At 40.1% G+C, this 72,089-nt stretch overlaps 1 protein-coding gene across 1 annotated transcript; it reads left to right on the top strand.

Annotated features, from left to right (window-relative positions):
- The first annotated feature begins 15,464 nt into the window (after positions 1 to 15,464).
- Positions 15,465 to 52,323, top strand: LOC139472726 (interferon-induced GTP-binding protein Mx-like). The gene is made up of 14 exons (XM_071255175.1): positions 15,465 to 15,639; positions 20,349 to 20,567; positions 21,580 to 21,732; positions 22,322 to 22,476; positions 22,887 to 23,025; positions 23,166 to 23,364; positions 24,080 to 24,155; positions 25,182 to 25,304; positions 26,416 to 26,566; positions 27,373 to 27,617; positions 28,727 to 28,844; positions 46,067 to 46,153; positions 46,438 to 46,505; positions 48,136 to 52,323. The coding sequence occupies exons 1-14, from the start codon at positions 15,573 to 15,575 to the stop codon at positions 48,355 to 48,357; spliced, it is 2,022 nt and encodes a 673-aa protein (XP_071111276.1). The 5' UTR covers positions 15,465 to 15,572; the 3' UTR covers positions 48,358 to 52,323.
- The last annotated feature ends 19,766 nt before the right edge of the window (positions 52,324 to 72,089 follow it).

Genomic DNA, 72,089 nt, shown 5'->3' with positions numbered 1-72,089 from the left:
ATCGTTGTTGTTGTTGTAGGTCGGTGGCTCCTGGTGTTACCCTGTTTGAGGAGTGGTGCTTGAAGATAATGTTGCCATTGCAACAGAATGCGTGTCAAGACCCCTGCAAGTGTTCCACTACCACTGCGTTGCATCAGGTAGTCAAGACGTTCATCCATAGGCAGACGTGGATTGGCAATTATAGTCAGGGTATCCTTATGTCTCTGCAACCACGTCTTATGTTGAGCTTTCAATGGGATGTGACCTGCTCTCAGGTTCCGCACGACAATCGCAAACCACTGCAAAAGACAATTTCTTACTTTTACGGCAAGGGTTGTCGCATCCCTTGTCGGAAAAATAGACGGTCTCTTGTCTTTTTTCTTCTTTCGGGGGTGGGATGGGGGTGGGATGGGGGTGGGGGGTGGTGGGATGGGGGGGGTGGGGGGGGGGGGGGGGGGTGGGCTCCTGCTGCTGCAGACGTTGAAAGCGTTGAAGATCGAGTGGGGGTGAGGGTGCTGAGGAGGAAGGCCGTTGTTGGTCCTGACGATGCTTGTTCAAGGGTACCATCAAAGAGTAAGACGGACCTGGGGTGGACTTCTGCTGTTGCGCGTGGACGTGGTGATGGCTGCTGCTGACGATGCATGTTCACGGGTACCATTGAAGAGGGAGACGATCCTGGTGGTGAAGGAGTCTTGTGAAATACAGAGGTCACAAGTCCCTGTAGCGATGAGGGGGAGACCATACTGTCATAGACATCATTCACCATCTCTTTGTCTTTGTTCTTTCCCTTCGTAGGATGAACCTGTTTCCGTCTTTGCCCCATGATGGATGTATGTCAACTGAAGGAAGGTCTGAGGGTTCACCTCCTTTTATGAAACTCTTCATCTCATAGGATCGGCACATACACGAGGGGTAATTCGGATCTCGAAAACAGGCGGCGTGTACGTGATGGTCTTGCAACGTGGTGGGCTTCAAGTCCAAGAACAGGTAAGTGTGAGGCTCTCGGGTAGCGTCTTCATAGGCTTCACGCAGAAAAGGAACTTTGCCTGGAAACACCTAGCGAGCCAGACTGTTGATCTGCGATGCATCTCTCGGATTTTTAAAGAGGACCATGTAGTGAGCATTCAGACTGATGGTGCCATGTTGCGGCGATTGAGCAAACAAGTTTATGAGTGAGATACAGCACAGATGTGTTTCGGTGATGACTTTTCTTGGTGAACCATCGCAGCACTTCGGTTTCTTCTTCTTTCGTATTGTCCCCCAGCAAATCATCGATGACCGGGCAAGGCACAATCAGCTTCTTTCATGCTGTGGACAAACTCAAGAGCGACCCCTAAGTGGTCTGCCATCTCTTCCAGTTCATGATGAAGCGGTTGCCATTCGCTGTACACCCACACGATGCGATGGGGTGACGTATCCAACACCTCGGGGCGATGCATCTGCTCCATACATGATTTCTCAAAGGAACTTTTTCCTGCTCCCGTGGGTCCCGCAATAAACATCATAAAAGGATGGCGTAGGGTCAAAGGGGTGGTCATGACGTCTTCATCATCATGTGATGCCATCCTGTGTTCTGGATGACTGACACCAGGCAACTGATCCTTTCAAGCATGACCTTTCTCTTTTATCTGTTATTTTTTTCTTCCTATCTCTCCCATGACCCATACAATTTCTTATGAAAAAAAAAAACACAACGGTCGGTCCAATTAGAAAACCAGGGCTCAGACCAAGTGTCGGAACGAACCCATCAGCACGATGCCTTTTTCGACCAATCAGGAAGCAGGGTGTCAGTGCCCCTCCTATAAAAAGAGCGAAGCCATGCTCACCGTCACAGTCGAGCACTGAAGGAGAGATCAACCATGTCGTCTCGATGCAGCTGTCTGACGTGCCAGACCAACAGTCAACAATGCCAGCGGAGGATGAAAGTCTATTCGTAGACAATAGTGGGCTACCAACGGGGTGAATCGGAGACGATCCTATCGCAGAGCCCACAGGTCACGTGACCGGATGTGACGTCACAGAGGTCACGTGATCCTCTCGACCAATCAGAAGCCAGGAGCGGTCCTGTAGCGCTGCTAGAAACTGCTGATGATCTAACAGTGCGGTGGTACTATTTTACCCTCAAATGTGGGGAAAAGCCCGAAGGAATGCAGATCTCAGACGTTTACCACTTCGGTGAAACCCACGAGCACGAGTATGGTGCCGACAAACCTAGAAACATAAACGGGGCGAACCTGGATTCGAACCCACAGTCATAGGTTTCTGTTGATTGGTTGGTTGGTTGGTTTCTTGTTTAAAGCCGCACTCAGCAATATTCCAGCTATATGACGGCGGTCTGTAAATAATCAAGTCTGGACCAGACAATCCAGTGATTAAGATCATAAGCATCGATCCATGCAATTGGGATCGATGACATGCATCAACCAAGTCAAAGAGCCTGACCACCCGATCCTGTTAGTCGCCTTTTACGAAAGCATAGTCACCTATTAGGGCAAGCATGGGTTGGTGAAGATCTATTCTACCCCGGATCTTCACGTGTTTCATAGGTTTCTGGCGTCCCTTCACGCTCCCACTTCTTTATGAAGAATACAAGGGTGCAGGTGCATTACACTCTCATATCTGTCCATTTATTTCATGCCATGTACGGGGGCACGGGTGGCCCAGTCGTCTAAGGCGCCGCGATTCGCTGTGCAGAGTTGCGTCCCCTGGACACGTCAGAAAACTTTGGTTGTGGGTTCGAATCCCGGTTCGCCCCGATTATGTTTCTAGGTTTGTGAGCACCATACCCGTGATCGTGGGTTTCACCGTAGTGGTAAACGTCTAAGACCTGCATCACTTCGGGCTTTCCTCCCACATTAAGCTGACACGCCGTGATATAACTGGAATATTGTTAAGAGCGGCGTTTAACCCAACTCACTCATGCCATGTAAGTAGTATAGAACGGGTCCGCAGGAACCTTTTTTGGTTGAGGGAGGTTGAGTGAAAATAGGGAAGGTGATTGGTTGATCCAAGTCACGTGATCGGATAGGATGAGGCATGCATCAACAGCGCGTCACAGGTGAGGGGGAATGAAAGGTGTGTGTTTATAAGGCAGAAAAGAATTCATAAGACATTCTATGCCCTGAATAGACAGACCGTACCCGTCAGCCCAGGATGAATTGAGCGCGCTTGACAACTGACGTGGCCTCGTCGTTTAACCCGCGCTCGCTAGAGCGTGCGACCTGGTTTGATGAATACAGGGTGTGTGTTGAAAGTACATCATACCACAATAGAGACGGGTTGTGTCAACACGATATACACCGGGTAATGTAGGGAAAAAAATGTACGTCTAGCTGGATCAAATTCATCTTGTACGGTCTACACGTTGTACACCATGAACGCTAGACAACCTGTATAGAAAAAATATATAGACAAAATAGATAAGACTACGCAATCAGCAAGCTAGCAGTGTCGTTTACGTTTAGCGCGCAACAACGAGATAATGCATAGCAGAGAGACTAAGCGACCGACCGCCCGCCCATAACAATGTCAACATACCCCTCCCTTACAATTAATGTCAACATACCAGCCTCGCCTGAAGCTTCCCATTCATAAATTGTGTGACCAGTGTCCCGTATTTATGATATGTTAGGGAAGATGTGTTGTACATTTGTTATTTTAAAAGGGAGTTATTTCAGAGAGGATATATATGGGTATTCCCCTCATTAAACCTTTCTTTCGTTGGTGTCTATTAAACATATCCGGTATTTAATACATTTGAATGATGTAGGAAAGTATGTGCGTGTAGATGTTGTACCTATATATCCGAACACGAATGTATGACACCTTTCAATAGATCAATTACGGTTCTAACCACGACACGCAACATGACTATGAGCGTGGTTAGCAGTTCATATTTATAAACACATCGTAAATGACAGATTTCTGATGAATGAACTCGCCCGCACACATGTCTATAGGGTTATGTTCGCCCGAACTTTAAACAGTTACACATTGATAACAGGAAGGGTGCATGGAATGCACTCGTCCTTGTAATGGTAAAATACGCGTTTAAACTCACCATTTAAACGATGACATTACTTTTTAGATGTATTGGTATCAGTGAGTGAGTGAATTTAGTTTTACGCCACACACGGCATTATTCCAGCTCTAGGACGGTGATCTGTCAATAAACGAGCTTGGACCAGACAATCCAGTGATCAACAGCATTAGCAGCGATCTGTGCAACTAGGAACCGATGGCACGTGTCATCCGAGTCGGCGAGACTGACCAATTGATCCCCGTCAGTAAGGCATGGGTTACTGAAGTTCGATTCTATAACCCGGGACTTTCACGGGTGTAGTATGACGAAGACTATATACTAATATGCAAAAAACTGAGAAAAACCAAACCAATTCATTCGTATCATTGATTGATTCGAGTCAATTGGTTCCATACAAAGCCGTGATATACGAATGGACAATAGTATTCACTCTGGAACATTATTTAGTCACTCATATACACATGCTGCTGCTGCTGAAGGCCCTATCGTTTAAACAGCCAGTCCATGTTTTGAAACACATTTCGCACTGTTGAATGGTTGTCTATAGTCTATGCTTTATCCATTGCTTGTAACGATTTCCGTCCAGGAGGTCCCAGTTTCACAATTCCTCTCACGTAGAGGGAAATTCGGCGTTTCTTATCGTTCAAACGCCTCAGTTTACGAGGTGTTTTCAAAATATGAATCAAACTAGACGCGTGGCGTTGACTCGGCATTCTCTTCAGACTGTTAGACTGATACAGTAGTGATGGGTATTTATGCCTAATCGATCTGCTCACGATCGTCATCCTCCTACTCGTCATCACCGTCGTTATCCTCTGCAATGCTATCAGATTCAGTCTCACTTTCTATTTCCGGCATATCCATCAAAGGCAGGATCTCTTTCATCTTGGGTTTTAGGAGGAGTTTGATTTTATTTTTGAGAACGGATTGTTCCGTGGAAGGATTCATGTCTCCCAGGTTGTATAGCATGTTTTGAAACAGAGGTGCCTCTTTAAAGCATGTGGTATATTCCATCGCATAGTTGAGAGTACTACGCACTAGATCCTCCCACCTCAGTTTCAATCTTCTTTCAATCCATTCTTGCGTTCGTCCCTGTCGCTTGTACTGTTTTTTTCTGCAGTTTCATCTTGTCATGAAACGTATCGTACACCTGCTTCCAGATGCGTTGTAAGCCTACATTTTGCCACTCCTCAGCTTCCATATTAGTGAATGTTGACTTCCCATGAGGTTTGATGGCAAGACCACTGCCTTTCTGGGAAGAGGCTAGGTCGTCAAAGTCACTGTCATCGTCATCACTCTCGAGTCTGGCACGCTTTCTCTTAGGTTGAAGGCTAATGGCCGGACACCAGTGTTTGATATGTCACTGCAGATCGTGCATGTTATCTATCAGCACCCCGCAATCTGTGCAAGCCGTGGCCATAGTCAATGATGTCTCACTACTCGTGTCTGAATCGGTTTCAATTGGAGTGAGCTGATGTTGGGGCAATCTCTCTTCTTGTTTCAGAGGACTATCCAGAGATTCTGTTGTAGTCAACTTCTCCCTATGCAGATCAGGTTCAGACTGTGCTGTTGTTCTCCTGTTTTCCTCATTTATGAGGTTAACATGCAGTCGATCCTTATCTTTGGTGGTAGGTTTTAGATCGAGGGTGAGGTGTCCATAGGGTGTTTCAGCAACCTTTTCATACATAGCCATAAAGTGATCCATATGTTCGGGGAAAATTCTACGAGCGAAAAGTTTGATTTGCTGTTTATCTATGGGGGAATGAAACAGGGTGACATAATGTGCGTTCAAAGCAATGTCTCTCGATTCCTTACCTCTCGGAAACAGATTTTGTATCAAGAGAAAGATCAATACATTCTTGTGATGTGAGGTTTGAGTAAACAGCCGCGAAATACGCTTGTCGTGCTTTGCTTCGGCCAGGAAATCATCCAGGACCAACACGTTCTGTTGACGAGCATCAAAGTAATCCTCGTCCAAGATATCGTAGGGAATTCCTTTTACAAAGGTCAGCTGAGGCAGCTGCTCACCGAGGTCCTGATATAATTGCTGCCATTGAGTATAACACCAAACGATGCGGGTAGGTTGGGGTTGGATCAGGCCATGCCGGAGTACATGAGAGGTAAACACAGACTTTCCACAACCACTGGGTCCCACAACGAGGGCATTTGAGGGAATCAGGAACTTGAATTGTTCTCGAACATCAGATATACATGGTAAAAGGGGCAGCCACGAGTGGACTTGTGATGGCGGCGGCGGCGGCGGATGTGCTTGTAACGGCGGGTTGGCTTGACGCAGCAGCGGCGGCGGTAGCGGATGGGCTTGTGGCGGCGGCGTTAGCGGGTGGGCTTGGAATGGCGAGTGGACTTGCGGCGGCGGCGGTATGCTATGTTTATTTCTCCTGTGTCGTAACATGACATCTCTCCTTGAAAACATTTTTCCACAGTCTGGACAGGTGGCAACCCCCATGGTGATCCAATACGGTGTGCGATTAGAGGGTATGAAGCTTTCTTTTATACCCTTGACTCTGTTGACGCTTCAAGGCAGCAAGTGCCCGTTCCACCACAGCCTTCACCTCCGACACATGATGTATTTTCACGGGTTGGGGTGTTGTCTTCGATCCCTGTTTGGTTGTCATCGTTTTCATTTTAGGTGTTACCTGTCTCTTCTTTGTCTTCAGCGTCGACTTCTTGGCTGCTTGTGGTTTCTTTCTCTGTTGTGATTTTCTCAACGTAGTCTTCCTAAATATATCTCTAGGGTCAAGTCTAATCTCTGATGCTTTCTTTATGTTGTTCACGTCCAATACGTTTGCTGGCGAGAGTAAAACTGTTAGTCAGGCTACACTACTGTAGAGTTTATACTGTCTTACACGTGCAGGGATTTTTGGAAGACACTCTTTTTTTCACAGCACACTTGTGGGTATGTTAAAAAAAGCGATCATATTAGTATATAGTCTTCGTCATACTACACCCGTGAAGGTCCCGGGTTATAGAATCGACCTTCAGTAACCCATGCTTACTGACGGGGATCCATTGGTCAGTCTCGCCGACTCGGATGACACGTGCCATCGGTTCCTAGTTGCACAGATCGCTGCTCATGCTGTTGATCACTGGATTGTCTGGTCCAAGTTCGTTTATTGACAGATCACCGTCCTAGAGCTGGAATAATGCCGTGTGTGGCGTAAAACTAAATTCACTCACTCACTGATACCAATAGATCTAAAAAGTATTGTCATCGTTTAAATGGTGAGTTTAAACGCGTATTTTACCCTTACAAGGACGAGTGCATTCCACGCACCCTTCCTGTTATCAATGTGTCACTGTTCACAGTTCGGGCGAACATAACCCTATAGACATGTGTGCGGGCGAGTTCATTCATCAGAAATCTGTCATTTACGATGTGTTTATAAATATGAACTGCTAACCACGCTCATAGTCATGTTGCGTGTCGTGGTTAGAACCGTAATTGATCTATTGAAAGGTGTCATACATTCGTGTTCGGATATATAGGTACAACATCTACACGCACATACTTTCCTACATCATTCAAATGTATTAAATACCGGATACGTTTAATAGACACCAACGAAAGAAAAGTTTAATGAAGGGAATACCCATATATATATCCTCTCTGAACTAACTCCCTTTTAAAATAACAAATGTACAACACATCTTCCCTAACATATCATAAATACGGGACACTGGTCACACAATTTATGAATGGGAAGCTTCAGGCGAGGTTGGTATATTAACATTAATTGTACGGCCGGGGTATGTTGACATTGTTATGGGCGGTCGGTCGCTTAGTCTCTCTGCTATACATTAGCTCGTTCTTGCGCGCTAATTGTAATTAAACGACACTGCTAGCTTGCTGATTGCGTACTCTTATCTATTTTGTCTATATTTTTTTTCTATACAGGTTGTCTAACGTTCATGGTGTACAACGTGTGGACCGTACAAGATGAATTTGGTCCAGCTCGACGTACATTTTTTTCCCTACATTACCCGGTGTATATCGTGTTGACACAACCCGTCTCTATTGTGGTATGATGTACTTTCAACACACACCCTGTATTCATCAAACCAGGTCGCACGCTCTAGCGAGCGCGGGTTAAACGACGAGGCCACGTCAGTTGTCAAGCGCGCTCAATTCAAACTGGGCTGACGGGTACGGTCTGTCTATTCAGGGCAGCACGCTATACATTTAGCTCTATTCGTAACCCTTTACTTTTGTTTTCTTATGAATTCTTTTCTGCCTTATAAACACACACCTTTCATTCCCCCTCACCTGTGACGCGCTGTTGATGCATGAGTCATCCTATCCGATCACGTGACTTGGATCAACCAATCACCTTCCCTATTTTCACTCAACCTACCTCAACCAAAAAAGGTTCCTGCGGACCCGTTCTATACTACTCATGTACCATTAATCCTTTCTTCCAACACCCATCAACATACAAACAATATCTGTATGCTGGATATTCTCGTATTATCTGAATGCGTTTCTGCTGGTGCTGTATTATGTCATACCTAAATCTAAATAAAGTAAAGTGATATATGTATTTATATTTTTTCTTAACTATTTTGATTTATTATAGGGAGCAGACAAAATGATGAAGATCACAATGGTGGGCACCAATCAACCTTATTAGGTATTTTTTTCAAAAACAATATTCTTCTTTTTAACAATGGTGTGCATTTATGCATCTTAAAATATATTTTGTATTTTAGATAGGATGAAATAATCTCAAAATTAATTTCATATTATTAGGTTTAGGTAGAAACTCAATATCACAGTTGATTAATTTCATAATTAACAGACAATACAGAGTATTAAGACATGTAGAATTATGTTTGTCTCAAGTATATTCTTTAAACCAAAGATTTATTATTTACCATGTTCACTGAAAAAAACCACTTCTTTAATAATGCAATTGTTATGTTATCATAGCAGATAAAGAGCCCCAATAGGCATAGCTAGCTTAATTTTAATTTTATTAATTAGCATTATTTGGGATGACAAACTGGACATATGGCAAAATAAGAAATGTTTTGTTTTTTCTTATTCTCCCATTACAAGCTTTACAGTGGTTTATTGTTTTCACATAATCTAATTGGCTGCCTGGGAGTGGAAAGCTGTGTCGCTATTTTAATCAGAGACCTTAAATTATTCATGGTAAGTAAAGAAAAACTCAAATTTATGGGTGATGAAGAAATGACTAACATTTTACCATAAACCTCATTTCTTTACATTAGCAATGTCTAATTTTAATTTTAATACGTTTTACCCCAAAAAAATCACATATGAACAGGTCACTAAAATACATATTTATTATTATGTCTTGTTTTCATGAATATAAAAAGAAGAAAATGTTAATTTTAAATCACCTATTATCAGTAAGTCTTAACTTCTAATCTGATAAAATAACAAAAGAATAAAGTTTGCAGGTAACTGTTGCAGTAAAATAACAATGTAAAGTTACAAGGGTATTAAAATGCAAATATTTGTAGAACTGCTGAAATGATAATTTATTGTTTACATATATCCTAAGCATTTATGTTTCACACACAATAAATTATTGTGCTTGTCAAATTCACAATGTTTCTTGTCATTCACAAATATTGGGAAATAAGTTGACTCATTTAGTAACATTTTTGGTGTCATGATGTTAAATATTATGTTCAAAAGAAAAATTGTCCATTGAATAAGTTGTTTTTTTTATTTTTAATAAAAACACATGTGCTCACCATGTTCAGGAACAAAACAAAAACAAAAAAAGACAGGAAATAATCTTCATTTTACCTATTGAATTATTCACTGTAAAATGAGTTTTAAAGAGAAATATTCGTCCAAAAATATTACAATCCATTGATGGATTTGAGAAGATTTAATCAGCTGATCAGTTGCCTGAGTTTGCCTTGTTTTTCGTTAAAAATATTTCACAATATTTAAGACAAAATTTAATTTCCTGTTAATTGGGTTAATAACATTTGTTTCTAGCTAACAAATAAACGAATAACGTAATTACATACACTAAAAAGGTCGGCCTAATTAGTGTTGTGCATTGAGAATGACAGTCACGGCGAGACGAATGCAAATAAAGTTATTGGCCGATTAATCCAAAACCATTTACGAATATCAAATCACATTACTAATTTTCAAAACGTTACTCACATCAGCTTTTAATAGTTAACAAAAAAACATAACATGAATGCTAACAAGTGGCTTGCCTGTCACGGAAAACTCGTGTGAGTTGTCTTCGCTAGATCCTTTTTACCTGTTTATGGTGCAGTTGTCTCACTGAGCATATTCGAAAACGAGGCTGGGGGAAATCCCGAGTGGTTACTGAAACACGGTTAATCTTCAACTACGAGCTCGACTTTTTATGGCGTATTGTTATGGGAGAAAAAGGATTAACCACTGTGTTCAGTTATTACCGAAAAAACTACACACTCGTGGTTAATCCTCAATTTATCATCGATGAGATCACTGGTGACTGGTGACGTCACTGGTTACCATGACGTCAGAATCAAATGACATCACTAATGACTCTGCTACTGAAGCTGTTATCAGTACTTTTTACACTGAAGACACTGCTAATTACTGTCTTCAAATTGAAAAAGTTGGAAGAATGATGTTGGGTGATAAATAAAATCTCACCCTCGTGTCTTTTGATATCAAATATATCAACACTCGTTGATAAAAGTGGCAAAAATCCTCGGCAAGCCTCGGTATTTTACCACATTATCAACTCGTGTTAATATATTTGATCTCAAAAGACACTCGGGTTGGATTCTCTATGTTTCGTACGCCTGCCCTATCGTCTTACGCCTGTCTGATTGTAACGTCACAATGTTAGATTGCACTATGACGTCATACTATATTAGAGTGCACTGTGACGTCAAAACAGCGTAACGGTATAACTGTACTCTTGAAAATCACATGCGTGAAACCGGTTAAGTAAATTATACAGATCATGTTTGGACTTTTGTATTTTATCTATCTATCTATCTATCTATCTATCTATCTATCTATCTATCTATCTCATCCAAAACTGGCTCCCACAGGAGATATCGCTTGTGTGAGATCAAGCGATATCTACAGCGTATATATCGCTGCAATGAAATTGCATCACAATGCTTTGCGTATATTAATAATGTCAATAGGGGGCACGGGTGGCCCAGTCGTCTAAGGCGCCGCGATTCGTTGTGCAGTTGCATCCCCTGGACACGCCAGAAACATATGATTGTGGGTTCGAATCCCGGTTCGCCCCGATTATGTTTCTAGGTTTGTCAGCACCATACCTGTGCTCGTGGGTTTCACCGAAGTGGTAAACGTCTGAGACCTGCATCACTTCGGGCTTTCCTCCCACATTAAGCTGACCCGCCGTGATATAACTGGAATATTGTTAAAAGCGGCGTTAAAACCGAACTCACTCACTCACTAATAATGTCAATATATTTACCTGTGTACTGAAGCAGTATACATAGTGGACTTAAATGCAATCATGGTAATATATCCACATATCAAGGATAACACATATCAGTGTTACGATTCCGACACTAACAACTGGTCGATCAAATTACAGCACCACTTTGTGTGAAATTGATCTGACCAGGCACTCTAATGTGATGGCCAACATTCTAGCTGAGCACTTCTCATCTGTCAGCAGCAACACAAATTGCAGCAAAGAATTCAAACAGGAAAAGATGCTTATGCCTAAGATCTCAAAACGGCCGCAAAGCAAGCATCTGGTATACAATATACCATTTACTGTGACAGAGTTTGATGATGCGATACAACATAGAAAAGGCACAGCACCTGGTCTTGACACAACCAGCTACGAGATATTGAAAAACCTACCTGATCAAACCAAAGGCTTACTCACTGAGTTGTATAACACGATATGGTCCAAAGGAGAAGACCCAAAAGCATGGAAACATGCTGCGGTTATCCTGCTGCTAAAGCAAGGGAAAGAAGAAGCCCTACCAAACTCTTATCGACCGATCTCACTCACCTCAAACATGTGCAAAGCCATGGAAGCCATGGTTACAAAATGGCTCATGCATCATCTTGAAACTGGCAATCACATAAAACCTGACCAAAGTGGCTTCAGGAAGGGACACTCGTGTCTAGATCTTATTCTAAGACTGGAAAATGAAATAAAAAAAGCCCAACTAAACAGACAATACCTAGCCGCAGTATTTCTGGACTTCAGCAAAGCCTTCGACATGGTATGGCATGACGGACTCCTCTCAAAACTATCACAAAATGGAGTTGAAGGGAACATGGCAAACTTCATAGACAGCTTCCTGCAAGACAGGTCGCTATCAGTTAAAATAGGGAACAATCGATCGGATCCTATGGCACTGGACAATGGCACGCCACAAGGCAGCATCAGAAGCCCAACCCTGTTTAATATCATGATCAATGATCTTTTTGACCATGTCAACTCTCCTACCCAAACTTCTAAGTTCGCTGATGACGGAGCAATATGGGTAAAGCACAGAGATATCTCACAAATCAGAAAAAAACTCCAGTCAGCCCTGGACGGAGTAGATCAATGGTGCAATAAATGGGGATTCACCCTTTCAAGTGAAAAAAACGGTTGGAGTTCTATTCAAACGCCGGGGGAAAGATGCTATGATACCCCGCGTCTCCATAAAAGGCAAACCTATCAAATTCCAAAAATCTGCAATATTTCTTGGAGTTATCCTTGATCAACACCTCACTTGGCGCAAGCATATAGAATATGTGGAAAACAGATGTCAAAAAGACCTGAACGTATTACGGGCAATTTTAGGCACATCTTGGGGCACATCGAGGGACACTCAGCTGGACCTCTACAAAGCTCTTATCAGATCAAAAATTGACTATGGTTGTGAGGCTTTTCACTCAGCATCAAATACTGTCTTGAGGCGCCTAGACAGAATACAATACAAAGCCCTAATGCTGGCCACAGGCGCAGCGACAGGCACCTCACTAGAAGCACTACAAGTAGAAACGGGAGAACTCCCATTGAAACTAAGAAGAGAGCAGGCAATATTATCCTTCTGGGGACGAACATCAAACCCTTTGGTTAAAAAGATATGGCAAGACAAAAACGCTCGAGATGAAGCCCTAGCTCGAAAAAATCCCTCACTAAAGCCATCTGGGATATTAGTACGTGAACTCATTCAAAGTCACAATTGTCATGACATTCAGCCTCCAGAAAGTCACTACAAAGGGTTACACCCTCCCTGGACTTTATAAACTCCCAAAGTTGACACTGCTTTAACATCAGAAGTCAATAAAAGAGAAAACCCAACCCTACTACGATCAGTAGCTATGACTAAAATTCAAACTACCTGGCACAGCTGGGCCCATATATACACTGATGGATCCAAGAATCCTATCAACAACAGTGCTGGTTACGGGATCCATATCCACAGCTCCAAACCCCAAGCACATTCAGTTCGCTTGTCTGATGGTCAGTCAGTATTCACGGCTGAATTGGAGGCAATTCATCATGCACTCAAACTCATACCGGAACTCCCGGAAGCAAAGGCAGTCGTCCTATCAGACTCGCTAAGTGCACTTCAGGCCATCAGTGGGAGAAACTCAAACTCCAGGCCAAACACAGTCAACAATATTCTATACGAATATACAAAACTATCGGACCAAGGGCAACAGATGGCAAGCCCAATGGGACGCAAGTAAGATCGGCAGATGGCTATACAAAATTCAACCCAAGGTCCAACAAAAGCCAAACTCATACTCAAATGAAAGGAAAATTGAAACTGCTATCTCACAACTCAGACTTGGTCACAAAAAGCACTATGACAAGGTTTGTTCATCTTGCAATCAGGCTGAAACCATTGACCACCTGTTACTAGAATGTCAAGACCATGCCCCAGCCCGGGCTAGATTAAAACAAGAATTGCAGTTAGATCCGCTATCTGTCATAGATCTCCTAAAGCCAAGAGATGCAATAGCGAAGGCCAAACTAACTCTATTTCTGAGAGATGGACAGCTGCTCGAACGTATATAAACAGAGCAGCCAAGGATAAAAATGAAATCATATCAATATAAGAAAATAGAAATCATATCAATGCAAAAACAGAAATTATGTGAACACCGAACTCACAATAGATATGTGAACCCTTCTCACACACACGAGTCCCAAAGAGGGACAGGTCAGCCGAAATTGCCTAGGCAGAAGGCGACCTCTTAAACACCTAATGCAACAACAACAACATGCTTGGTTTCCCTGTGTTATCTGCATGTGTTTCAGCTCCTGCTATAAACAGATATGCCATATATGGACATGCTATATTATGGGCTCTTAATAAAAAAAAAACCCGTGGTATGAATATAACTAAAGACAGATAGCTCTACCGCTGTGTACCGCTGTACGAGTATTGCCACAATACTGATTACAGAGCTGTGTCCCTTGGGTGTTATGTAATAATCCATTCGTCACCACTCGCCCCTTTCCGTAACCTGCGGCTTGTCCCAGAATAACACGAGTTGGTCACGAATGGTAATGATAATAATAATAAAGTATAATAATCGCGTTTACTATCATCAGCGTCTATGGAAATCTGAAAATCTGAAATGTTAACAATAAAGATAGATCTAAGGATTCCACTGGCTGTTTACATATCATAAAGTATACACATATTGATGCAGTGTACATCTACAACTAAAGTACGACCACGGTAACACATATCAACCTCAGCAAGAGTGGATCCAGCATTTTAAAAGGGAGCGGTTGAAAATATCAAACATCCTCTCACAGATAATTTTACTGCCTACAACATTCTACATTTGGTTTTCAAAAGGTGTGTGTGTGTGTGTGTGTGTGTGTGTTAAGGGGGGAGGGGGGGGGTCTGGTCGATCAAAAGTGTACAACCATAACATCAAGATATGATTCAATATATGATTCATAACCAATAGCTTGTCAAATGTTATAATAGCTAATAGGTCTTCAGTCTTTTACTTGCCGTAAAAAGGTGACAACGCTTGCTGTGAGATGTGATTAACGGGATCGGGTGGTCAGGCTTGCTGACTTGGTCGATGCATGTCACCGAATCCCAATTACGTGGATCGATGCTCATTATATCACTCACTCGATTGCCTGGTCGAGACTCGATTATATACAGACCCCCGCCATATAGTTTGAATATTGCTGAATGCGGCATTAAACAGTAACAAACAAACAAACAAACAAACAAACAAACAAACTCTCGATAAGCCTAAGCTTTAATAAAGCTTTAATATGTCATGTCTAATTGGCGAAAAGTGAATTGGGGAAGTCAAGAAATCATATTTAGATACTAATAATGATATACACAACTTATGGGGTCAGCCATGTTGAATACTTTTCACCTTTTATGGAAACCGAAATTAGGACGCGTGTTTTCCAAGAAGTTGAAGTGACGCGTTTTCCACTAACGAATTCAAGTACAAAACAGCGATCGATAAGAGACAGCTCAAAGCTGTCAGGTGCAAGCTTCGTCAATCGTGCTGTTTAGACGGAGGAGGACCCAGCCCGAAGAATCTAAGACAGATATGATGGGGGGACACAAGAAGAAGAACCGCTATTCTATTCCGACGACACCCTCGCCTGATAATACAGGTAAGGATAGGTAGAATCGATGCATTTGAATTCAGACAAAGACAATTGTGTGTTTTTGTTTTGTTGATCCAGTAAATTCCTAATTTACACAATATAACCCTTGCGTGTGTCAGTGCTATATTGAACATATAAGCCATATATGTTTTCAGGTTTATAAAGCAGATTATTTTTTTTAACATGTGAGTAACATGACTTGAATGAGCGTCAACACCTGTTATCGTTTTATTACCGCACCCACAGGGTGGTGACATTGAACCGTCTACGTACACGTGTAGATTGCAGTCGCGTCTCCACTGCACTGCACTTGATCACTGTCTACTAAACCTTTATGTCCAGATAACCTACATATGTAGCTGTTTTGTCTGCACAGTGAAAGTTTGTGTGTGAGGTAAATTCATTTCCTGGAATATGACTTCATGATTCTAGGAATCGCCCACACGAATCTAACACTCAAGCATAGAATGTGACAAAACACGGTCTATATCAATTATTTATTATCAATATGTTGATATTATCAGATTATGTTGACAGTCCACTTTGTCGATGAGTCAGAGTGAGTGACGTCGTTATATAGGCGTACATGTAGCTTAGCATCGTCACGCACTGACTTTGCAATGCTGTTCATCGTATCTTATTCAAGCTGTAAGCTGCCGCGGGTTTGGAGAGTGAGTGATTATCTTCCTTAACCGAACAGCTCTATTGTGCAATACCTTTGCAATGTATCGTATGTTATTCAGGCAGCCCGCGAGAGGTGAGGTGAGGTGAAATGGGGTTTAACGTCGCGTCCAAGATTATGGCACTTATATAGCGACGTGCATGTACGTGTGTGTGTGGCTGCTTGTACTAGTCCGGACTGATGGCGATTTATAGTGCTAGCTCACTGAGATACCATGCCGCAGTTTAACATGGATACCCCACCCACTCAGACACAGTATACTGACTCCGAGCCGACCAGTCCTTGTTTTAACCCCTTAATGCCGAGCGCCAGACAGGGTAACAACAAGTACCATCTTTTAACGTCTTTTAGTATGACGCGGCCGGGGATCGAACCCCGGACCTTCCGCTCTCTGGGCGGACGCTCCACCACTAGACCACGGAGGCGGTCGCAGCCCGCGAGACAGGTTCCAGTGAGGAATTCAGAACAAGCATGTGAAGCACACGCAATTTTTCTCCCTTGACACTGCTATTGCAACTTTAAATATTGTTCAACACGATTAAATACAAGGCTTCTATACGATGACTTTGTTCAATAAACAAAACATGTAAAACAACGGGTTTGATATAACAACTTTGAAATTAGTTGTCTACATAATTGTATGTATGGTGCTTGCTGTGCATAGTTGAGCACAGCATTGTTTCAAGTAGTTCACTGTATGTAATATATGATTCATACCGTTTTATGCGGCGGTTTACGGTTCTGCATGATTTTTTGCTTTAACAGTTTTTTTAACTTCCAGCAGAGATTATAAAACCGTATATGTTTATTGCTTCTGGATAAAAAGGAAATCAACAGGCTGGCCTGTAGTTAGCATGTTTTCCTAAAACATAACACGGTTGCATGATATATTCACGATGTTTGGGTTCAACATGGCAACAATCTTTTACACATACTTCAAATCTAAACCAGAAGTAATCACAACACAAACTCAGTTAACCAAACCCACCAGCACGGGTATGGTGTTACAAACCTTGAACGTGATCGGGGCGAACCGGGATTCGAACACACTGTCCTGGGTTTCTGGTGTGCGCAAGGGACACAACTCTGCATAGCAAATGGCAGCGCCTTAGGCGATTGTGCCAACCGTGCTCCGTATCCAACTACAACCAACTATCATACAACTACAACAATCTATCATACAACTAGGACTTATTAGATGAGATATTCAAAGTCCACGAAGAAACAGTGGCAATATTACACTATTACAAACTAAAAAATATATGGAGGTACATTATAACAGTTGCATTTAAATTTTTGTATTACAATGACATGGAAACAATATGAGAATTGAGCAAAACTGTAGTAATGCTGTACATACAAAGAATTTGTTTATACTTGCAGATATGATAACATATCTTCGAAATTGTTCCTGGATAACTGTTGGTAAAAATAAGTAAGAATTGTTCCTTTCAGTAGAGTGTGCCAAATGATCATGATTGAGGATTATTTGTTGAGGTGATACTCTTTCTTGGTTGTATTTTTATACAAGTGCACGGCGTTGCTCACCTTCTAAGACATCACATGTTTCACAGTGTTTTTGTGTATCTGTCAGTTTTAATTTGTAGTTGGTGATTACTAAAACGATGTTTTGAGAAATGTGACCTATGAGCTTTGTTTTTAAAATATGTAAGATAATTCTCATTATTTACCGATGACTTGGCCAACATGTATGTTCTTAACTTGCTGTTGGATATATGGGAATCCCTTAATAAATGCTTGAACACATTTGGACTTGAGTTTACTTACAGTGGATTCATTACATTTATTTGTGTTCACGAGTTCAAAAGTTTGTTTTCCCAGCCAACATTTTGACCAGAAATATTGATATTTTCTGCTATATCATTTGTTGTGTTATCTATATAGGACGTGTGATCAATTTGTCTTTATTATTGGTACTAATTGTGGTTATATACCAAGTTCTGTATAATAGGCCTAGTTATGTGTTTTCTTGCCTACTACTAGAAATGGTTTACAAAATTGAAGTCTTTCTGGAAGAGGTGTATCAATATGTTTTAACATTTCGCAATCTTGACCCCAAAATTCATAATTGTATTACATTATTGGTTCTATGAGGATTTTATTATTGCTAACTTTACCAGGATATCATCATGAAAAACTGATGTTTTAATCTATGGTAAGCACCTATGGCTTTCCCAGTGAGTGACTGTGTATAACGTTTGAATTTTCCAATTTTGTGTACATAGATACATGTATGTGTATCTGTCAACAGTGCTATTGATTTTCCTTGTACGGACCATTTAAATAAATTGTTGCTTTCCAAAGACAACTACATTAATAACAACCAATTTGTACTTTACACCAATCCTCTCCTCCCATAGCTTACTTACACTTCCTTTCTCTACATATGACATTTATGGCGGGGAACAATTGATGCTCCGCAGCAATCTCTACTTGTATTATACTAACCCTCCACTGAACAAACTAATCTACTCCCAGTTACCTCCCTTAGACCATACATGAAAACAAACTTCACCTTAAGATATTTCTAGTGTGAGCTTTCAAACATTTTTCTAATTCATTTGAAAAAAATTCCTTATTCAGCAGGATTTCAAAGCCATTCAAATTGTCTGTCAGTGAACATGTTATAATCATTCAGTACAATATCGTGTCTAATTCTTATTTCAATTTTCTGAACTCCGAACACTTTCCGAAGACTTCTAATTTTAGCTCACCTGAACTGAAAGTTCCAGTTTGCGTACGTTGTTAAGTTGTCCGTTGTCCATCTGTCGTAACGTTTAAGAACCGTGACACTTTGTCTGGAAGCTTAAGGAATATGAATCGAAAACATTTTGTGTCTCATGCCAGCTAAAAAACCCGAATTCCGATGTTTAATTATGCATCATAGCCGTTAAATTGAACTTATCATGTGTGTCCTTTTCAGCCATAAGTCATCTTGTTTCATTATCCCCCGGAAAGCATTTTGCAGGGGGTATTATTTAAATGGACACCGTCCGTCCGTCTGTTCGTCCGTGCGTTCGTGAAAGCTGTCGTTTCTAAAGCAGATCTTGAAAAGCGTACAATATTTCTTCACGAAACATTGCACATAGATAGATCTTGAGGTAAACTAGTGCCTTTTATAGTTTGGGATTTAAAAAAATATTAATTTTCAGAGTTTCCATAGCAAAAGCTTTGACTTTGACTTAAAATGGCGGTAGTGCTCGTTTCGGTAATATATCTTGAAAAACGTACTTCAGCAAACTTGGCAAATAGATTGGTCTAGTGGTAAAATGGTGTCTTTGAGAGTTTTTGATTTAAAAAATGCTACTTTACGACCTTCCATGACAACAACTTTGATTTGAACTGAAAATGGGAGTAGTTATCGTTTCCGGAGCAGATCTCGAGATCCGTACGATATGTCGTCAGCAATCTTGGCACATAGATTGGAATTTGACGACATCTATCATGTACTATCCTTAGGGGTGGCTCCCAATGGTAATAAAAACAAGGTATGGGGGACGTCCGTATGAAGCAAAGCTCACATGATATCGCATTATAAAACATGGCTCCGACGCGAGGACATTTCGGTTCTATTGTTTCGAATGATTGTTTGTTTGTTTGTTTGTTGTTTAACGCCGCACTCAGCAAAATTCAAGCTATATGACGGCGGTCTGTAAATAATCGATTCTGGACCAGACAATCCAGTGATTTACATCATGAACATTGATCAACGCAATGGGGATCGATGACATGCATCAACAAAGTCAGCGAGCCTGATCACCCGATCCCGTTAGTCGCCTCTTACGACAAGCATAGTCGCCGTTTATGGCGGCGATGGTGTGCTTAAACCGGAAGCTATTGTACTTTGTTAATAATGTAGCTACAAGCTTGTTTTTATTTCTTTCAAAGTCAATTTTTGCAAAAGACTTTTTTTTAATCCGGAAGCAATGCCATTAAACATGATACTTTAAAATACTGTTTAATATGGCGTTAACCCCAATTACTCACTGATAAATTGTCATCCTTTTCACAGAGTCAAAGACTATAGTGTCGCCAGAGGAGAGAACTAAAGCCTTAGCCTCGTCCTTCGACGCTGAGGTGCGCCCTCTGATAGACCTAGTGGACAGACTCCGAGGGTATGGTCTGGACAGTGACATCAGGCTCCCTGCCGTCGCCGTCATCGGGGACCAGAGTGCCGGCAAGAGCTCTGTTCTTGAAGCAATCTCTGGCGTTCAACTGCCAAGAGGAACGGGTAAGTTGTTTTTCAGAGTGAGTGAGTATTGTTTTACGCCGCTTGAAGCAATATTCCAGCAATATAACGGCGGGGGACACCAGAAATGGGCTTCACACATTGTACCCATGTCGAGAATCGAACCCGGGTCTTCGGCGTGACGAGCGAACGCTTTAATAACTAGGCTACCCGACCGCCCTTGTGTTTCAGAGGCAGGTGTTATGCAAAACAACACAATTAGACTACGAAGGCTAAATATGATGTACGGAAGGTAGATGTACATGGGTATTACCTGAGACTGAGACTGGTTTGTTGATAACTTGGACAGAGAACAGAGCCATTTGTGGGTATTCTGTCTATAAGCCATCTTCCAGATATATTTAAACACAAGTCAAATGTCATAGAAATCATATTGAGCCGTTTCAAAAGTCCAGTTCCCTTGATCATGCCTGAATCTAGCCAATTCCAAGAATAACCTTAAACCAAATCGTTCAACATAAGGAGGTGAGGTGAAATGGGGTTTAACGTCGCGTCCAAGATTATTGCACTTATATAGCGACGTGCATGCACGTGTGTGTAATGTATGTGTGTGGCTGCTTGTACTAGGCCGGACTGATGTCGATTTATAGTGCTAGCTCACTGAGATACCATGCCGCAGTTTAACACGAATACCCCACTCAGATTTTGAGCCGACCAGTCCTTGTTTTAGCCCCTTAATGTCGAGCGCCAGACAGGGTAACAACAAGTACCAGCTTTTACCGTCTTTTGGTATGACGCGCTCGGCGATCGAACCCCGGACCTTCCGCTCTCCGGTCGGATGCATATGCTCTACCACTAGACCACGGAGGCGGTCTTCAACATAAGGAACGTTGATCACACAATATTATGTGCTAATGACCTTGAATGATTGATCGACTTTGCCTTTGACAAATATTGATCCAGTAACTTTAGTCTTATAGAACAGACACAAAATCGAGGTAATCAACCACATGTGATAATATTCAAAATGAAAAGTCTACATTCGTGTTTATAGGTATAGTAACAAGGTGCCCGTTGGAGATGCGGATGAAGCATTCAGAGGTTGAGGACAGGTGGGAGGGAAAGATAATGTACAAGGACATGCATGACATGACCCATGAGGAAATAATTCTGAACAGAGAGAGCGTCGGAGAGCTCGTGCGGAAAGGTTTGAAACAATTAATTATATCGATGTTTGTTGGTTTGAGAGAACATTACTTCAACATTTTGTGAAACAATTAAATACATTGATTAAATGTAATAAGAGTAATTCAGATAGAATGAATTAAATTTCACTTCACAGCGCTTACTTAACTACGTATACCGTATTCGACGTAATAAGCGCCCAGGGCGCTCTCATAATTAGAAACATGAGGCTCTTATTAGAATATTATTTCGGTGGAAAAAACAGTGCTGAAAAATAAATTTCGTGGTTTATGCTGACAGCCTGAAATGTTTATATGCGACATATATATTTTTCCAGAATTTAATTGCCTATAATTAAGGATGCATATGACACACGAGTGTGTATTATACGCGAATAAATAAGTCTTGTGTACATTGATCAATCCAAAGGGGTGCTAATTGGGATTGTTCACTAGCAAGTATATACGCAAATATCGCCATGGGCGCTTATTAGAGCGGGGCGCTTATTACGTCGAATACGGTATATTTACTTATGCAATGAAAATAAGCATCTGATTTTTAAGGACTGTAGACTGCTGTCTTGACACGTGCTATTGGTATGTTCCGTGCAGCTCAGAAGGACATGACAGATAGTGCGAAGGGCATCAGTGATGAACTTATTACTCTGGAAGTGACGTCATCAGATGTCCCTGACCTCACCGTCATAGACCTGCCAGGTATTGCACGGAACGCCGTCGAGGGTCAGCCGTCTGATATTGAAACGAGGGTAAGACGTCATCACTATCATAACATGTCTTTCAAATTTCCGTAATACTATATTTTACCAAATTTATTCCAAACTGTTGTTAAAATAAAATTGAGAAAAAGATTTTTTCAAATTGATATTTTAAACATCGAAAGGTATCGGATGTGGCAATCACGTAATCCAGTGATACAGACGCCATATCAGATGTTTCGCTACAGGTTATCATTGTCATTTTAAACCACTGATAAACCAATCAGAATCGAGAATGTTCATAGCATAGTTGCCCAATACATAATACACCCGGTGTATTTTAAACTAAATATGATCTACATCCTCTCAGCAATATAAAACAATTTTTGAAGATTAAATAGTTTTTGTTACATATTTATTATGATCTGCAGTACTAATATATCAGTTATCATTTTTTTCAGATTAAAAATATGATCCGTAGATACATTGAACGCCAGGAGACTATCATCCTTGCTGTTCTACAGTGTAATGTGGATATCGCCACATGTGAGGCACTCAAAATGGCAAAGGAGTTTGATGCCGAAGGTGGCAGAACTCTGGGTAGGTTTATCACTTTCGTTAAATGTTTAAAAGGGCAATCAGAAAATGTATTTAAATGAAATTGATCTCTAAGTTTGTGTTGATACTTTCATGTACATACTTTATTAATGGAATTTTAATATTAAAATGAATCTGCACAGGAGTTCTGACAAAGCCGGACTTGCTGGACAAGGGAGCCGAGTCGGGCGTGGTGCGGATCCTCAACAACATGGAGTTCACGCTGTCCAAGGGCTACATCATTGTCAAGTGTCGAGGCCAGGAGGCTATATCGGACGGCCAATCCTTGAAACAGGCGCTAGAAGTAGAAGAAGATTTCTTCAAAAGTCACAGACATTTTAGGTAGTGTTATCACCGCACTGAAAGGCATGCAACTTTGTACATACATCTATGAAACCATCATTATCTGCAGTTTAGGCGTCAGACCAGTATATCTGTATCAGACGTGGTGTGATTGTGCTCAACTATCGACATCCCCCGCGCTTTCAACTTTTGCCGGCTGTGACGACATAGCGAATAGCCAGTGGTTGTCCTCCCTAACGCTTAAAACGAGGACGGCAGTTTTGGGTGGGGCTTATCGGTCGGGACTGGACTGGTCTATTCATTATATTAATCACTGGATTGTCTTGTCCAGAATTGATTATTTACAGACCGCCGTCATATAGCTGGAATATTGCTGAGTGTGGCGTTAAACAACAAACCAGCAACAAACCAACTTGCAAAATTGGGATAAATATGAAAGATGCTATATAAAGTTTAGTTCGGGAATTATTATACCTATTTACACATGCATCTAATTTAATGAGATATTGTTACATGTATGTTATCCGGGTTAGAATAGGTCTTCAGCAACCCATGCTTGCCATAAAAGACGACTATGCTTGTCGTAAGAGGTGCCTAACGGTATCGGGTGGTCAGGCCTGCTGACTTGGTTGATGCATGTCATTGCGTGGATCGATGCTCATGATATCAATCACTGGATTGTCTGGTCCAGACTCGATTTATACAGACCGCCGTCATATAGCGTTAAACAACAACATAAATTCCTATGTTCCAGCTCCTTGCGACCATCTCAGTGGGGAATCCCCAACTTATCAGGTAGACTGTCACGTGAGCTGAAGATACACATCAAGGTTTGTATAACAAAATAGTTGGAGTTACTCTAGCACTTACACAACATTTACCCCACCCCCCCCCACCCCCCCCCCCCACCCCCCCCCACCCCCACCCCCCCACCCCCCACCCCCACCCCCCCACCCCCCACCCCCAATGTCTTCGTATCCGAACTGCGTAGATCGTTGATCATGATGTCAATCACTGGATTGGTTGGACCAGAGTCGATTATTTACAGACCGCCGCCATATAGCTGGAATATTGCTGAGTGCGGGGTTAAACAACAAACTAACAATAACTCTTGGTAACTCTACAACATGTGACTAATATTGAAAGCAAAATTAACCTTCAAATAAATATGTTGAAGGAAATATTCTATGTCCAGTAACTCAACAAGAGCAACTTTGTACATATTATTCCTAGAGTAGGACATTCAAGTTGAAGTTTCAAGTGACCTTCATTCTCGAAGTAGTTCTGACTATTTAGGTACTGAAACGAATACCTGTTGTATGACATTTTTATGAGAGCTAGCACCAATGTTTACAACTATGAAATTATAAGTGCATATAACCAAACTGCGAAGAATGTCATGTAATTCTGTGATAAAGATGCACAAAACTATTATCAAGGCAGCTAGAGGCATTCCCTTCAAGTTGTACACCATTGGGAATTTGTTTCCTCAAACCGGAAATGCGTATTATTCTCTCATTCAGGCAGTTTGAGCCAAGTTTCGAAGTACTGAACTTTTTTTTTGTAAGGGAACGATATGGTTAAACGTAAGTGACAGTACTCTCTTATCAAGGTAGCTAGACGCATGGGGATTTCTGTTTGAAACTAGTTTGAATCTTGAAACTAGAAATGAATGAAGTAGGTTAGCTGGAGCCGTGTCCTTTTAGATCTGATATGAGCGTTTATTTTAGAAGACCAATGTTTTCCCAAACGGAAGTACATGTAATGGCTTCTGTGGTCTTGGTGAAATGACAGTGAAGGGTGTACTTACAAACAGGGATTCTATTTAACACTGCTCATAATGAACAATGTTGTAGAAACTGTTACCGGATCTGAAGGAGGATGTACGCAGCAAACTTCTTGAGACGGAACGTGACTTGCATGAACTGGGCGAGGATCCGCCAGCGACAGCCTCAGAGAAGCGGCAGATGGCTCTCCGGGTAAGTGACTGAGTTGGGTTTAAATAACCCCTTTAGAAATATTCATTTCACGGGCATATAATGTAATAAAGGCGTCATCCCCATGTGGGTAATCAAAGTCAGTTAGTAGAGAGGCTACGCCAATGTAATTTCTTGTAGGAATTAAATATACATTGAACACACGAAAGTGGTCAAATGTAACTAATTTTATATATTGGGATAACACTTTCTTTGTAAAGTTCACATTCTTGTACTTTATTGGGTTGAGTACCATCCGGGATTCGAACCAATAGTGCCAGAGTGAGGCACCTAATCGCCAGCACACAAAGTCAGCGATCTAACCCACCCAGCCACCGAGGCTTCCACAATAATGAAAGTCCGACAACTGGTAGTCAAGATCACGTACTTTGTGTACCCCTCTGACAAGTGTAAGTTGGCAGGACTCCCGTGGCTGAAAGCTATGAACACACGATTGCCAGTTAGAAAGTGGTCAAATGTAAATAATGTTACATATTGGTGGCAGTGATGGTTCGAATCACGGATGGGACTCAACCCAAACAAGTACGTAAATATGTGCTTTACTAAGAAAGTGTTATCCCAGTATATAAAATTAGTTGCACTAAACATTGACTAAAATGACTTAACAGATAAAACAGGTAAGATAGTATAAACCAATAACAATCAATCCATGATTACGATGCGGTAAGCAATAACAAAATAACAATTGTATGCCATTTATGAACTTTGAATGGATGTTGTCGAAATTGTTTCCGTTTACAAGCCAATTCAGTGTATACATGTATTCATACTCTTATAAGTTTACACATGGTCCCAAAACTAAAAACTTATTTAGTGGATTGGTTGGTTGGTTGGTTTGTTGTTTAACGCCGCACTCAGCAATATTCCGGCTATATGACGGCGGTCTGTAAATAATCGAGTCTGGACCTGACAATCCAGTGATTGATATCATGAGCATCGATCCACGCAATTGGGATCAATGACATGCATCAACCAAGTCAGTGAGCCAGACCACCCGATCCCGTTAGTCGCCTTTTACGACAAGCATAGTCACCTTTTACGGCAAAAGTAATTTCATGGAAGCAATACTTTATGAGGTGTTATGTTGTCACAGATGGTCACCGAGTTTATCCACATTGCCACCACGTTGACGAATGGACAACGTTGCGATGACCCCAAGTTTCCGCCACAGATTAACACCTTATTCAGTTTTGCTCGCCGGTCTTTCGCAGAGTTGTATAATACCGCAGCTCAAGAGCAACCAGGCATGTAGATTGCATAACTACTTAAGAATATTTTATGGGCATTTACATTTTAGCGACTTTGAGCTATATTACACAAGACTGATTTACACATTGCATTTTAGCACAGAGAGCATGGTAAACAATTTAAACTGAACGAGGGGAAGTAAAATATAAGAAATATCAATCCCCACAATAATCAATAATTCAATATTAACAGTTCAATATTTCTTCATGTGTGTGTGTGTGTGTGTGTGTGTGTGTGTGTGTGTGTGTGTTTGCGTACGTGCGTGCCGCAGTTTCACTTAAATACGTACCCCTCTTAGACACAGTATACTGACTCCCAGCCGACCACTCCTTGTCTCAGGCCCTTAATGCCGAGCGCCAGACATGGTAACAACAAGTACCATCTTTTAATGCCTTTATGGTATGACGGGATCGAACCCACGACCTTCTGCTCTCCGGGCAGATGCTCTACCACTGGACCACGGTGGCGGTCACATGCATGGGATCAATTCAGGAATGCTTTTGCTATTCGTTTGTAAAATTTAATTTTAGAGATATTTCTCAATTCACTAATTATAATATTTCTAATTTACGTTATTGGAAAGTCACGTAAAGAATAGAGGGAATCATTTATCGTAGTCTTTCGTTATCAACCATAATAACAGTTCAACGAGTGGCAATAGCTGAACCGAACCATGGCTTATTTGTTTTGAAATTAGGATTAACATACTGAATTGTTTGTTAGGGACTTTTAAACTGACCTCAGGTGCTTATCTTCACAATACATTGACTGACACATACGTGTACGTATTTTCTCCTGCTAGACACAAAGGATCGGACACTGAAGACCAAACTACAACAGAGGATGGAAGCGTCCCGAGGTCGAGAGTTCTGTAATTTTCTGGGCAAATTTGAACTGGTGGAAAGTTATGCTCGGGAATACGTCTTGAAATTGGAAACACCTGCGCTTCGCTGCTTCGACGAAGTACATAGCACGACGATAGAAATTCTAAAGATTCTAGCAGAAAAGTGTTTCGAGAAATTCCCTGATTTTGCAGACAGAGCAAAGGTGTTTAACACATTTTAATTCCCTCTCCTTAGTTAATTGTATTCTTTCACACAGTCATGGGCTAAGGCGACCAATAAGAAATCTTCACAGGACTCGAGCTTGTAAAAAAACACGCACCAGTGCAACCTATTCTTGAAAAATGCAACTCAGTAGTATTATCTATATCTGACTTGTCCACACAGCATCCATTTCTGAACACACTCAATACCTCTAAGCTTAATTTACCACACAACATCACCGGTCCTGTATCTGCATGCTTTACTGAGGTGAGACGTCATCAACATCAGGGTATTTCAATATAAGGAGAACATGTTCCTATTACGTTTCACAGAAATACGTCAATAACTTCTGTGACACTGTATCCAGAATTTGGAGTATGACGTCAACAATCTTCAGGTATGATGTCAGTTTTAGTGTGACGTCATTCCGATGCTACGTCACAATAAGATTAGAATGACGTCAACAATGCCCTCTGGATAACGGAAACAATACATTGTTGTATACATTGATATGACCCCAGGGCACATAGGATTTTTATGAACCCCTATATGGTTGCCCTCGTAGGTAATAATATAAGGGTAACACAATTTTTCAGGGCATTATCATTTGCAGAAGCCCGAGGTCTTCCATTAAATGCCCGACGAAGGAGGACAGTTGAAAAGACCGAGGGCTTCTGCAAATGATAATGCCCTGAAAAATAGAGTTACCGTTATTACAGCTAAAATGGAACGAATTTGTAATCAAATAAAAAGAAACAGCAATATCGGTTTTCAAACATTTACTGCAATCAACACGATTGTCACTGACCCACTTTTACAAATATGGAAACGTCATAGAATAAACCAGATGACGTCACTATAATACGTGACGTCACTTTCCCTACCCTATGACGTTACCTAACAAGGAGCTTGATAATGGCCCGTTGTCAAGCAATATGAGGGCATTATCAGGTTACAGTGGCCCGCTCACTTCTCATAACGTGCGGGCGGTTTAATGATAATTCTATCCATGTTAGATATAATATCAGATAGACATTAGTAGACATCTTACATGTGCAATGTATGTATTATTGTAATGATTGGAACATTTCTGTTTTCTACGTCATTCAGGAAATTATCATGAAGACAAAGAAAGCGACTCAAAATGACTGCAAAGAGGAAATACAGAGGTATTTCAAGATGGAGAATCTAGTGTACTCCCAGGATCAAACGTATGGCGGCGAGTTACGTAAGTGGAGTCAATGAATACAGTTATCATCCCATTGACTGGTCTCTCAGTTTCTATAAGAATATTTCTAAATTTAATTCGCTACTATACGACCGACATGTTTTGACATATCGACAAACTGGCTCGTACAGCAAATAGAGTTATGAATATATAGAAGATATATCACGTGTCGAGTGAAATATCATGTCTCCTTATCGAGTGACGGGGAAAGGAGATACTTTCACGAGTGAAGATTTCTCCTTTCCCCTGTCACGAGATAAGAGAAACATGATATTTCACGAGACACATGGAATATCCTATTTATATATACTTTTTGTGTAGTTTTCTACATTCCAAATGTAAATCTTGAAACGTCAATTCTCCCTACCTGACACGAAGGGCCGTCTCACCACCCCGTCACGAAAGTTCTTTATCATACATTTGGATATGATTGTGTACAAAATCAACTTTAACAAATTACCCTTGAAATGGGAAGGAATACAAGCTGGTCAAGTAATAAAAATGGTGCTTTGCGAAACGAACAGTCTCGATTGGCGAGTTAAATGAGACATTTACAGTTTATAACGAAACATTTTTCGAGAGTGAGTGAGTGAGTGAGTTAAAATTTTAAGTCACATCGGCAGTATTTCAGCCATATCGTGACTATCAATAGTTAAATATATTACATATTTTGAAACGGATGTAAAAACCTGTCAACGAGGGACAGTAAAACAACTAGACTTATCACAGCAATAAATTTAAAACTAGTATGTAATAATAAAATCAATAGCACTATACATATACATTACATTTTAAAAACGGGCTATAGATCGCCAGCAACTGAAGGTAGATCACCATGCTAGGGTCCATGGGGACTTACAATACTTTTGCTACCTGCATGGACCCCAGCCGGATTTACATCATCCCTTCAGCTGTTGGCGATTATTGACAAGTTTAGCCAAAGTTAAACGAACATATATACTACGAATAAAAACGTGGCTGAAATAAATATACTTTGAAAGACGTGGACTTACATACCCTCTCAGGGGGACAATAATTTTACACTACTTTAACCCCCTTCGAGGATATAGCCACTAACAATCTCAGTTATTGATTTATTTAACCAATTATAAAAGGAATGAATTTATTTACAATATACAATAATCAAAATTTATGAATTAATTCAATTTCCTTTAAAAAATCAAGAATAAAATGAGTACTTACCTGTGTAAAAAAGTCCTTCATAGTTGAAACTTTGAAATACTGATCCCTTGGGATGGAAAAATCAACACAATCAAGCAGGATATGCTTGACGCTGATTCTTTCATCACAAGGGATACAAAATGGAGGATCCTCACCTTTCAATAAAAATTCATTTGTATACCTGCTATGGCCAATACGACATCGTCGTATTATGACCTCCTCAAATCTGGACTGACAACCCAAGTAGGTGTAATTGATATTTGGTTTAATTGCATGTAATTTATTTATACTTGGGTGTCCCACTTTTTTTGCATTAGATCAGTGATGTAAGATCTAATTATGGGTTTATAATCAGTGTATGGTAGAAGAAGTGGTGTCACAGATTTGTTGAGTGCTGCTTTTGCAGCAGCATCGGCCATTGTATTACCAATGATACCAACATGGCTTGGTAACCAACAAAAGACGATGTCGTACTGGCCAGTAGCAAGATCATTTTGTAGTTCAATGATTTCACGTAAAAGTGGATGATGACAAGATATATTATTAATTGCCTGAAGACAGAAAAATAGAACTTTCATTCGGTAATCTAGATGATATGGTTCTGGATCCAATGACAGTGGCGCTGGCAACAGCGGCACCATCCTTGGATCCGTCTGTTAATATGGATTTGTAAGTATTATATGTGTTCCTTAATTCATTATATTGTTGTTGATAAATTAGTTGATTTGTGTCAGATTTCTTCAGTTTAGCTAAAGTTGGATCCACCTCTGGATGTACTAACTGCCATGGTGGAGAAGAGAAAAGCTGAGTGGGGGCTATATTACCATGGTTTATTTTAGCAGCAGAAATATCTGCTTGTAGTCGTATTCCTAGTGGTGGAAGAAGATAAGATTTAGTAAAGGGGATTAAAAACACATTTATATGCTGGATTGGAGTTATTGGAACGTAATTTAGAGATATATTGGAGAGCTAATTTAATGCGACGGTGTTTTAGGGAAGGCTCGTTAGCTTCCACATACAAACTATGAACAGGCGAAGTTCTGAAGGCTCCAAGGCAAATTGCTCTTACAAGCCCCACCATATATGATGGAGCCATAATCAAGTTTAGAGCGGATAAGTGTTCGATATAGTTGGAGGAGGGTTTTTTGATCCCCACCCCACTTAGAATTTGAGACAACTTTTAATAAATCTAGGGCCTTCAAACATTTATTCTTTAAGTATTTAATGTGGGGCAGAAAGGTCAAATGATGATCGAAAATTAGACCTAAGAATTTGGCTTCCTTTACAACTTTAATGGGAGTGTTATCTAAAATTAATTCTGGATCTTTATGGGGTTTATATTTTCTACAAAAATGTATGCAGTTGGTTTTAGATTTTGAAAATTTAAAACCATTTTCGAGACACCATTTCTGGATTTTATTTAAACATAGCTGAAGTTGCCTTTCAATAGTATGCATGTTTTTGCCACGAAGAGCGATCCATCAATCGAATCATTTAAAACTTTAGACAAACTATTTATCTTAATACTAAACAATGTGACAGACAAGATGCTTCCTTGTGGGACACCCTAATCCTGATTATAATGATCAGACAGGGTAGAACCCATGCGGACCTGAAATTGCCTGTCAGTTAAAAATTGTGATATAAATTGAGGCAAACGGCCTCGTAATCCAAAATCATGTAAATCTTTTAAAATACCATGTTTCCATGTAGTGTCATATGCTTTTTCTAGATCGAAAAAGATAGACACTGCATGTTGTTTATTTATTATGGCATTTTTAACAAATGATTCTAAGCGAACTAAATGGTCGATGGTACTTCTGTTTTTCCGGAAACCACATTGTATATTAGTAATAAGATGATTGGATTCCAGGTACCAAACTAGTCGATTGTTTATCATGCGTTCCATGGTTTTGCAAACGCAGCTTGTCAATGATATTGGTCGGTAATTTGATGGGTCAGTATGATCTCGACCGGGTTTTGGTATCGGGACAACTATGGCATCACGCCATGAAGGAGGAAAGTTCCCTGAGGTCCAAATTTCATCAAAAATATTCAATAGTGTTTGTAAAGATGAGTCAGGTAAGTGCTTCAGGAGTTGATAATGTATGTTATCAACTCCTGTAGCAGTATCATGAGCTTGTCCAAGGGCAGTGTGGAGTTCATGAATAGAGAATACTTCATTATAATCTTCCCCATTATCTGAATTAAAATTAATAGGTTTCTTTTCTTGTTGTTTTTGATACTTTTGGAATTGTGGTACATAGTTAGATGAGGAAGAGTGTTTAGCCAAAGTTTCACCAAGTTTATTAGCAATATCTGATTTATGAGTTAGTAGTTGGTCACCATTTTTAAGATGGTGAATACTAGATTTAGTGCCCTTACCTTTGATCCTTTGGATCATGTTCCATACCTTGGACATGGGCGTTCGTGAATTTATTTTTGACACATAATGTCGCCAAGATTGGCGTTTACTTTGTTTAAACTGACGCCTAGCTTTAGCGTTTAAAATTTAAAATGTATTAAGATTATGGACCATAGGATGACGTCGGAAATAATGCCCCGCCTTTTTCCTCGCCTTCCTAGCTCGCTTGCAGTCATCGGTAAACCATGGTTTACGTATGTGTGGAATTCCAGAGGACTTTGGAACACATTCTTCAGCTATTTTATTCAGTTCATCAACAAAACTTTGGATTGGGTCAGGAACGTCAATAAAGTGATCAGGTGTTAATTTTACACTACAGATATGGTCATATAGAGGCCAGTTAGCTTCGGTAAAGTTCCATCTAGAGGACGGAGGAACATCAGGTGGGGTAATAGGGTTTAATATGGTTGGAAAGTGGTCACTTCCACAGAGGTCATCGTGGACGGACCACTTAAATGCATTTAGAAAATTGGAATCTGTAACAGACAAATCCAGAGAAGAGTATGTGCCTGTACCAGGATGGAGATATGTTTTTGAATTATCATTAAAAAGGCATAGAGTATTGTTAGAAATGAAATCTTCTAGGAGCTTGCCTTTACCGTTGGTATGATCACTACCCCAAAGTGGATTATGTCCGTTCATATCGCCCATTATAAGACAGGGCTTAGGAATCTGGTCATATAAAGCTTGAAGATCGGTTTGCTGAATAGATGCAGATGGAGGAATGTAAAGAGAGCACAAAGTAAAAACAATGTGCATGGTGATACGAACTGCGGTAGCTTGTAGAGGGGTATTGAGAGGAACAGGGCTATGAATAACACCCTGCCTCACCAGGATTGAAGAACCTCCAGTTGCTTTAGCACCTGGAGGTGAAAAGAAATGATAAGAATCGTATTGTCTAATGTTCAGCTGATCTGTAGTTTTAAAGTAAGTTTCCTGCAAACAAAAGGCTGATGGTTTCAAATCTTGTATTAATAGCTGTAAATCATTAAAATTGTTCCTTAGGCCTCTGCAATTCCACTGTATAACACGGTTAGAACTGGTCATGGTGGTTCTACTGGGGATCTTGACCGGGAGGGAGGTCTATTCCCATGGCCTTCAAATTGATTTTTAACCGTCACAGTCATGGACTGAGAAGAAGGCATCTCCAGATGGTGGAGGGCCCTGGCCGTTTTTTTCAGTTTCTTTTTCTCCTTATTCGTCAAATGTAAGACTCCAATTGTTGATGGTTCTACTGATTCATTTGAAGTTTGTGGTGATTGTACGACCAGAGTCTGTGAAGCTGAGGTTGCTCTTAAGTTATCATCTGGAGACGTTTGAGGTGAGATATCTAGTATGATCTGCTGATCACTAACCCATGATATGTTGGTTTGGCATCCGGTAGATGCTGAAGCAACTTTGACAATCGGAGTGGAAGTTACTGCTGCTGAGTATGATTTAGTAGAAGTGTTTGGGGATTGAGACTGAACTACTTTTTTAGCTTCCTGGAAAGAGACATTGTTAGTGTGTTTTATTTTTAGAATTTTTGATTGAAGGATGAAGTGAGGACACAGTTTGGATGAGGCCAAGTGGTCTCCATCGCAATTTGCGCATTTAATGGCATGTGTGCACTCAGTATTTTCATGTGAGCCACTGCAGCGGACACATACGGAGCTGAGGGTGCAGGTCTTGGCACCATGTCCGAATTTCTGACACCTGTAACATCGGAGTCAATTTGGGACATAAACCTCCACTCCGATATTAAAGTATCCAGCTTTGATATGTTCAGGAATTGTAGAAAGTGAAAAAGTAAACAGATAAGTGTTAGTTTTGATAACAGTGTCATTTTGTTTTCTTGTGAATCGCTTGACAGCTGAAACACCTTGTTTTGCCAGTTCTGTTACAATTTCATCTTCACTCATGTCGGACAGACATCGGGCTCTGTCTCTGACGATGCCCCGACATGAGTTCAAAGTTCTGTGTGCGGAGACAGCAACCTCCACATTTGCAAATTTGTTGAGTGATAATAAGTTTAGAGATTGCTGTCTCCGCATACACTCCACAAGTATGGAGCTATTACGGAGACGGGTAACATTCTTGACCTCACCACAACAGCCATTGATTGCCTTTGAAATGGCAAACGGGTTTAATTTTATGGGTTGATGATCAGATGACTCAATGACAATAAATCGAGCCCAGGAATCCAATGTGATATCTATTTCGTCATCTGATGTGCTAGCATCTAAGTGTTTTCTCTTTGAACCAGAGTGTTTGTGAGACATAGTGAAAGATAGTGGTTCTGCACCCCTGCTCCCCACCCACCACCGAGTGTCAACAAGGACGGTGTCTTATTGCATTGGATATCCAAAATGCAAACACCAGGGCTACAGGGGTGTTATACTCCAGCAAATATGACATGAATAGCTATATTTGTCTACTAAATTTATTGCAAAGCTGGTTCTGCGAATAACAATAATTTAGAGACATACAGAATTCAGCGGTCAACATTACCAGATTGGCCCATGAGCCACCGCCTTCTGGCGTAAGACTCTAGGCAATTTATTCCATTTAAAATAGTTAATGCATACAAATTATGCATGGCCAAGGCCAAAATATACATCAAAATACAACACATGTGTGCATATACAATATTACGCACAGGGCCTGGCATGACCAGCCGATTGATAAGACCGGGCCCATCTTACCACCCGTCTAGGCTAAGTAAGGGTCGAAGTAGTGTGTTGGGCAAAGGAACACAGTTCCAGGAACCAGTGCCCTCAACCACCAGACTCCCGTCCTCCGCCGACACAGGGACGCAACCCACGGCAAACAGGTTGCCCAATTTTGTCGCCTCATACGACAAGCAATAGGGTGCTGTGGAAATATTCTACCCCGGTTCCACACGGGGGAAGAGCTATTAGCGCTACCCAGCACTCACCACGAGGAGGTTGCTCTTCACGAGTGCCCATTTTTCGAGAGAAAAACAAACGCCATGAAGCCTGTGTTAAGTGTACCTGTTACAGTACAAGTATACTGACGTCATTCCATTGACTGGTCTCCGAAAAGTTTTCTGAATTCACTTGGCTTGCAACTGGTTATGCTGAGTGGTAGGGGTAAGCTGCGTTTGAAGACAGTCAGCCCCATGTTAAACTAACAGCAAAAACCGAGCCTCTTTAGCGAGCCTCCCAAAGGGATGCTCGGGAAAATCCCATGACGTCACTCAACAGGGAAACACCTCTCTCTCTGATCTCTGTCACCCCTCGGGCTACAGCCGAGCGACTATGTATTTTTGCAAGCGTGACAAACATCTCATCTAAACGACAAGAGTATGCGACTTCTATGTACAATTTATTATCCCCAGTTCAATCAGGTCTGATAGAGTCGGGGATCTATCTCACACAGACCTTTACAATACTAAACTATATTAATATAAGATGGATATATATTATAGTGTATTTACATTATCTACATCACTAGCTCTAACCCACGAATTGAATTTCTTAGGCCAATGAAACCATTTGACAAAATATTCTTTATTAACACCTTTTCCATGGGTCTTTAAGACGGTCTCCATCTTCCACAAATCATCGGCTCGAACATCTACTTTCTGTAGTTCAGACTGATCGAAGGTTCCATGAATATCATCCCCACTGTAGTTCTTGAGATGATAAATGGCCAGTCCCCCTCGTACAATCCTACGAGAGATGGTGAATATTTCTCCAGTCCAATGTTCATCATATTCCCTGCTGAATATATTCCTCAGGTGAGATATTCTAACTTGATATCCCAGCTTAAAACGAAATAGTTTTTGGCTTGTCTTCCTGTTGTTCTTTGTCTGCTTGGGCCAGTACATTTTCCACCAGATGTTAGTTTCTTGGTTTTCAGTCACCTTGGAAGGGCGCATACCTATTGTTCAATGATAGGTATGGTTATAGCTGTTGGCAAAGGACTGTAGCTTGTCCACATAGACGTAGGACTGTTTATAGGTGAAATATCTGTAGAGTTTGTCTAGGGCTCTCGCTTTCTCAAGGATAGGTTTGAAGAGAAGCCCGTTTCCAAAATAGCTGATATCACGTATAACCCTTACAAGTCTTTCTAGAAAAGTGGCTTCCCAGCATTTCTTTAATTTCTTTTCAATCCATCTCTCACTCTTCCCCTGATCTTCATAATCTTCTTTCTTGTTCCAGATATCTTCCTTACACACATCTAGAGTAGTCTCCCACAGGTTTTCAAGACCTCTCACCTCTCTGTCTTTATCAACATCTGTGGTTGCCCTTGTAGAACTAAGTATATCTTGATCTTCATGATCCATAGAATCTATTTTAGGTCGTTTTCTCAAGGGTTGTCCCTCATTCTCAGGACACCATGTCTTGACATGTCTTTGTAAGTCATGAATATCTTGAAAGACGAGATCACAATCATCACAAGCAGGCATGTCTGAGAGCTCTTCCTCAGACGTCTGTTCACTTTGAAGGTCTGGCTTCATATGAACATCCCAATGCTCACTCTCTCTATTTATTACAGATCCAGCAAGGGCATTTAGACATAATCTGCCAGAGCTTGATGTGAAAGGTTTCAAATCGATGAGTAAGTGTCCAAAGGGCTTTGCTGTAGCTTCATCATACTTTCTCATCAGTGTATGTGCCTGGCCTGGATACATCTGTCTTGCCAGAGTCATCACTTGCTGCTTGTCCACCGGATTGTTGAACAGTACCAAATAGTGACAGTTTCTTCTCTGGGTAGGATCTTTGCTATAGTACAAATTCTGATTGATAGCAATGACAGACAAATTGCTATGATGGCTTCCTTCACTAAATACGTCTGTAACTCTGGAATCTTTGGTGGCTGTTGACATGAGGTCATCCAACACAATCAGGTTTCTAACTTTTGGGTTCAGAAATGCATCCTGTTCCAAGTTAGCAGGAATTCCTTGTATAAATTCCACTCGTGGGTATACAGTAGATTTAATGTCATCATAAAGATATTACCAGCGTCGATAGAGCCATATTAAACATTGGGGGGTAGGTTGTGTGTTCATATTGGTTAGCAGCTGTTTCACAAGGTAAGTTTTCCCACATGAGGTAGGGCCTGACACAATCATCGTAAATGGGTGCTGGAGAAGCTTTGTTCGAGCCGGAGTGGGAGCCCATGGAGCAGGAGCAGGAGCCAGCGGAGCAGAAGCAGGAGTCAACAGAGCAGGAGCAGGAGCAGGGGTAGAAGACCCGTGGATTTCTTAATAATGACGTCTCATATTAGATGGTTTTGAAAATTTCCTCAAACAGAGTGGACATATGGTAGACTTTTGTAAGGCCATGTTGCCTCTTCAGTGTTCAGGGCTTAAATGATGACATTCCAAAGGCCTGAGACTATTTATAGGGAAATACGCCAATGTCCATAAGCCAGACTGGCCACTCCACCCTCCAATAGGTATCGTTTGTCATCAAAGGGACTCAGTCCACGTTTGTTGAGCTGAATGTTATATAGCTCATGTCCAAAGCTCCTGATCTGGGTCATGGTTAACATGTGAGCCTCTCTCTCAAACAAGCATTGTTTGTAATGCACATGCTTGGTGTGATGCTTAATCACAGACGTTTTTACTCCCTTGTCTGTTTTCTTTTCTACCAGTGACTCCTCCTTTTCAGAGACAAGAGAATACATTTTGGATTTGAGACCAACAAATTCTTGGATGGGGAGACCATGGGTCTCATCTTTCATTTTGCCTAAGACCTTCTTGTTCTTGGTGCTATAGAGAGGGTGGTCCTTGTGATACTCTGAGGTATCGAATAGATCCCGGTCCTCCAACATATCTGCATAAATATCCTCTGTCCGGATGTTTATAACACAGAGAGTCTGTGTCTGTGAATAGCAGCTGAGCTCTGGCACCATACTTGAGCTTGATATAGTTGTAGTGGAAGTCATACATGAAAATATTGGAGATGTCAAGAATACTGAAGCCAACGTAGATGGGTCGGTTGAGATAGAGTTTATGTTTCTTCAGATGAACAGCAACCAGATTTTCATTGAAGATCCTGAGCGCTTGAAAATTGGGTTTGGCTATCAGCTTCTGAGCTCGCTTGGGTCCTTGCACTAGTTTCACGTCCACTCTCTTCCTAAGATTCTCCATGGTTTTGCCGAAGACGGCATTGTTCATCAGTTTCCAAAAATCTTTCTCGAAGTCATTCTTAGCCTGTTTTCTGCGTTCAGTATTGAACTGTATGTAACCCTTTAACCAGGGCTGCTGTTGGAACTTTAGAACTCGATGAACCTTGCTTAATCTCATTCCCAAAGACAGATAAAACTTTAGATTTCAATAGTGAAGAACATATTTCTGCTTTGGTTGCAAATTGGGAATGAGCTTCTGAACAGCATTGATATCTTTCACGCACTCAGACTGCTTCTCTGCTGGTCTCTACTCTTTGTTTTTATCTTCATTTTCTCTCAGGTCATCCTCCAGCTTTCTTTTCAAATTCATGGCAAAAGGGGATAACATATCATCTGTAACTCCAATAGACTAATTGTGATGGTCATGGAGTTCCTTTGGATAGTCCAAATCCACTTCCAAAATGTAGCCTTCTTGAGCATTATCAAGGACCTGAGTCACATCAGTAAAGTCTTCAGTATGGACCCATTCAAACACAGAAACTGGCAGAAATTGCGACATAGCCCATCCATACAAATTGTTGGCATCTAAGTACAGGTTATGGTTGTTAGGCTGTTCAGGATTGTAACTAGTGACATTGGGGTGGTTGGCTTTAGCATACCGATGACTGATCATATATATACCACCTCTCAAGCCTTGCTCCACAAAGAGATGTTGGTCAATATCTGTCAGTAATTCTAGTTGGACTCCTGTCATTTTAAGGGCAGTAAGCCAGGCAAGACCGGGATAGGTGTAGAAATGGGCGGGGTCTAAACAATAGGCATCCAAACAGAGGTTTCTAAAATTTTCAAAAACATCTGCTAGAGCTAACACATCTGTCAAGACATAGAGGTCATGCTAGTGCCCGAGGTTTTGAAGGCCAAAGGTGTCCCATACTGCTTGTGCATGGTTATAATCTTCTATAGAGACATCCTCTCCAGAAAGAGAGCTATAGAATGCTTCTTTAGGGGGTAAAGTGGTCTCTGAAAATCTCTGTTTAGAATCAAAGTATTCATAAGGGTAAACTTGTTTTCTCAAGAGCAAAGGTAGTCTCTCTGGATCAAACTGTTGAGCCATGTGACTGAAGTTAGCAGGTCCTTCCTTGGCAAGGTTTTTCACTAACGTCTCCAGGGGGGAATTCATAAACTGATAGGAGTCAATGAAATCCACACACCCTAGGGAGATTTTATCCATGTTGTTGGGAATACAATTGATCTCTTTGTCTTGGATTTTCCCGATGGCCTGCATGATGAGATGGCTATCATAACCCTGAAGGTTATGGAACACCACGGGAATCCTTCCCGTAAATTTGTAATGCTGGTTACAAACACTATGGGCAGCTCCCTGAAATTTTCCCGTCACGTGGCAGTGGTCTCGAAGGTTTTTGACAGATGTGGCAATGGGTAGCTTTCTTGAAGTTCTGCCAATCACATCCAGTCATGTGAAGAGGCTCTCCTTGCTTAAATTTCTGAACTATGTCCTCCTGTTCTTGGATCATATAGTCTACAAATTTTTTTGCTGCATCTAGACCTCTGTGAATAACAGGTGGTTTGCAATGGTCAGGTGTGAGACCCACTACTTTGTAAGCAAAACCACATGCAAGATGCTTGGTTAGCTTTTCAGAGGACGATAAGTTTGGATCTTCAGCACAGCTGGAGATGCTGACCTGGAGGGACTCAAAGTCAGCAAAAAGAATGTAGGGTGCCTTCAGTTGTTTCTTCACATGTTGTAATTGATAGGATAGCCATTTGTCTTCCTCTTTTGGAAGTTCAATTCGCTGGGGTCCGTTGGTTTGGCAATAGGGAATATGCTCCAGAAGTAATTTCTCTTTGGTAAATCCGTGGAGACAATATGAGCAGTAATGCTTTTTTCCATTGTATTTTGTTCTGCCTGCTAAGAGACGACTCATGTCTTTTATCCAGCAGTAATGGGTCTTCTTCCCTTTAGATATCAGAAGTAGGTTGACATGTCTCTCAAATTGTTGCTTGGTGATGTGGATGGGGTACACCTGTCTTTTGTCATAGCCAAACACGTTGATAGAAATCTGGTTTTGAGACTCAAATTTGGTAATATCCCGTAGTTTAACTGGAAAGTTGATACCTTTGAAATTCAAGTCCCAAACATATGGTTTGTACTTGGCTATGCGTTCAGCATGATTCTGTACATTGTGTAAGGCAGCCAGAATCGACCACAGGAGGCATTGTGTATCTCTGTTCTTCACATTGACAGTGGCATATTTAGACCTCAGTTTGATAGGGAGAGGAATGTAGCTGGATCCTCTCAAGAGACGATATTTAGCTGTATTGATGGTCAGATCCAAGACCTTATCCACAGTCCAGTTGCTACCCTCTCTCGATGAAGGAGGTATATATCTTCTTAATAGACTCCCTCATCCCCTCCTCAAGATCTTCCCACTTGAGAGCTGTCTGACACTTGCCTCTAAAGAGAGGCTCAGCTGTGTCAATCATATCACCTCGTCTCCGGGTCATCTTGACTTAATAGCCCCTTTCTCTGTGATGGCTTTCTTCAAGATGGAGTTTACTTCTTCAAAATGAGACCTTAAAAATTGCATGGGGTCGTATTTTGCCACACCTTCTCCGGGAATGGTATATACTTACATGGTGCCCTTCAATGCTTTTTGTCTACAAGGATTATCTTGTTGGTGCTGCTCATCATCAACAGCCCCACCCCCTATCTGCACATGCTTAGCAGGTGGGTATATTGATTTCATATGTCGCTGCCAGTTGTCCTTTCTGGTGAAGTTTAGCTTGCACTGATTGCAGTTATACTCCTGAGGTCTATGGCTGGTGCGCTTTTGTCTATTTAAACTTCCGCTATGGGCGAATGTTTTGTCACAGATCTGACAGGAGTACATCTTGTTTGGTGCCATGATATCTAAAATAAATAGAAATAGTATATGAAGTGATATTTTATTTATCATAACAATTAAATATTTTTATCATAATAACTCCTGATCATCCGGTCATCAACATGAATAATATTAGAGGCTGCAAGATTAAATCACTAAACTATATAACAATAGAATTTTTCCATATATTTAATAACATACCAATATGTGTATAATCATTATAGCAACTGTATTAAATCATATACATCTAACAAAATACTTAATACTCAAAACCAATGACCAACATATTTATTTTATATCAGACGAGTGCAGATGTCAACATAGATAACCATTTGACTATAATTCTATGAGTCATAAATAATAATGATATATTCTGTGATTTTATTAATAAATAATATACTTATATTTTGAAAGCCTTAATGAGTGAGCATTCCTTTAGGTTATGGTCTCTTATTAACATATCTATAGCAACATTGATGTTGTCATCAAATGTTTCAGCACTTCATACGAAACACTGACATGTCGATCACGTCCTATAATAGCACCCTTACACACCTAGAGCTGGGTTTGATGTGTCTATTCAAAGATGCATAGCGAACATTGAAGGCCAGGTTCTGCATCTTAGAACGGGGCTACTCTACCATTTCCATGACTGACATGTCTCGAGGTGTCCTAGACTGACCTCCATATGAGTTATATAATTACACCTCCATTAATAACTCATACAGTCGAGCACACAGCCAGCAGTCGGTTTCTAGGATGGTGTTAACATGCATAAGTTTTCTTTAAAGTAACTTTCAACTTAAAACTAGTTTCCTGCACAGGACAGACCTTTATCAGACTCTATACTCAGGCTATAAGAAATCTGCTCGGTCCTTTTACTATTTGAATGAGAAAGATGACTGGACTGGACTGATATAGAAGATTTAACGTGCGCTTTCCGACTATAGCGTATTTCGCACACGGAGAGAAAGGTGAGCTATGTGTTCCCTTATATAGTAATTGTTGGACGAGTTCATTTCAACCAACCTATAGATAAAATACACTGTGTATAGATAAAATACATGACTGCCTATGGCAATACAATATAAGGGGTAGCAGGTTGTGCCTAGCTCCTGGCTAACGCTATGTTTGGGAATGACTAGACTATGAATTACCCCTCTATTGTGGACTCGCCTACTCTCGATGACGAGTTGTGGCTATTGTAGACTGATGGGCGAGTTTAATTCAAATAGCTTATACATAATATACATTACTGCCTATGGTGAGTCAATGTGAGGGGTAGCTGGCTATGTTTAACCCATCGCTAACGCTGTGTTGAGAATGAATGGGTAATGAATCACCCCTCGTTGTGGACTCGCTGATTCATTCAGGTTAGAACGTGTCCCAACAGGTCACAACAGGTTTTACTACACTTCGTCGCCTTGTTGTATAACCATATTGGATAAGTGTATGCGACTTATTTGAATAGATTTCATATATATATATATTTATATATATATATTCAATCTGTTGAGGGTATTTACATCAGTCCTAAAACAACGTATGAATCTGTAAGTAGTTAACTTTTGTCCCTATACATACACTGGTTGACTCAAAATTTAGCTCCGATTGCACAATACCTTGAAATGTTCGAATCTCACTGTTGAACTGCTAGGTCAACATGTAGATATTCATTGTGTATTTAGAGGTCGTTTTTATTTTTTATTTTTTGCTTCATGCAGTGTTTGTAACGCTAGATTACGGTGAGAGATTTGTCACGCTTGTAAAAATACATAGTCGCTCGGATGTAGCCCGAGGGGTGACCTAGATCAGAGAGAGAGAGGTGTTTCCCTGTTGAGTGACGTCATGGGATTTTCCCGAGCCTCGCTAAAGAGGCTCGGTTTTGCCGTTCGTTTAACATGGGGCCGACTGTCTTCAAACGCAGCTTACCCCTACTAATATGCTGCTTCCAAGATGCATCTTCAATCGTGTATTCTATGAATAAGTGCTCGTCGAGTTTTTCTTTGGTGGTTATGCTTTACAATTTTCAGAGAAAACACACTTGATTTACGACCGACTCCGTGGCCTAGAGGTAGAGCGTCCGCCCGGAGAGCGGAAGGTCCGGGGTTCGATCCCCGGCTGTGTCATACCAAAAGACGGTAAAAGATGGTATCTGTCTGGCGCTGGGTATTAAGGGCTAAAACATGAGTTGTCGGGTCGGTATAATGTGTCTGAGTGGGGGTATCATGTTAAACTTCGGCATGGTATCTCAGTGGGCTAGCACTATTCGAAATCAGTCCGGACTAGTACAAGCAGCCACATACACGCACACATACACACACACACGTGCATGCATGTCGCTATATATACTGAACCAAATTAAAAACTTCACAATCCTAAAATTGTAACATTTTGACCAGTTATCATTGTGTGCCCTTATTGTGTATTTAAACAGTAATGGCCACGTATTGTCTTTAGATAACACCCGTTTTTGTGCAGGTGATTCGATCAAAATCATGTGCTCAGCACTGTAGTGGAAAAGTGTTTTTTCACGTGCAACTGGTCACGTGGCCATTATACCGCACGTGTTTTCAGCCATACTTTTAAGCAGTCATTAACCAAAAGAGAAAAACACAAGAAAACAAAAGTCTTTACGGCCATTTGTCATGCCACGCCTTAATAGCATCGAACACGTCTGGGATGCTCTTGGCAGAAGTCTGCGCACGCTCAAGAACCAACCACAGAATTTGCAAGATCTTGGCACCATTTTGCAGCAACAATGGCGTCGTCTTCCCAATCATGTATTCACAAGCATCACAAGGTCCATGCGGAGGCGTTGTGTGGCAGTTGTCAACGCACATGGTGGCCATACACGCTACAGAACTTGTGTGCAATTAGATTCTCGTGCTTTGGACTTATGATTTAAACTGTTGATGTTATTACCAAATACCGTAGGTGCTTGGAACAAATTATGGTTACCACCGTTAATTAAAATCCTTCTTTGGACATTAATGATTAAAAATTACCTTCTCTGATACATTTGTATATCATATATGGGATTACTTTAAGAAAAAATTTTTATTTGACTCAGTATCAGTGAAATAATCTTGGACGCGACTTCAAACCCAATTTCACCTCACTTGATTTCCATGGTTAGAATAGAGTTTTCATGACTGGACATACATCATATATACTTTCACCGACGAGTATTGATTTATTTGATACCAAAATACGCTTTGGAGATATTCATTTTCTAAAAGGACTGAGTTAGTAATCACTAAATAAGCGTTGTCTAAATGCATTTGTATATTTGGCTGCGCAGAAGTTTGCTTTAGAATAATCAATCAAGCAAATGAACAAAGTCAACAATGAAACTAGGATCGGAGATCGTCCATCCGCTCGCTTCTCAAAGGAGACAAATTTTCTTAACAACAATTCAAAGTTAGAGAAATGAAATTTTACACACTGTATTAGTGGTCTTAAATGAGTTATGACCCTTGCTCCGTGCATTTCAACTTGGTCCATACTGCGTGAAATGGTGACCGATTTTCTACAAAAATTACATGAATGAGTGAGTTGGGTTTTACGCCGCTTTTAACAGTATTCCAGTTATATCACGGCGTGTCAGCTTAATGTGGGAGGAAAGCCCGAAGTGATGCAGGTCTCAGACGTTTAACACCTCGGTGAAACCCACGAGCACGGGTATGGTGCTGACAAACCTAGAAACATCATCGGAGCGAACCGGGATTCGAACCCACAATCATAGGTTTCTGGCGTGCCCAAGGGACGCAACTCTGCACAGCGAATCGCGGCGCCCAAGAGGGCATGCTTATATAAGAGATACTTGTCAAGACTGATTTCGAAAATTGTATGTATACAATTACATGATAGTTGAACTGAAATACAAATTCTAACTGACAAACAAAGAAAATAATTTAGCTGGGGTAAGACTATTCGGTATCACGGCAGTCATAACTTGTTTGAACACATAACGCTTAGTCGACTGCGAGTTCAACTCCAAGCATGGTTGTAGCCACCTATCACTGTGGGGAGCTTTGTCTGGTGGCAGTGATAGTATAAGAGAGCTCCGCGAACGGGATGACGATGCGTGTGCGAAATGCGCTAGAAGTCGGAAAGCGCACGTAAAATCTCCAGTGTAAGTAAGTAAGTAAGGGATGACGATGTGAGGAGCTTGATGCTTTCAGAGTTTGAGAATACACAGTTACGGCCCTCGATCCATGTTAGTAAAGAGTATAGTGTCTACGATAGGGATACATTTTCAAAGAAACTAATGAGGTTAGCTTATCTAATTGATACTTATTAAGACTGAAAGTTTTTTTCCAGAAAAGGGGCCTTTTGTGTGTATACATTTTCACATTTAATATTTTATTCTGATGACACTCCAGCGACCCATGTGACTATCCGTTCTTAAGGCTTGATAGGACTCTTTCTTTATAGTTTATATTCACTATTTTATGAACAAACAAAATTCTAATGTTCCAAATGGCGGGTGATGGTGATAACGCTGTTTCTTGTTAATTCTAAATTTGTTGGCTCTGTTACCATGGTAACAATCAAAATCTGTTTATTTCTCAGTAGTGAACATGTAATGTAGTCCATTTGCGAATGTCTATTGTCCGTTCTAGGAAAAGAAGAGGAGAAACGAAGGGAAGAAGAGGAGGAGGAAGCAGAGAGGAAAAATAAGGCAGCGTCAAAATTTAGCGTTCAGATAGGTACTGGCGTATTGATAGCGTCACGATCACGAAAAGGACTTCTCATTTAATACATCAGAATGTATATGTAATATCTGCTGGACTCCTGCGATTTGAACCTGGTCACTATATGTGGTGTTGTTTATAACTTTATTAAAATTAACATAGTTCCTCGAATAGTGTGTATATAGAAACAATATACAGGCTGAAGCTACTCCTTCTGATAATGAATATGCATCTACCGAGTACATAGTTACAAAATATGATTTTTATAACATGTTTATCAGAATGTTTCTACATTTCAGGCTCAGTAAAGGATGAAGATGTGAACGGTATCGGCAAGGCATTGCTGAGTCTCAAATCCTATTACCAGGTACATTGCTATATCTTACTCCATGATGAATGTGTCTTTTCAATTTGACCAGCTCGGCAATTGTTTTTCTCAACATATGTCATGCATAGACTTCAAACCCGATACAGCTCCCATATAACACTGGAGACATTATAAGACACTGAAGGTCGACGTTACATTCTTCAAGTTTTTCCTCATTTTCCAAACAACAGCTTATCTTTGCGAAGAATGTCATCGATTAACTCAAGCTTTTGTCGATATACCTATCTGACATCAACACAATATTTGAGGCTTAGAACTTATCAATCAACACACAATTTCAATTGTTTTGTGCATTTCAGACATAAACAGTTACATATTTCTGAGAGGTCCTTATAATGATGACATATAGCAAAACCCTTTAAAAATGGCAAATTTCTGGTAGTCCTTAGGATATCTTAACTATTGGGCAGTGTGGCAAGAACTATAGGACTAGTGTCAATTTCTACCGCTGGTATAGTCAAACATTCCTCGACATATTTTGCTAAATACATAAGAATATGACAGGAATTGTTGCCTACTAGTTTCTTGTAGGAGTAGAATGTTGGATTGTCATAGCAGTAAACTGGTATATACCTGTTTCTTATTGTAGTATAGATAGGGCAGACAAACGAAACATATATGACATTTTCACTTCATTAAGATTACAAACTTTACAAAACACACTGAGATTCATCAACACCCTCGCTCGCCCCACAGTTGTTTGAATAGGCAACTCGTCTAATTTCCATAAGCATAAAAACCTGACTCTGTCTCTTATATTCATTACGTAATACCCAGTATTTAACATTGTTTTGACTTGTACATAATTCCGTCACATGGTAGCTGAATTCATTTTATCAGTAAGAATCTATATGTTACGCTCACGTAAACGATTCTTGAATATTGCCAAGAAGAGATTAAAATCACCAATGTTCTGGGATAGCCATACATCACCAAAACCGACACTGAAGAGTAAATAAATGCTAGTATCTAACGTCCCCTGCCCATGTTTTCACACCAGCTTCATCCAAGCCTTTTAATTAAAATATAACACCGATATAGTGTGAACCCCGTATCTGAAGATGCAACCAATTTGGAAGGCCTTAAATGTACCCTGTGCTAGTTTTGTGGCTTGCCGGGAGTATTTGCATTGCATTCTAGAAAGAATAAATGAAACGTATGTATTCATGTGTCTTCGGTGAAAGTGGATTCTTTTCATGCAGTTCTTCCATGTGCTTAAGACCCGTGAAGATCCGGGGTAGAAAAGGTCTTCAGCAACCCATGTTTGCCGTTAAAGGCGACTATACTTGTCGTGAGAGGCGAATAACGGGATCAGGTGGTCAGGCTCGCTGACTTGGTTGGTGCTTGTCATCGTATCCCAATTGCGAGGATCGATGCTCATGATGTCAATCAAAGGATTGTCTGGTTCGGACTCGATTATTTACAGGCCGCCGTCATATAGCTGGATTACTGCTGAGTGCGGCGTTAAACCACAAACAAACAAAATATAAAATGAAAGTATTCGTGTTTCTTCAGTGAAAGTGGAATCTTTTCATGTAATTCTTTCGCGTGGTCAAGGAGAGTGAACTACTGCTCTCTGTGTACCAATCCTCGTGTACATTTGTTTCAGATTGCTGCACAACGTCTCTGTGACGTCATCCCCATGATCATTCAGCTGCACGTGTTCAAGGAACAGGTGGAGGATATGCGAACCCAGCTGATGGACATTGCTTCTGATGAAAAGACCATGGACCACATCGAGGAAGATGCAGACATGGCCTATCAGAGGAGGGAATGCAAGTCACGTCACGAGAGACTCCAGCTGGCGGAGGAAGAACTTGACAAAATCTAATCTTCATTAATTTTTATCCATGCTCTGTCTCTGCTTGCTTCAGTCACCAACCATCGTTGTCCTGACAACCCATCTGTAATTTCTTTAATGCATTGACATATGTTAATGATGTATTGGGAATCGTGCGATGGATTTTTATATTTAAACGGATAAAGCTCCTCCATGGCAGGAATCGAGTGAGTGAGTATGGTTTTACGCCGCTTTTACCAATATTCCAGCAATATCACGGCGGGGCACACCACAAATGGGCTTCACACATTGTACCCATGTCGGGAATAGAACCCGGGTCTTTGGCGTGACGAGCAAACGCTTTATCCAGTAGGCTACCCGACCGCCCCTGGCAGGAAACGAAGCCATTTTGGTTTTTGAATGGACGAATGTATCATGTCGTACTACTTTTCATTTTCTAAATGCGTTTTAGCTTATATTACTTGGTTTATGGATTTCTACAAATCAGGAATGTCATGAAAATATTCAGTCTAAGGTTTCGTTTATTATCGCGGAGCCTGATAATCAATCAAACGCGACAATACTCGCAAATAATTTCCCTGCCTTATCCGATCCCTGAAGATTCCGGGGTAGAATAGGTCTTCAGCAACCCATGCTTGCCGTAAAATGTGACTATGCTTGTCGTTAAAAGGCGACTAACGGAATCGGGTGGTCAGGCTTGCTGACTTGGTTAATGCATGTCATCGATCCCAATTGCTTTGTTCGATGCTCATGAAAATCATTGGATTGTCTGGTTCAGGCTCGAATTTTTACAGACCGCCGTTAATGGCTGGAATATTGCTGAGCGTGGCGTTAAACAATTTAACAAACCAACCAGCACTGCCTTATCCAAAGTAGTAATACATGTTCAGTGACGCGTAATCCAGGCTCTTAACATCACATCGACCAATTACATGATATAGCATCACCGGCACTCAAAGCAGTGCATATCACAGGGAGACTAAAGGGATCGGGTGGTTAGGCTCGCTGACTTGGTTGATACATGTCATCGATCCCAATTGCGTGGATCGATGCTCAAGTTGGTAGACTAACGGGATCGGGTGGTCAGACTCGCCATCTTGGTTGATACTTGTCTTCGTATCCGAATTGCGTAGATCGATGATCATGATGTCAATCACTGGATTGTCTGGTCCAGACTGGATTATTTACAGACCGCCTTCATATAGCTGGAATATTGCTGAGTGAGGCGTTAAACAACAAACAGACAAACCAAAGCATATCACATGTGAGTATAAAATCAAATGGGCTTATGTCATGGCCTGTTTGTCCGTAATCCGTCATAAACAACTTCTCCTAAGAAACCACTCTACCAATGAACCTGCGACCTCACATGCTTGTTATCTCCAATGATAACATTCCGATTGTTCAAGAGGTTTAAATCCCATTTTCAAAATGGCCTCCAAGGCATGCTTGTTCCGACTAAGCTTGTTGTAAGAGACGACTGACCGGTTCGGGTGGTCAGGCACGCTGACTTGGTAAATGCATGTAATCGTATCCCATTTGCGTACACCATTGCTCATGAAGTCAATCACTGAATTCTCTGGTCCAGACCGCCGTCGTATGGCTGTGTGCGGCGTTAAACAAGCAACAAACAAATCCAACCAATGATGACACCCCAATTACTTCAGCACGTTCGAATCCAATCTGCTATAGTGGAACTCTATTTGTGGATATTTCTCAACCATTGTTCAATGATTTACGTAGGGCTTCACTCTCACATTCAGGTGACGCACCGTGATATAATTGGAATACTGTTCAAAGCGGTGTTACACACATTACACTCACTCACTAACTGGTATAAAAATTTTACATTTAAATGTTCCCAATTTTGTTGATGAATATTTTAAATTATGACCTTTTTTGACCATGCTCTTAAAATTCACCCAAGAGGAATGTTTGGCTCTGTAACTTCCTCTCCCTTACAATTGCCGGCATGTGGGAGCTAGACTTGGGCAAGTAGTTTTCAGATACGTCATAATTTGTTCAAGTCATAATATAATACCCGTGAAGATTCAGGGATAGAATAGGTCTTCAGCAACCCATGCTTGCCGTTAAAGGTGACTATGCTTGTCGTAAAAGGCGACTAACGGGATCGGGTGGTCAGGTTCGCTGACTTGGTTGATGCATGTCATCGATCCCAATTGCTTGAATCGATGCTCATGATATTAATCACTGGATAGTCTAGTCCAGACTCGATTATTCACAGACCGCCGTCATCCCAGATAGCAGTCAGACGTTGGGCCAAATCAAAATTACGCCTGTTTTATTCTTCAATACCTCCCAGGCAGCCTAAAATGTTGTACCAATCTAGTTGAGACATCAGGTAACAAGCAATACATCCTGCCAGCTGAATTCACTTTGAATTCTATCCATTAAACAGCAAGTCAATGAAATGCTCTCTCTCTTGGCAGGGTACCCCTGTACTGTTTGATGTAAGGCCAAGAAAACAGTCAAAATGTTTTTAAATTACATGTACAAGTAGGTTGTATAAATTATTTATTTAATTATTTATTTAATTATTTATTGCCAAAGCAACTTTCAAGGATATGTGCAAATTGTTCACAAATGTTTCAATGTCATTAAAAGATAGTTTTCCCAAGAATTTGCAAACAAAAAACCATCAGACAATAAGCCCTTCACAAAGTCCCACATTATAATGTGAAACATTTAAATTGTTCTTGGCCATACTCCATACATTCTGCATGAGGGCAAGACTGAGACCAGCAAAATAGTCTATGCATCTTGATCCATTTCCTTGATATCCATTTAAGCTATGATTATGATAGCATCACAATGACCTATTTCTTAAGTGACAAATCAGAACTTGGGCCGATGGCTGAGGAGCCTTTTCAGTCCTAAAATGTAGGGTTATTAGAACTAAACACGGGATGATCAACTGTATCAAAATATTTCCAAATCATTCAAATGCAATTTAAAGATTAATATTTTACCCAGAAGTTGCAAAAGCCATGAGATAATATGTCCCATAAAATGAAGTAATCTTAACAGCCGGGTTTCAGATGTCCTATCAAAAGAAAAATCCTATTGCCATTACTTTGTGTCCAGCAAAATCACTGTACAGCATTCAGAACAGGTTCAAGACCAGCAAAGGCACTACAGTATTCCATTATCTCCCATTACATCAAAATACGGTGAACATTACAGCAAAATAAAGCACAATAGAAAACTCTGGTTGAGGAGATATTTATTCGTTGTATTCAATTGTCCTCGTCTGAGGAGTCACCAACTCTTGTTTCCCTTGAGTCTCCACCTGTGCTGCTGAAAAAGAAATGTAATAAACAATTAACATGACCACACACAACATTCCATGAAAGTTATATGGTAAAAAGGTATGATGCTTTCCAAAGTAGCCACCCCATACACCAGAAAGGTAGGGCTGGCTAAAATGACTAATAATTGATGGGAAGAAATATTAACAATTATCGATATGAAAATTGTGTCATCAATAATATCTTACACAAACTATTGTGATGAAATAATTTCAAGCAGATTTGGTCTTGAACATTGCCGAAGACGGCAAGTAACTGATTTTGTTATATCTTAATCATAATATAAATGTCCACAAAGTAATCCATGCAAAAATGTGTCACCACTAACCTATGACTTGAAACATGTTGTGGTGCCTCTGAGCTTTTCGCATATTTGCTCAAAATTACTTCTGATATTCATCGGTAATAGATTGTTATTCAGTGAAAGAATATTGATCTTTTCGATTTATATCGATAGCCAGCCCTACTGAAAGGTAAAATACATCATGTTCTGCGTGTATTGCCAAAAAAGTGTTCACCCCTTATCCTGGTATATTTAACTTTCATGACAACTGGCAGCCATTTAATAATGTTATGTAAAACAACAAAATCTTTATTTGCTCATAAATCGCCACGAAACAAGGCAAACCGAAGCCAGTTCTCTCTGGTTATAAAAGTGTCCATTTTATATCTTGACTTTTGTTTGTAATCTATTGTTTTACATTTATTCAAGAAAATTATGTCAACATAACATTTGTGTGATCAAATAGCAGGCGACAGGAAGCCTCAATGGTGACTGGTCAAACTGTTTCATATACATACTAGTAAATATATGGCAATAACACTCAGCTATACCAAAGTACTATACTAATGGTTATTCTTATTTTCAATATATATAGCAAAATCTGCAACAAATGGAACCCGACATTGGAATATATATTAAATCAGACATACTTTTCTTCTGAAAATCGCAAAAAAAAATGCTGCTATGTTCTTCTTATTTGGTATTTTTAACTGAATCACCAGAAGATCTGGGAGAAAGTGCACAGTTGATTGCTATTTCTGTCTTAGTTTACAAGAAAATGCACATGGAAATCTTAGTCCTTACCAGCAGACCAGGATTTCATGAGCATCGATCATTCAGTGGTGGGTCAGTAACTTTGGAGAGGTGCCAGTAACTTTTAAAAAAAGGAGAAAGCCCTGGTGACTTGAAACAAATGTGTTGTTTGATTGAATCATACAGAGGACAGAGGGTCATACTGTACATACTTTTCTTCTGGGATCTTGCTTGTACGTCCACCGCCCCTGTCCCTACTGTATTTTAGCCAAAGCTTTACTCGATTTTCGCTCTCTGCCTCGGTGATGCCCAATTTTTTAGAAGCAGCTGAGAAAATATGATTTCATTATAGCTAAAAACAAAAGAAGGTTTGAATAGATTTTGCTAAGTTCATCCAAAACAACACATTTTTTCTAGAGAATAATAATGTTTCTTCAAATACCTTTCTTAAAATACCTTAACATTTCAGGCACAAAACATATGTCAAGGTTTCCATACCGAATCTTTCTATTAGTCTTGGATAAACAAGTTTGGAAATGCTTCTTTTATACAAATAATTGGTTTTCATGTCACAGCATACAGAAATATCACAAGATGTGGTGCTATGTTGAAAAATATGACTTATCAGTGTAAAAACCTTTGTTAATATTACCATGTTTCTTAATTACATATATCTTTATGAATTCTACCTTTAATGGCACGGCACAGGGCAAGTTCTGAGAAGGCATGTTTTGCCCCCCTTCCCTTCCAATTATAACTACAGGCCAAACTGTTCTGAATGACAGTTGTCATCATCCGCCTGATGATATCTGCATTGATACCACCAATTGAGCAAAGATGGTTTATCTGGAAAAATAACAGTTTGAGTATGTTACATATTCAACAGATCTTCCAATATCTACTTTCAGCAAATCAAAATGCAAATGCATTTATCACAATATCTCCTTCAAAAAATAATACCGTAACAAAATCATTTTGCTCAACATGTTCCAACTTCTCACCAGACTATCATAAAGTACTGAAATATGCATATATTTTCTTTTTCATGGTCAATTTCATTTCATTTGGAATTTTCAAAGGTTGATTGAACAAAACATATATTCATTATACAGATTTATTACAGTCTTAAACAAAACAAATAATCATTTGTCAACATGGAGGGTTCCAATACTGTCATGCTAAACCGCTTATATATAAGCGATGGATGGAGCCCCTTACTCGCTCAACCTGTTCCAAACATCTGAATGAAAAGTATGTACATTAAAAGTAACCAAATAATGATCATGGTTACAAAACCTGCTGTAAGTTAAACAAATCATAATGTGACAATCACGTCATTTGATATTGATTGGTTCAAAGAAGGCAAATATATTACCACCCAATACCATTAACTTCACCTGAAAAACAAAATAGAGAAACCACAAAGCACCTCATTCTCACATTCTTATATCAAAACATCCAAATGTAAACTAAAAGGAATGTGTGAGCTACAATCCTATTTTTTAAATGTGATTGGTGCAAGACTTTTCGCTTCACATGAATACTATAACTGACTTGTTTTTCTAAACACCAAAGTGTTTGTTTGTTTGTTGTTTAACGCAGCACTCAACAATATACAGCTAAATGACGATGGTCTGTGATTAATAGTACAGTCGTGCCTCGTTTATACGGACATTTGCGTCATTTCACAATTCGTCCGTATAAACGAATTTCCGTATAACTGAAACCAGCTTCTTACTGGAAGAGTTACTTCCCTCCAATTATTCAACTCATGACAGATGACAGAACAAACAGATACATCCACTCAATCTTTATTCATACACGTTTCAAAAAGTCTGTCATGGAAGTTTGAACTTTACCACATTTAGAGGTTTGAATTTTAAACAATAATGTGTCACTTGGTTAATTGACTTCTCACGAATCAAAGAATTACCACCAGCGGAAGTGTATTGTCCGGATAAGTGAGACAATTTTGTGTGCATTTCAGTGTTTTGTGTATGAAAATGACCGTCCGGTTCCGGAAACTGAATTTCCGTATATACGGGTAAATTTATATAGTAATTATTTCGTTTTGAATGAAAATCGTCCGGGAACCGACATCATGAGCAATGATCCACACAGATACTTTAATCAAGGCTACCTCACTGCCCTAAAGAAATATGAAAGAACCGGATGGTCCTTAACTTCTTGGTAGTAGTATATATTCCAAAAGACTAATTTTTTTAAATTGCACACATACGTACCAATGCCTTTTCAGTTGTCCTGTCGGCCAACAGACCTTCAACATGCTCTATGTCGAGCCTGGTTTTTAGGGGAAAGTTGAAAATGTTGATGTCCATTACGGCACTCTCAAACTGTCTCTGCTTGACCAGGGTTTGGAGTAGGAGGCTGTTTTGTTTAACTTGTCCTTTAATTTCCTCCAGGAGTGTTAAGAACAGTTTATCTTTATCTGGTACAGAAAAACGAGTCAATAAGTACTCACATAACAGCAACAGGACACTGTATTTGATTTCCTCAAAGCAGAGCAAATTTTATTCACAGTGGCTCAGCTAAAATGTCAATACATGAATAGGTTGAACAAAACGAAACCTTTTCTCCGGCATTGGATTGTCAATTGATATTTATTTTCAAAATATTCCTTTAATCATTGTAATGCTGCCAAACAAAAATGGGGTAAAGGGTAAAAACAATTCCTTGATAGGCATTACTTAGAAGTTGACGGATGACAAAGTAGACACAATGAAGTGATTAAAGAAGATGTTATCCATAAATTGTGTCTGCTTTGGGTACAAACATTTAGAGATTAAGATTCAATTTGCACTTGTTTAAGCAAATATTTTTTAGAAAAATATGCAAATATTTGACATTTGTACCTAGCATGATCAACTTTGTACCCTCTACGACTTGTAACACTTATGTTTTTACAGTTGAAAAAAAACACCCAGCAGTGACAAATATTGTACATACCTGTCAAGTCCACGGCTGTGCTAAATGTCCTTGTGACATTGATTATATTTGGCCTGGACATGCTACTAGCTGTGGACGTGGTTAACGTGGTTGACGTGTTATTGGATATGGTGGTTGACGTGGTTGTTGACGTGGTGGTGGTGGTGGTGGATGCTGTGGTGGTAGTTGAGGAAGGCCTGCAGATGGGTGGTTGTGGCAGGGACTCAGTCTCAGACATGTAGCGAGTAGGAATATGGTAGCTGACCAAAATAAGATATTAGAAATATATGAAAACTGTTTAACAACAGCCAATTCTTCTATTTTACTGTACAAAAATACATTTTGAAGTTTGAGTTAAACAAGACACAAATAATACCCTACTTGTGAAAAAATTTTTCTCTGGCGGCATACAGCAGTATAAACTAAATGTTTTAACAGATTTTACATCTACTGGGCAACCAAACTATACACAGCTTCTCCCTGATGTACTATAGTATTAAAATAGGACCGTTATTTCAACAGCTGAAGTGCTCCAATCTACCCATCAAACAATCTGAATGAAAAGGAATACAGTAAATTCAGTCTGTGCCAAAACCTTTTGATTCCACTAGCCCGAACTTGGTTTTAAGCATCATGTTAAGTCAATTTTAGTGTCATCATATGGCATTTATTAGCTGATTTTACTAGACTAAACATAATTTTACTACACTAGGGCTCTGGACAAGTGACTTAAGACGCAAACTGTCAATTAAACCAAAAATGATCATGGTTACAAAACTTTCTAGAAGAAATCATAAAGTGACAATCACGTCATTAATGATACTGATTGGTTCATTGAAATGAAACATGTTACCACTTGGGACCCACACCTGCAATAACAACAGATACCACAAAGCATCGCATTCTAACATACATGATAATGAACAAAGTCAAATACTGACAACATGACATACAAAACAGATCATGTTTCCAATTCTATTCATTAAATCATCTCTTACAAGAACATAGGCTGCTGGCGAACAATTTTGATCGAGTGTTCAAATGATTTTGGATTCTGGCTTTAATAACACAGGACAGTGCTGACTGCTGAGGCATTTTCATCCATTGGATCATCCGCCCCCCCCCCCCCCCCCCCCCCCCTTGGTTAATCATCATCACTAAGATTGTATTTTAGGTACCTTCGTTTGGCAGGGGCTTCCTCATCAGTTGTGTTTAGTTACGATGTCACTGTTGACTTGTCCAGTTTTTTTCTTGCTTTTTCGTATGTTTCTGAATAGTACATTCAGAATACACTGAATATCACCACTGGTCACAGAAAAAATATTACTGCTGAATTCCTTCCATTTTTGTGAAAATACAGGACAGTATTTTACATCACAGTGAATGTTATCTTTTGAAAGTCAAACACAGCACCTGAATGATGAACACACAATGACTGACTATATTTATATGAACTTACACAAATATGGTGTAGCGTTGACGTGAGATTTGAATGTTTTTATATTATCATGATAATAAACGGAAGTAACAATCATGAAATAAATTTACTATACCATGTTGTACATACCAAATTCTTTCAAAATCCTTACGTCGAACGACCTCCATCGTTCGACATCTGGAATAATCCTTCTTTGGACCGCTTTTTTCAATGTGTCCTGATTCTTCGTCCGCGGCCACCAACAGAACATGTCGTCATCCGACAACCAGTTGGTCGGAATGACAGCCACCGTGTGGTTGAGGGTGAATTCAACCAATGCATACATTGGGATCTAACCTTAATTGACAAGTAAATTTATGGAGTAAATAAACTATCACTATCAGTTAAATAAAGTTGATTCAACTGATTTGTTTTGATCTAGGGTTCGAAATTCCTTGTATCAAAGTACCAACAACACAGTTAAGAATGTAGAGGCACAGTTAAGGTGAAGTGAGTGAGCGAGCGGGTTAAAATTTCACATTGCATCAATACTATTCCAGCCACATAGGGATAAGAACAAGCTTTAATGTCTACTAGCAGGATTTACGTAATCACTTTAGCTACTGGTGGTTGTGCACAATACTAGCAAATATGAAAAAGTGCCCAGCAATGTAGGAGTGAGTGAGTGAGTGAGTGATTGAGTTAAAATTTAACGTCGCATTGGCATTATCTTAGCCATATAGCGACGAGACCAAGTTAATATATTTACAATTTTGTCATTTATGCAAAGTTTAGTTTAAAAACATGTTGTAAAACACATTTGAGCATGCTATATTTAGAAACAATTCATGAAACATATTTGAGCATTACAATATTATATATACAGTTTAAAAACACAGGCTATAGGCCACCAGTAACCAAAGCTAGGCCACCTCGCTGGGGATCATGGGGACTTACAGTACCTCTGCTTCCTGCATGATACCCCAGCAGGATTTACGTCATCACTTTAGCCACTGGTGGTTGTGCACAATGCTAGCCAATATTAAAAAAATACTCATTAATGAGTTGGCTTAAAAACACTGGTTGATGATAGTTACATTGATTATGATAGGATTACGTGTCACGCTGGGGGGCAATATCCTGGACAGAGCCTTCAATAATGTCTGTTAATAGTAGCATCACACCAGAGTTAAAAACAAGCATTTAATTATTTACATACATATTTAAAATTTATTATACAGACCAATTTCTTTCAAGTAATTGATGATGAGATGCCCGCTGACACGGGAAAAGAGATCTTTTAGATTTACACTTTAATAATGTGAATCCCTTGCGATTGCAAAGTCTACGCAGTCAAGCAATATATGCTTGATGGTGAACCTTTCATCACAAGGGATACACTTAGGAGGTTCGTCTGCATCTGTCTTAAGCAGATATTTGTGTGTAAACCGACTGTGGCCAATACGACATCGTCATGTCTTGACTGACAACACAAGTAGGTATGACCGATTGTTGGTTTCAATTCGTGTAGCTTATTGCTTCCTACTTGGGTGTCCCACCTCTTTTGCATGAGGTCCCGAGTATAAGACTTGATAGTTGGTTTGAAATCAGCAATGTAGGATGTGGAGGGCACACTAACTTAGAAATCCTTTCTTCAAAATGCCTTGTGATGATGTACTTCGTCCCCATAGCCTTTTGAAGACAAACTAATAAATATATTGTTGTTTCCTGTTGGGTGTGTGTGAGCAACTGAACTAGACTTGCTGGCTGACAGTAGAGACAATGCCTGGGATAAGGCAAAGAACCAAGACGTGCTAAGCGACAACACACAGCGTATCGAATACTGTATGGTCTGAAACTTCTGAACTATACATGTATGTCTCGATACACGGGACATTAAGGAAATATATGCGGCCAGAAGACATCCTCTGATCAGTTCATCTCCATAAGCTTAGTTGTCTGAACATCTCGAGTCATTCTGGAACAACTTGTTAAAGAATTTGTTGAACACGTAATGCAGCACTGAAATCTCTGGTTGAAGACAGACGACCAAGAGGCATGGAACACGAATCATTTAGATCTTACAAATCTGCAAAGGAAAAATTGGATATGCTCAGAACAACACAACAATTTAGACAGATTATGTGATGCATATCAGTAGATGAACAATGAGCAAATCCTGCAGAGATCCTGCAGAAGTATCAAATGCCATGGTTGATAATTTTAAACAAGCACCAAAGCTGTGGAGGGCTGCGTGAACATTGACTTCTTGATAGGCATGACAGTGATCAAAACTTACATTCATAGTCCGCTAGTCCTTATAATAATAATATATAGCAAAACACCTTAAAATGGCAAATTTCTGCTAGTCCTTATGATACCTAACTATTGGGACGTTTGGCAAGGACTATAGGACAAGTGCCAATTTCTAATGCTGCGTGAGATAGGGAAGTCAGCTGGATCTTTTTGCTTGTTGAATGTACAAAGGGAGTCTAACACTGATTTTTTCTTTTTAAACAATAATTCAGTCACATAACATGACAACAAATCAACAAACAACACGTGAGTATCACATCTCCATTTATTTCTAAACGAAAACCAAACTAAAACATGAAGTATAAGGGTTAACAGATTAGATTTCTGGTTACCCCACTACTCCTAGGGTGAGTGAGTGAGTGAGTATGGTTTTACGCCGATTTTAGCAATATTCCAGCAATATCACGTCTGGGAACACCAGAAATGAGCTTCACAGATTGTACCCATGTCGGGAATCCGCTGCTCCTAGGATGTAAGAAGTAATGGAAATGCAACAAAGCCATCTGTGTATGGCAACAGAACAACTTTGGACGAAATATCAGAGGCTCCCACAGTGACAACATCAGCTCTCAATGTCTTGACAAAAGCAATATTTAAGAGTAGAGAAGTTAATGGGTACTCAAAGAACATTTCCTTCACAGCAAACTTCTGGCACAATAACTGCACAGCATTGTTGACAACAACAATATTCTTCACAATTAAAACATTTTCATTCACTAGAAGAGCATTATCACCTTGTTTTAGAGAAATGATTGCATTTTCGGAATGAAGCTCTTCAAATTTTGTACATAATGGAAAATTTGTTGGTAAAGGACCCCTAAAGTGCTCTTTCTTGCATCCTCTGATGCAGGATTCAGAATGAAAAACAATATTTCTTCTTTCTGTCAATCGACAAACGACCTGCTCAAGTGGGCAACCTGGTTTTCGCAGCAATCTCTTGATAACTTGCAGGTAGTTTTCAAAAGGAAAACCTGCAAAATTCTGGATTGGGCCAAATCTGCGAACATCACTGACCAAATAGGTAAGTGCATGAACATTATACACAAGTTGGTCATGTCCAAAGACAGCGCCGAAATGCTGAACAAACAAGATGAGCAAGTCCTCCAAATAATCACAATATTGTGAGCAGAGCTGTGAACTTGATAAAATTGTTATGCTAACATGAAGCATGATGAAGTGACTGAACAACTCATGAGACAACTTTCTCTTGAGTGCCACTGGCCCAGTGTAAAGAACAACATTTCTAAACTCTGTGGCTTTCCATCTGTCAACTTCTGACAAGGACCGACCTTTCCTTGCAAATTCTCGTGGCATGAATGGCTTGAAGCCTACAATACTTTCAGAAATAAGATGCACAATATGACAACCAATTCGAGTTGGCAGAGGTCCCTTCATCCACAAGAAAATCAATTTTCTAACCACTCCCAAACAAACCAAGTGCATATAATCCAAAAGAAAGCCTGAGACGAGTCCTATATTCAGCTGTCTTAATGTAGATGTACCTCTGTGATGTTCCTCATCCACCATTTCATCAAACATGACGTCAGTTCTGGAAGTAGCGCGGACCTTAGGGAAAGTCATACGGTGATTTATCCATTTTTGATTACATTTATCACAACCAGAATAACCTGTATGACCCTTTGACTTTTTCACAAAAGCTCCGACAGGCGTGTCACACACAAAGTTCAAAAGTTTGATTTGCTTTACTCAGCCTTTATATGCCATTCCTTCAGTCTGAATCTTTTTCATTTCATCAATGAATGAGTGCAAATATAAATTTGAATCTTCTGGCTTGGATGATCCAACCCATAAGCCAATGACAAATGGCTGGTTTGTTTTATCCTCTCTGAGCAGACCAAGAATTGGCCAAAATTGATCATTGGAGCTCTTGAACAGAGGAAGTCCATCAATATTTACCTGGCGGGACAATGTGTCAAGAGCAGCAAGTTCTTTCCTGGTATCTAAGATGACAGTGGTATTAGAATTAATACCAAAATGATAACATTTCCCCCCTGCAACATCACAAACATCATAAGATGTGGGTGTGCCAACTAATGTTCGGGCGTCTTTGGGTAACTCTGGGAAGTGGGGTCTCAATATGGTCAACAAACTATTTGTGACACAGTGGAATGCCACTTCTCACAGCCCAGTCGGCAAGTTTGTCCCTAAGACTTTCAGCCTCACGAGAGACTGACATGTCGCTCTCATCCGACACTTCACGGTCAGAGTCGACCAAGGAAATTTCATTGCTAGAAAAAGTACAGCACTGAAGTGTTGCATCGTCATGATTATCAATGCTGTCATCAGTATCACTCTCTTGGTCATTTTCTTCACAGGCCTCACTTTAAGATGAATGTTTCTGTTCATAATTGCCTGAGACATCACCATCTTCAACAACAACGCTGTCACAACCACTTTCCAGATAATTTGAACTGGATTCAGCTAATGCACAATCCAACATGGTATCTACCCTTTTAATTGCCTGTCGGTGCAGAGTTCAATCATTAAAAAATTTAGCAATTCCAGCCATTGTGCTTTAGAATAGAAAACCAAAGATAAATCAGAATGAGCAACATCAACAACAAACCTTATCAAATTAACAAATCAATTAATTATTTTTCAGATGAAAAAAGAAGATGACTATTTTAAAAATGAAATATTATTTTCACTTGTGGAAGGTGGGAAATGTTACAGCGTTGTCATATTATGAATGTACCTAATGGTATAAGTGGTAGTAAAGTATACAAGGAAGTGTCACTAGTGAGTAGGACTACCTGAATTTTACTTGTTTCAGAATTCAGACTAGCAGATTTATAATTTCGAACCCTGGATAAAAAAAATTAAGAAGCAGAAATTAAAGATATTGGATGATATAGTTTGACATGAATATGAGAGTTTGTAGCAATAGAAACTGACAGTATTAGTCAACTAGTCATCACAATGATAACATATAGCAAAACCCTTTAAAAGGGCAAATCTGTACTAGTCTTTATGATACCTAGACTAGGACAAGTGCCATTTTGTAACACTGGTTTGGTTGATCGCCACTTTGAACAGTATTTCAGTAACATTACGGCATATGAGACTGATGAAAGACCTATTTATTACGTGGGTTAAACCAACAAACACAGGTATGGTGCTGACAAACCTAGATGTGTAATCACAACAGAGTTTGACAAGATGCCATTGATTTATAATATGCATTGGATAAAAACACCTCACCTATGAAAGAAAGAAAAGAAAATGACATGTAAATAACATCATTTAAACTTCAAGTTTGACTTTAAATGCCTACAACAATTACATACTAAACAGGAGTAATCAGAAGTTGACAAATCCCCACTACCCCTACAGCAAAAGCCACCACTTCAACCCCTGGTTAATACATGAACCAAGTTTGGATGAAAAATCTTTCAAGGTTTTCAAGTTATTCTTCAGAAACGAAAAACGGACAGACGGATGGACAGCCAGACCAGATGTTGACTATATCCCCCCCCACATGATATCCCGGGGGCATAAAAAGGGTAATATCACAATCAAAGATGCTAACTCTAATGTAAGCTTTGGAATAATCAGTGTGGAGTAAAAGAAATATAATGACTTCACTGTCTTTAACAATAACAACCAATCAGAGACCTTGTATCACACTATTTAACACTATATGAATTGAAAGCAGGGCTATGATTGGTCTCGTTGTAGAATGCGTCATGTCACCGTGCATTGGCTCCCCATGATATTTATGCATGTAAATGAATCATAATGGTTGGTATCAGTTTTCAAAACTAAGCACGGATGTGAATTTTTCATGGTCTATATATTAAAAGATAACAATTTAGGCGATCCCGGGCCCTTGATTTAAATAATATAATGCAGCAAAGGATACCTGGAGCAACCATCATTTTAAACACTGAAGTGCCAGCAGTAACTTTAGCATCCTACATGCTCAATCCTACATGCTCAAAATGGGAATGAACACAGCAAATACCAAAGTAACCACAAATGATCATGGTTACATAACTTACCGGAAATAGAACAAATCACAATTTGACAATCACGTCATTAATGATATTGATTGGTCCATTGAAAGCAAATATATATTACGAACCAATGGCTAATACAGTTACTGTGAATGTGACCTGCAAAAAAATTACAAAGAAACCACAAAGCATCGCATTCTCAAATATATAAGCATGGTAATATCACATAACCAACTATGCAAAATTGAACTTTTACCTTGTCAGGTAACTCAGTGTTTTATGATGTCAACAGTACAAGAGTTTGCTATTAGTTTCATAGCCAATGGAAAACATAATTAATCTTCAGCAGTCCCAATAAATCCCTCCTCTGATGGATATAATATATTCACTGGTAAAATATGATTCGAATCAGTGAATTCAAGGACTGACAGTCTCTGTGCCTGGGGTACCTTTCGACTGGTCAGTTGTAAGCATTGTTTGACCCCTTCAGATTACAAATACTGATATTTTCTTTTCACTTCATAAGATAGTTATGTTAAGAGATTATGGATTTCAAGATATGATTTTCTGAAGATTAAGCTTGAAAGCTTAATGGAAAGTTTGCACATATGGTTTACATAGTATTGGAAAAGAACCCATGTACCCAAGCCCCTAAAACACTGAAAAATATTTATAAAAAAACAACATAAATTGCCAAACAAAACAATAATTCAATGAAAGCATTCCCCAATTAATAGTTTTAATAGACATTCCTCAAATGTCAGATTATGAGACATTTATTCATTCAAGCCAAAAAGATTGGATTTTATTACGATTGTATAAGAATAATTTTATACACAATTACATAGCTGATACACTGTTATAGGGGAATATCCCGACAATGGCATTCCTGTTACATTCCCAAACAACTTGTCACTTTCAGTGTGTAGTGATCGAAAACCGAACTCGTAAAGTTACTTTCTACGGAAGGAAGGGAAGCTCCGTACACCGACCAGCAAGAGTTACTAGACCGTAAGACATGCACACGCAATGCTGAAAGTTTCAGAAAGCCTCGTTATGAATTTTGTGATCACTTCTGACAGCAATCGCAAAAAGATCGAAGTTGACCTCGTTAAATCGAGTTCGTTATTCATTTTTATAACCATCCCTGTCCCACACTTAAAATACGACTAAAATAGTGCATACACTTGCAAAATGAAGCAATGTTCATTCAAAAATACCAACGAAAATAATTGTTTTGCTTGTGACTTTCTTACCGTTGCCCGATGACCTCCCGCTGACCCTGAGAGTAGATCGCACATCGAAGGTAAAATTCTGTCGTATATCCAGGCACGTTTTGCATTTGTGCTCACGTTTAGCTAGAGATCGGTAATATTAATTAATGTCTGATAGAATTTTTAAAAATCGAAATTGTGAGGATGCTACACATGCAATCCTGCAGTGTGACGACATTTTCTTCAGATTTGTTTCGAACGTTGAATCGTGTTTGATAAATTTTCAAATAGGCTAGAATACTCACGTTGGTACTTTTAAATGAATACTGATTCCCCTATTCAATTGTAAGGTAGAAAATAAATTGAACACCACATAAACACATTAAGTAAGCACTTACCGTTATATCAAATCAAAACCGCTTGTGCCTCGAACGTACCTTCTATGCGTCGGCTGCTTGAAAGGACGCGCGAAAATAACAGCGCCCTCTATTACAAGGTGTTAATTAAGAGTAGCTTCCCTTGAAAAAAGTCACGACATGTTTCACAACGTTGTAAAAACGTTGGGCCAACGTCAGAATTCCGACCGCGACATTGCCAACCTTTGCCAACGTTGGCCCAACGTCTGACTGCTATCTGGGATATAGCTGAAATATTGCTGAGTGCGGCGTTAAACAACTAAAACAACAATCAAGTCATAATATTATAATGTTGATTATTAACCCTCAGTAGTTATGCAGAAACTTGTTTAATATCAATGCTGACAGCCACCTTTCATAAGTGTGTCTTTGAAAAAAACATTTGACCACATGTCAAGGTGAGCTACAGTGCCGTGGAAATATTTTTTTATTTTCTTCCATGCTACATATGCTGTCTTTTAACCAAAAATATACGAAAGCCTATTAGGGCCAAATTCATTGATAACATTTTTTATTTAAAAGTCGTAATTACAAGTTGTAAAGGTGTATTTACAAGTTTATAAAGGTGCCTTAATAAATGTTATCAATGAATTTGTCCCTAATAGGCTTTCGTAGGAAGATGCATCTTTCAATGAGTGAGTGAAATTTAACGTCACATCGGCAATAGTTCAGCCGTACCGTGACGAAACAGAAGATTTAGATTTAATAAAAAGCTGTCAACGATGTTTCAGGAAGTCTCAGGCACCAAATGCAACCATTTTAGCAGATACACAAACCACAGATCATGCTTCATATAGGGACGGCAACCAAGCAATATCGGTGCATCCAACAATGCAGGCGATCTGAATAAAGCAACGCTGTTCTATACATGCGCACTTTCTAAATAAACAAGTGTGAGGCTTTGAATACACAGTGAGCGAGAGAGAACAGTTGAAAATTGCACCACCCTTTTACGCCACTAAAGGGGCACATGGTCGTCTTGATGATCGACATACAGCTAGAACACAATTTCAACCGTATTTAATTTCTAACCTATTTATTCTTCGAACGAGAGAAAACAATCGACATTGTAATTCGCTGAGATACACGGCCAAGACGTACTAAAATTTGTAGTACTTAACCGTCCTTCTGGAGAAGAAGACGATGATGTGTGCTGTTTAACGCCGCAATCAGCAATATACCAGCCCCGTACATTATAAAAGTCTGGACCAGACCATCAAGTGATTGATATCATGAGCATCCATCCACGCAATTGGGATACGATGACATGCATGGCCCAAGTCTATGGCAAGCCGTTTTCACATTTATTGCGGAATTTCAGATATGTTTGAATTGAATTCAACTAAAATTGTTAGCCTTTTTCACCAAAACAATTGTGCGTATGTATACATCGATAGCTTACATATGGATCCATGAAAGATGGTTGCCGATAACCCCTCATTCGATCTCGGATCGCTTACGCATGTTTTTCTTGACAATTTGACATGCAAGAGGTTAACCCTGACTGGTTTGACGATGAGATGTCAATGGATGAGATGGGAACACCCAACGAAGGTATATCGTTTGCAAACAAAAGTTAACGTTTATAGGAACAGGTTCGGTAATTCTCACATTGAAATTTTTTTTTTTGCAACCAGTGACTATCTGAAAGGGTTGGTTGGTTTGTTGTTTAACGCCGCACTCCGCAATATTCCATATCTCGGATCGCTTACGCATGTTTTTTTTGACAATTTGACATGCAAGGGGTTAACCCTGACTGGTTTGACGATGAGATGTCAATGGATGATGAGATGGGAACACCCAACGAAGGTATATCGTTTGCAAACAAAAGTTTACGTTTAAAGGAACAGGTTCGGTAATTCTCACATTGTAAACATTTTTTTTGTGCAACCAGTGACTATCTGAAAGGATTAGTTGGTTGGTTTGTTGTTTAACGCCGCACTCAGCCATATTCCAACTGAGTGACGGTGGGTGGTCTTTAAGTAATAAAGTCTGGACCAGACAATCCAGCGATTGCACACTGAAAACAAATAATAATAAATAATAATAAACTCCGTAAATTCAAAAATAACATTAGTTAGACAAAAAAGTATATATATATAAAAAAAAACATTTTTCACACATGACAAATCTTGCTACCAATTTTCGCCTTGTTTATTGGTTGTTTAACGCCGCACTCAGCAATATTCCAAGTATATGACGGCGGACTGTAAAAATAATCGTCTGCACCAGACGATCCAGTGATTGACAACATGCGCATCGTTCCACGCAATTGGGATTGATGAAATGTATCAACCAAGTCAGCGAGCCTGACCACCCGATCCCGTCAGTCGCCTCTTACGGCCAGTATAGGTGGCTGAAGACCTATTCTACACCGGTTCACCTATTTTCGTAAAATGTAAACTTCATCAACAATGCACTGTTCATTAGGGCCCGGCACTGCTCCGACAGAAGCGACACACAGTCTACACTGACTAGCGAGAGGACGTTTGCCGCTACGAGTGACTCTCGCCACTTCGTCACTCTCGATGGCACAAAGCACCAATAAAAACACTATTTGGGCGATTAAGACATTCAAACGTAGGAAGAAATATATTCAAGAATCATATTTATCACTTATGAAAAATCAAAGAAATGTGGAAATGAGACGTGTTGACATTGCCTACTGTAAGAAATGCACACTATATCCTGGTATGCAAAAAATAAATGTTACCATTGAAATTATTACTTACCTTTGCAAGTCCTCCGGTAACAAAACATTTATTTCTATTTCCAGAATGGCTTGCTTGGTGAGGCAAATCGCCAAGTTTTGAGACCCTTTCACCTCAACAATTAAACATCACATTGAAAGTTTTCTACGCCGTGTTCCGAAATGCCAATGGACAGTATTATTCGTAGTCCTGCGATGTCGGCATTAGATCCAAATTCATTGCCATCTCCGTCATCCACCGTATAAGTGTTCATTTAACATGCTGCAGGATCAAGAGTTTGACCATGCTTACGATATCTGTACGGGGATGCTTCGAAAAATGAAGAACTTGGGTTGGATGTATCGACTCACTATCAGCCTATATCGGAGGGGGATTTGGTGACAATCAGATATAATCAATCGGTAGACGGTCCAGTAAGCCTTCAGAAGGTGTGGTTTGATTTGACATTAGGATTTGGCAGGCAGGGGGGTGAAAATCAACGTTACCTCACTCGCAATTATTTCCGTGTCGAGGTCGACGACGGAGGGTGGAGTTTATCACGAGCACACACAGTGAGTTGACATAAAAACAGCGTGGCGATCTTCCTGTTTCGAACGAACGAACACCATGCATACATGCAACTGGTACCCCTTCCTGTCCCGTTGCTTCAATTAAACTGTATGTTTCACAATTACATCCAGAATACACTGTTCTCTTCCAAAGACCACGAAAACTCACAAACACGTCTCCCGACACTCTATGGTACACCGCACAGGCAGTGGAACACAACAGTTTGTCCAAAATGATGAAATCTAATTCTGAAGAGGCAAAGTTGAGCTAAACTTTCACTAATCACTGTGTCAGGGCCACAACGGTAACACACATGCTGGCGTGGAATGACGCGAAATTATGAAATTGACCGGGCACAGAAACGAACAGTCCCTCATGTTTATTTGTTGATTAACGCCGCACTCAGCAATATTCCAGCTATATATGACGGCGGTCTATAAATAATCGTATCTGGACCAGACAATCCAGTGATAGACAGCATGCGCATCGATCAACCAAGTCAGCCTGCCTGCCTGACCACCCGATCTCGTTAATCGCCAGCATAGTCGTCTTTTACGGCAAGTATTGGTTGCTATCATATTATTGTGACTCTTTTTCGGCTCTAAAAAACGGTATTCAGCCATTCTCCAGGGTAGTAGGAATAGTTAGTCAACATGTTAATGTTGAACAGCATCACACTTACAGCGCTGGCTTCCTTTGGGGCAGTCGGGTAGCCTAGAGGTTAAAGAGTTCGCTCGTCTTGCCGAAGACCCGGTTCGATTCCCGACATAACTGAGAGTGCAGTGCAATTTAGGGTGGGACCCGTGAAGGTCCGGGATAGAATAGGTCTTCAGCAACCCATTTTTGCCGTAAAAGACGACTAGGCTTGTCGTGAGAGGCGACTACCGGAATCGGATGGTCAGGCTCGCAGACTTGTTTTGAAGCATGTCATCGATCCCAATTGGGTGGATCGTTGCTAACGATGTCAATCACTGGATTGTCTGGCTCAGATTCGTTTATTTACAAACCGCCATCACATAGCTGGAATATTGCTGATTGCGGCGTAAAACAACAAACCAAACCAAAATCAGGTTAGGGGGGGATGGTATAATTCATAGATTCACACATTCAAAATAAGTAATAGAGGGATAATTAATAAAGTTTGTTGAGAAAAAAAATAATTGTTCAGCGTTTTTGGTAACGTTTTCTGTAAGACTTAAACAGGTTATTTCGTCATTGAAACAACCGACAAAAAATGTGTTTGAAGACATTTAAATCATGACAACATGATGTTTACAAAGCTTTTTGTGATCGTTATTCATTGCCATCTCCGTCAACCACCACCATAAGAATTTGGCAGGAGGTAATTTGTAAGTCTATCAGAAAACACTCCCCTTCGAAAGTCCACGAAATCAATGTCCCAACTGAAGTGACAGCTCATCAAACTTGTTGAAATTCATTTCAGAACACGCACAATTAAGAAAATCACACACGACTAATTAATTCTGGGCCACAAATGTTAGATCTAAGTTCTGTAACTACCTAGCTTTGGGTCCGTGAATTTTTTTAATTGACTGGTCCATGCAGATTCCTCGTTTCAAAATATTCGGCTCGTCCGCAGTATTCCGAGACTTTCAAAATATATTTCAAACAGACTGCAATTTGTGTGCTCATTTGTCCATGTGAACGTAATGAAGCGAAAATCACTTAATTATTATTAGTTAGAACTTAACTATGGTCGCACTCCTATCCTATGTGACAAGGGGGTTGTGAGGTGTGATAATCAATACAATATCGTGAAACGTACGCTGGGCAAAATGTGCAGATCGACTTTCTCCAGATCATCAAATAATGTGAATATTTACACTTTTTCTGGTTCGTTGTCATACACAATATTGTGCCAATTTCAAAGATGTTGAAATGGAGTGAGTGAGTTGGGTTTAACGCCGCTTTTGACAGTGTTCCAGTTATATCACGGCGTGTCAGCTTTATGTGGGAGGAATGCCCGAAGTGATGCAGGTCTCAGACATGTGGAATTGGATGTCAAAAGACGGTTCCTTGATTCTGGAGTGAAACATGTATGTATAAAATCTTTAAGGTCATCATATACATGGTACACTTCAGCTGCATTGTGAAATAGGATGTTAAAGCGATTGCCACAAAAGTTGATAAAGTTCGTTTTCCTACCTCTAGAAGGAAGAACTATGTTGACACTTTCATAGCAACCGCTTTTCTCATCCCCTCCTCTTGTAAAAACTTTGCATGCCATGCGGACCAAGTCTACGACAGATGATGTTTGAAGTTTAGTATTTTGGTCTTTTGATTCAAACTCAAGTAGAGTGTTTGCGCATTGATCTGCCATATTCACAAGAAGATGGAGTCCACAAAAATAATTGTCAATGTGGCCCAAATATTCTTGTTCCTCCTGGGACAATTAATCCCTCACTCATGTTCAATGACAGGTATCACGTCTTTTTGTATTCTTGTAATAATACATTGAAAGCCTTTTCTGTGGCTGCGCGGTGTGATATTTGCAATAATAGATGACACTTCACCGGATAAGACATTGACGTCTCATGGCTCTGGCAGTCTCATTGCTGACCCGTGAAGATTCCGGGGTAGAATAGGTCTTCAGAAACCAATACTTGCCGTAAAAGGCGACTAACGGGATCGGGTGGTCAGGTTCGCTGACTTGGTTGATGCAGGTCATCGATCCCAATTGCGGGGATCGATGATCATGATATCAATCACTGAATTGTTTGGTCCAGACATGATGATTTACAGACCGCCGTCACATAGCTTGAATATTGCTGAGTGCGGCGGAAAAAAACAACCAACCACCCAACAGGTTTTGGCGGAAGGTGACATCATTCTCCACAAACTATGTACTCTATATCCTGTCGCAACTTACAGCAGTTTGTGCATTTCTGCGTAAAGGTCTGTGTTTGTTTACAACATTGTATGGAACCGTTCACCTCTTCGTTTGCTATTTTCTTTTAGTTTCAAAAGTCTCTTTCGGCAAATACTTACCTGATTTGATTTACAAATAACTTGTATTTTCATCTACTTTACCTGCTTGTGAACATTATTAATGTGCCTTCGTGGATTTGTGTTCCGCATACAAATCCTGTAGAAACTTAATATATCTACTGGATTGTTGTGACATCAAGTTTAATTGAGTTCTGGTTATAGTCAACTCGACTTGGACACTTTCTGAAAATGGTGTACGTCCATGTGTTTTTGAACACAGAACTTGAGGAGAAAACGTTGTTTGTTTTTGGTTGGTGCCATGTTAAGGTTGTCTCTGCACTGGAGGTTCTGTTGGGGGGATACTTTGTTGGGGTACGTCTATATGCTTGGAGTTGGTAGCGTTCTCAGTGCTTTAAAAAGAGGCCAGGTCTGGTGCATATTGATGCAATGTTTGGTTTGTTTTTAAACGCCGCATTCAGCAATATTCCAGGTATATGACGGTGGTCTGTAAATAATCGACTGATAATGTCGTAAAAGGCGACTAACGGGATCGGGTGGTCAGGCTCGCTGACTTGGTTGATGCATGTCATCGATCCCGATTGCGTGATTCGATGATCATGATAATAATCACTGGATTGTCTAGTACAGACTCCGTTATTTACAGACCGCCGTCATATAGCTGGAATATTGCTGAGTGCGGCGTTAAAAAATCAACCTCTCAGTTGCAGTTGCGTAGAACAGGATGCTCTTGGATCTCTGGAACTTGGGTTTGATGGGATACCATTATTCAAGAATATATGAAACACTTAGAATAATATACCATTAGGTTCCTAACATATGCAAGATTTTAATGCTTTTTTTCTCCATATGTATTTATATATAGACCCGTGAAGATCCGGGGT

This window comes from Haliotis cracherodii, unplaced genomic scaffold (assembly GCF_022045235.1).
Source record: "Haliotis cracherodii isolate W230 unplaced genomic scaffold, xgHalCrac1.p SCAF_25, whole genome shotgun sequence".
In the NCBI taxonomy this organism is placed as follows: domain Eukaryota; kingdom Metazoa; phylum Mollusca; class Gastropoda; order Lepetellida; family Haliotidae; genus Haliotis; species Haliotis cracherodii.
The sequence above is the reverse complement of the archived record's forward strand: the minus strand, read 5'-3'. Positions and strand labels throughout refer to the sequence as shown.

Coding starts and splice junctions, on each gene's coding strand:
- LOC139472726 (XM_071255175.1), top strand. CDS start 15,573: ATGATGGGGGGACACAAGAAGAAGAACCGCTATTCTATTCCGACGACA. Junction 15,640..20,348: donor ACCCTCGCCTGATAATACAG/GTAAGGATAGGT, acceptor TCCTTTTCACAG/AGTCAAAGACTATAGTGTCG. Junction 21,733..22,321: donor CGGAGAGCTCGTGCGGAAAG/GTTTGAAACAAT, acceptor TGTTCCGTGCAG/CTCAGAAGGACATGACAGAT.